General features: G+C 44.7%; 2 protein-coding genes across 4 annotated transcripts; one reads left to right on the top strand and one right to left on the bottom strand.

Annotated features, from left to right (window-relative positions):
- Window positions 1–10,901: 10,901 nt before the first annotated feature.
- On the bottom strand, window positions 10,902–46,339 carry LOC146177606 (cytochrome P450 2J1-like). Of its 3 annotated transcripts, XM_084581163.1 has the most exons (9): window positions 46,218–46,339; window positions 42,733–42,992; window positions 40,306–40,430; window positions 37,871–37,977; window positions 34,166–34,470; window positions 32,861–32,973; window positions 14,446–14,704; window positions 13,727–13,917; window positions 10,902–11,149 (listed from the first exon to the last, which is right to left on the bottom strand). In XM_084581163.1, the coding sequence occupies exons 2-9, from the start codon at window positions 42,963–42,965 to the stop codon at window positions 10,947–10,949; spliced, it is 1,536 nt and encodes a 511-aa protein (XP_084437289.1). In that variant the 5' UTR covers window positions 42,966–42,992; window positions 46,218–46,339; the 3' UTR covers window positions 10,902–10,946. The 3 variants fall into 3 exon arrangements, with proteins under 3 accessions (XP_084437289.1, XP_084437290.1, XP_084437291.1); XM_084581164.1 differs by lacking the exon at window positions 13,727–13,917; XM_084581165.1 differs by lacking the exons at window positions 40,306–40,430; window positions 42,733–42,992; window positions 46,218–46,339 and adding an exon at window positions 38,820–38,927.
- Window positions 22,050–24,875, top strand: LOC146177607 (uncharacterized). Its single transcript, XM_084580757.1, has one exon. The coding sequence runs from the start codon at window positions 22,050–22,052 to the stop codon at window positions 24,873–24,875; it is 2,826 nt and encodes a 941-aa protein (XP_084436883.1).
- Window positions 46,340–72,089: the final 25,750 nt, after the last annotated feature.

Raw genomic sequence — 72,089 nt, forward strand, 5'->3', positions numbered from 1 at the left:
TCCTATAGAATTAGAATACGTGGATCGCTGCTTCGGTTTCACCATTTTTGCACGATGGCTATGGCGTGCACTTCATGAATACGGTACGGTACGTGAGGTACAAAGAGCTGTAATTGCCGAACAGGCGGACTTGACGGCCTGTTCCATTTCGCCTGAAATTGCGCGCCGTGATCGAGCGCTTCGCGAGCAATATATTTCGGACAATATGGTCGCCTCATACCGGCCGTCATTGTTTTGTACAATGTGTCCCGCGTGCACGTTGTTTACTTTGCAGTGACATGGACGCAGTGCACACACGGCTTATGTGCCTTTTTGCTTGTTTTGTTATTTTCCTCCGCCTTCGAAGCGCGTCTGCGAAATCGCTCTCCTATTGTCGCCGCTTTCTGATAACGCCCTCACCTGAAGGCGCGTGCTCAGAAGGGGGGCGTCGATTAAGAAAATTTTGAAAAGGGGCTCACTTGCGCTGTTCACGGCTTTCAATTCCTCAATATGATATTAACCATTATAAAAGTGTAGGTTCATTATGACCTAATTATAGCCTAATCATCAAGCGGCATCACGCACGTAATGTCCGCCCGACTGTAAAATTCGCTTGCACAGACGGCACGAATAGTTTTCAAAAACAAAAAAACTGCCCTTAACTCTTAACAAAATCCAAAAACTGAGTGAACATGGCTTGCTGCGCGCAGAAGAGACGCTGTCCAAAATATATGTGCAAAGCCGGGCGCATAGTATCTGGTTAATAATTGATTGCGGCGCGCTGCACAGTAAAAAAACTGCGCAAATGGCTGCCTGCAGTGTTCTGTCACGCGTTGGTGGCACACACTCCTGTTACGCACGGCTCCTCTATTTTCGGCGCAAATGCTATTCATATCGCAGCCAGCAAATAAGTCCACGCACTTGCTTGCATGTAACCCGGACGAAAATTCGCTTAGTTCTTGAAGTCATGCTTCGCGCAGTTGTTTCGAGGAGAATACGGAAAGAGAACATCTGGGACCAATTATGAAGCAATGGCATGCTACAAAGAGTCACGGTCTAAGATGAGGGCGTCCACTGAGTCCGATAATGCCGATGGTATCCCGCCGTTGCTGTAATCCGTACTCCGGCGACATTTCACAGCTCAGCTATTCACTGATATGTAGCAAGCACAAACCGGAGGAAATGGACATATATAGGCGCAAGAGAAAGTTATGCACAGCACAATAAAAAAACAAAATTAATGATGGAAGAAATTAAAGAAAGGTTTAAGAAGTTGTCACAAGTCTTGTAGCGTCTTCAACAAGATCTGAAATGAACGCTTCGGGAGGAGGCCGCACAGCATGCAGCGCAGCTGGGGATGCTTTCTGTTGTGTCTTGCACGTAGACGCGTAGGCGAGGGAAAACAACGAACCGCTCAACCAGTGCGCGATCCCCGCCGCGGTGTTGTGTTCGCAAGGGCTGCGCGTGGGAACGAAGGACCAATGACCCTCTCAACATTCTATTCCTCCTTTACCCAGCCCTCTTCTGCTTGCACCGGCCAGCCGTGACTTCGGACCGTGCCGATGAGCGGCCGCCAGCGCGCAGCGCTCGAGTCGAGTTCTAATAAATAGTTTTTTTGTGTGTGTGTTCGCAAACGCACTGTTTTTTCAAGCCAACCACGGACATAACATTTTCTAAAAAAAATAGAAAGCCTCCCCATCTACCATCCACATTCTTGCGTAAATCCATACAGTTGGTGCATCGAAAATGCGCGCGTCCTCTTTCCCCTCCCGTTCCCCGCCTATGATCGAACAAAGGATGGTCGTTCGACCTTTTATATTTACTTCAAAATATTATATATTGTTGCGTGATCACTGATTAATAATGTCGAAGAGGCGGAGTTCCGAGCTTCTCTGCTCTTCTGGCCAACTTTGGTTATAGATTATACAAATTATGTTCAAGTTAGCTAGCTGAAAATTATCTGACAAGATATATACATGTTTTTATTTGTGTTCAGTTAATTTTTGCTTTTCGGGTATGAGTAGATGTTTTTATAAAAATTCTCAACATCGGCCCAGGAAACGAAAATTTTCCTAATTTGCAGGCCTTTATTTCAGAAAAGGTTCATGATAGAGTAGCAATAATTCCAAGCTATGTTCTCAGCATAATTATCCGCAAACAGCTAAAGCTCATTTTATGACATTTGAATACAGAGATACGATCGCGCTAATTTACAGAAAACAGCGAACATGGAAAATCTTTAGGAAAAAAAAAACAGTTTTAACATTGTTTAAACTTTTTCCACCTATTCTACACTACCTCAGCTTTCAAAACCATTAAAAACACCTTGCATAATTTTGTTGCGCAAGTAATTATGGCCACTTCGATAAAGCCTTTGTCCAATTATAGCGCACCGCGCAGTTCTGAAGATTCTACAGAATTTGTGAATTGTTCAAGGTTTGTAAATTTTGGCATATAATTTTGCAACAGGGAGGAATATATTTACAGAAGAGGATTAAAGATATATACATTGAGCAACAGCCAAGGAGCCAGGCTACGAGGGCCCCCGTTCGACGCACTTATTTTTCTTAATCTTCCACAAACGAGCGCGCCACTTCGTCCTCATCATTCTCCAGCTGTAACAATATTTCTTCGCTCATGTTTTGTCTCGAGTTCGCAAATTGACGGTGACAGACTCAGCAATGAATGATTCGGAATCAATTTTGTGCGCGTCGAGGTCCTGATGCGCTGTGGCATCAGGCTACACACAGACGTTTTTCGCAGTCACCTTCACCTTAACGCGGATTGCACAAAAAGACGATAACTTTCAATGAGCAAGCAACGTATTCCAAATCATTTTAGTAGAATGAAAGAATTGGAAAGGGCATGGAAAACTGCCTCATTAAAACAGTGTTTCTGGCCTGCATGCGTTTTTTCGAATGACTCGACAGCGCACATTATTTTCATTCCTGTACAGTTTTTTTTTATTCCTTTGCCACCGCCTAGCGCTTGGAATGGTCAAACTCTAAATTAATAGGCGGAACAAACTATTTTTGTTGTTTATTGCCGATATATATGTTATGGACCATATAAACGTACCGGGGCCTTCATGCTCGCAGTCTGCGCGAAAAACTGTCATTTTTTTACCACCGTGTGAATGCCCAAAACTAAAATGGTAACCACGCGAGTCTTCCGGCTTTTCATTTTCCAGTGATTGCGTCTAGAAACTACACACATCATATTCGCTCCTTTCTCCAGGTTAACAGACGATGCTGCGCGTACAGTTCCATATGGATAATACAAAAGCACCAGAACAAAAACATCGCTGAGAAAATGGTAATTTGTTCCTTCAACTTGAGGCAACGTTTTCCTTCTCGGCAATAAAAAAGCTACCTTCTAATCACTAATTTAATGTCAGATGATCATGCTATGGCGACACGATTTCGTTTTGTAGTGCGTTCTCACTGACAACTGGTTTTGTACTAGAGGTTAAGTAGATGCAGGGATGTAATGGGCGTCCAATACAGGCATATTGGGTCGTGAGCGCTAGCCGGTCTGGGGTATACATATGTGGTCGCACGGTCGTGCTATCATCAGATATAATTGTGCGACAAACGTATGCGCCTGCGACGAAATCTGCATGCATGCCAATAGCCTAAAACCGTAAACACACATAGCTGACCCCCAAAAGTGCGCCGCATATGAGCGCACCGAAAAGACGAATCCAGACAGCTGCAGCGGTACGTGCTTTAATGCGTTATAGCAATTGTCATCCCGTACGTGGTGCTCTGTGAGGTCCGAACGATCGGCTGAAATGTTTTCGGAATTAAATGCCGCGGTTTGGCGTCCAGCGCACGTGTATTCAAACATAAAAATGTAGAGTTTGTTTTGATTGAATGGTCAACGGACAATATTCACTTCAGCAGCCCATTAAAGCTGCGTTTTTAGGATGACAATGACAATCGGGAGATCAGGGGAAAAAGTGGTCCATCGTGGGCAGTTTTCATACAGGGATAGCTAATATTGCAAAAAAAAAACAAGACAAATTGGTAAATTACAGCCAGTTTAAAAAACGGAACGGTCAACGTCGGAAGAACACAGGAGACCTTGGTCCTTTGTAGCCAGTTTTAAAAACTGAACGGGCAACGCTGGAAGAACGCAGCACTACATGGTCCATTGTAGCCAGTTTTAAAAAAGGAACGGCCAACGACGGTGGAACACAGGCCAACTTGGTCCATTGTAGCCAGCTTTAAAAAACTGAACATCCAATACTGGAAGAACGGAGGATAACGTTCTCTATTGTAGCCATGTCTAAAAACCGGAACCTCCAATGCTGGAAGAACACAGGACAACTTGGTTCATTGTAGCCAGTTTTTTAAAAACGGAAAACCCCAACGACAGATGAACGCTGGACACCTTGGCCCATTATAGCCAGTTTGAAAACCCGGTGCGACCATTATTGAAGGAACAACGGCAATCTCGGCCCAATATAGATATTCTGTATGTGCGGCAGTGCCAATATCGGAAACTCACTCTACATCTTGTCCCAAGCTAGGCAGTGTTGGCTATCGGCAGCACCAATACTGGGAGAGCATTGGCTAGTCTGGGCCATTGTTGGACATGGTGTTGACTGGCATGTCCTATGTTGGGAGCATGCTGGTTAGGCTGGAGCAATGTATGGTCACTGTTCGCCGTCGTACTTATAACATTGGCCCGATGCTTTGTGCTGCCTGAGTTTCATCAAAGCACTACGCTTAAACATTACCGCACAGAAATGCAAGTACTGCACGGAGGGACACGATGTCATGAATCGCAATCGGCTCAGTATATTTGTGGAGCGCAGTATGTGGAGCCAAGCAACGTTTTCCGGAATTGCCAATATGCCGTGCCCCAGCTTGGGCAAACATCTCGTAATCCTGCTGGGGAGCAGACCAGTTTTAAACCAATGTCTACTTTTCCTAGAGGCTGACCTCAAGCTTCTATTTCCCAGGGTCGACAGCGAAGTAAAAGAACTTTGGTGTGTCGCATATGGCTTGGCGTTGCCTTCAAAAACCATTAGTCTAATCGTAGGAATTGCTGATAACTCTGCATGCGACATCTGTGGTAGTGAGGAAGCTATTTGACATGTTCTTTGTGAGTGTCCCGAAAGCGGTGCCGAAAGACTGTCAAAGACTGTCTCTGAGCAGAGCACTGGGGAATCTAGACCCACGCCTCCTGACGGAGAAAAAAAACCTCGCAGTGGTCGCAGCGAAGCACACCAATCCCCTGTTTCCTTAGAGTGCCAGGCCTGCACACCCTCACTTGCTTTTCTCCTTCGCCTTTATATCCTCCATACCTTTTCCCCTAGCGCAAATTAGCAAAACGCGGTGTCTTTCGCTGCTTAACATCCTCGTTTCTTTATTCTCCTCCAGCTGGAGGACATCGATTTCTTAGTGTATCTTGTTGCTCATAATAATAAATCAGTATTGCAGGCAAAATGCGTTAAAAAATTAATATGACCTGTCAAGGCCAATAAGGGCTTTTGAAACTTGGCCTTACAATTTGGCACAGCCGCACAAAGGTTTTTGTTGTAAAACCAGAACACTAATAGCGTTGCAATAACAGATAATATGGCAGGTGATCGGGGAATCCAGACGTCCTCAAACTCGTGATCCCACGTGACGCACTGCATACGAGGTCCTACACCGTAACCCCTCACCCCCCACACACACACACATTGTCGAATGCGGATAATGTTGATGCCTGACCACACTACACCGATCTGAGTTCGCGGCGAACCGATGATTTTTAAATATAAATTTTAAATTGGTTTACAGGCAAATAAAGGCCCAGTATCTGTCTTTACCACTACAGGAGAACGCAGAAAGACAACCCTTCCTCTCCTACCATTTATCTCTCATCGTTTGTCTGTTATGTCGTGTCACATATTGCCCATATGTAGTCATTAGCAGTCACGTATCATGCCTAGTCATTGTAATTGTTATCACTCATCACTAAGCATTTTATTCGTTACCAGTAATTACGGTCATATCGCTCATTTCATAGTCATGATCAGTGATGACTAGTAATTGTAATCATTATCACTCAGCGGTATGAATGTTTACTTGCTTCCAGTAAGTAGCGGTCGTTCAGGTTGTTGTTGGACATATTTGTCGTTTCGTAGTAATGATGAGTTACGCCTAGTCGTTTTAATCGTTATCACTCATCGTTAGGCATATTACTCCTTTTCAGTCAGTTGTGGTCATTCAAGTCATCGTTTTACATACTGATAGTTTCGTACTGATGATGATTCATGCCTAATCATTGTAGTCATTACCACTCTTAGGTAAGTATTTTACTCATATAAATTCAGTTGCGGTCTTTACAAGTAGTCGTTTGACATATTGGTCGTTTTTTAGTTATTAGCACTCATGATAAGCCATGCGTAGTCATTTTACTCATTTCCGTTTTAATCTCACTCATTTCTTGCCATTTGTCTTACTGGTCGCTTCGTGGTCATGATCAGTCACGCCAAGCAATTGTAGTCATTACCACACATAGAAATTTGAAACAGAGCTAACGCTCACCACCACAAAGGATAGACGACCGACGAGACACAGCGCTTGTGTCTCGTCGGTCGTCTATCCTTTTACTCGTCGGTCGTCTATCCTTTGTGGTGGTGGGTTTTAGCGCTGTTTCTGAATTTTAATATGAGTGGTAATAAAGCAACTCGCCCAAAAATAAGTGTTAATGATTTCCTATAGCAGTTTTACTCATTTCAAATAGGTTGCGGACAACAGAAGTCACTGTTTGACATATTCTTCATTTCGTAGTCATTTGTAGCAATGATGAGTCATGCTTAGTTAGTGTAGTGATTACCACTCACCTCTAAGCGTTTTTGCTCATTTCCAATCAGTTGCGGTCATTATACCGTGGCGGTAGTTTCGGTTGTTGTGTTTTGATTTCTGTGTTGTGGCGTGAAATGATGATGTTCTGTTGAAAGGGGGGGGGGCTGAATATTTCGGGCAGCCATCTTTGGCTGATCGGGATGAAGAATTACGATTATGATAGCAACAATAGTATTCTATTGTGATAGAAATCGAAGCCAATGAAGCCAAGAAATCTAGAAACCCAGAGTATAATCTTTATGCATAATCATCACCATCATCATTAGCGGACTATACCCACAGCAGGATGAAGGCCTCTCCCATATTCCTTCAAATAACACGATCCTTAGCTGCATCCAATTGACCCCTGCAAAATTCTTAACCACATCCGCCCAGCTAAATGTCTGCCGCCCCCTGCTACTATTTCCTTCCCGTGGAATGCCATTCGCTTCCGTAAGTGACCATCAGTTGTCTTCTCTTCGCAATACTTTCCCTACCCATGTCTATTTCTACACGGGCATGAGCAGCGTGTTGTGCTGCTGCGCTGAAAATTGGTGTCAAACTTTCGATGCATTTACGGCACGTTTTGCCTCAAGGGGTGTAGTAATACCCTCAAGGGGTGGAGTACCAAGCCTCTCAAGGAAGATAAAGACAGGAAAAGGAACTCTTTGGGAAATAGAGAAATGATTCCGTTGATGCGCAGATTAAGACGTAGGAGGAGAAACAAAATAAAATATCAGACCGATATATTTTTTTTTATTTTAGGACGTTTAAGGAAAGACGATACAGCGCCAAAGACAATTACTATGATAATACTTTAGCAAATTTGACGAAGCCATCAGCGCAGCGGTTTTGGCGTCACATTGCTCTTTCGGCCGGATCTCGTAAGTGACCACTCATTGATCTCGAGCCGGGCATCCTGAAGAGTGAAGTTGAATGGGCCTTAGCCAGCCTTGCTAAGAACAAAGCTAGCGGAATTGATGGTATTCCAGCTGAGTTGCTTCAAAACCTCAACCACGACGCTGTTAACACACTGCATACATTATGTCAAAATATTTGGACAACCCTGCAGTGGCCACAGGATTGGAGGAGGTCAGTTTACATCCCCATTCCAAAGAAAGGCAGTGCCAAAGATTGTTCTAACTACCGCACGATCGCGCTTATTTCGCATGCTAGCAAGGTGATGTTAAAAATCCTGCAAGGTAGGCTGCAGCAGTATGTGGATCGGGAGCTTCCGGACGTGCAAGCTGGGTTTCGCAAGGGCAGAGGAACTAGAGACCAAATTGCCAACCTTCGCTGGATCATGGAAAAAGCAAGAGAGTTCCAGAAACCCATTTACTTCTGCTATATTGATTATGCGAAAGCGTTTGACTGCGTAGATCACAGCAGATTGTGGCAAGCTCTCCAAGAGATGGGAGTTCCAATTCACCTCATCTGTCTCCTCAGGAACCTTTATGAAGGGCAAGAGGCCACAGTCAGAACTGGGCATGGTCTTACTGATTGGTTTCCGATTGAGAGGCAAGGGGTGAGGCAAGGCTGCATACTGTCGCCCTGCCTATTTAACCTATATGCAGAGTGCGTCATGAGGAAGGCCGGTCTGTACGAGTCTTCAGCTGGAGTGAAGATTGCTGGAAAACGTATCAACAACCTTAGATATGCGGATGATACAACTTTAATGGCAGAAAGTGAAATGGAACTCAAGAGACTTCTGATGCGCGTACAAGAAGAGAGTGAGAAGTTTGGGCTTAAACTGAATATTAAAAAGACGAAGATCATGGCGTCTTGCCCTATCAAGTCCTGGAGCATCAATGGACAAGAAGTGGAAGCTGTGACAGATTTTCTGTTCTTGGGCGCCAAGATTACCTCGGAAGGAGACTGCAGCCATGAAATTAGGAGACGCCTGCTTCTGGGAAAGAGAGCAATGGTTAGCCTTGACCGCCTAGTAAAGAACAGAGACATTAGTCTGCCAACCAAGATCCGTATAACCCGTGCTATGGTCTTTCCAGTTGTGATGTATGGATGCGAGAGTTGGACTGTGAAAAAGGCTGACCGCCGAAGAATTGACGCGTTTGAATTGTGGTGCTGGCGTATACTATTAAGAGTTACTTGGACTGCCAGAAGATCAAATCAGTCGATATTGTCGACCATAAACCCTGACTGCTCATTGGAGGGTCAAATTCTAAAGTTAAAGCTCAGCTACTTTGGTCATCTGATGAGAAGAGAGGAGTCGCTGGAGAAAGATTTGATGTTGGGAGAGGTTGAGGGTCGCCGGAGAAGGGGTAGGCAGCGAACGCGATGGTTAGATGGCATTCTCGAGGCATTGCAGATGAAGCTATGTGATGTTAAGAAGATAGCGAGAGACCGGAAAGCGTGGCGTGACATGGTCCATAGGTTCACGAAGAGTCGGACACGACTAAATGCCTGAACTGAACTGAACTGCTCTTTCAAAAGAAGCAATTGATTGTTTTGATTGTTATTGATGACGGATGTGTGCTTAGTGATCCCCGTGAAATAGCCCAGAGGTGTAATGAATGTTTTTACTCTGTGTTCAACGAACCTCCTGCCTCGGCTGTAAACTTAAGTGACCTCGACACTAAACATTTTTCAGACATGGAAGACGTTACTCTGTCCGAAGAGTTTTCCTTTTACTAAATGTAGACACCGAAAAGTCGGCGGGTCCAGGTGCATTTCCAATGAATTTCTAAAGCGCTATGCTGAATGAGTTGCGAAGATTTTTTACGCGTCTTTAGAACAGCAGAGCTTGCCTGACGACTGGATAGGTGCAAGAGTGATTCTAATCTATAAATCTGGGAGCAAACACGACGTTCAAAATTACAGACCGGTTTCAATACCTTGCACGTTCTGTACGATACTGGAGCAGATCTTGTCGAAAAGCATATTTCGTTTCTTTGAGAGTTGTGACGTTTCCAATCCAATTCAACATGTCTTTAGAAAAGCATGTCAACCTTAACGCAACTGACTGAAAATACGCTATTGACAATAAAAGACAAATCGACTCTGTATCTTCAGATTTGTCAAAAGCATTTGACCGTGTTGCGCATTCTGAGCTGCTCACAAAACTAGCCTGTCTTGGTGCATTACAATTCTGATTATAGTCTTACTTGACAGGTAGAATGTTGTTTGTTGAAGTACGAGGCGCAAATACTGAAATGTTGCCAGTAACGTCTGAAGTTCCCCGGAGATCTGTACTGGGTGAAGTACTATTTATAAGTTATATTAATGACATTGCTCAAAGTCTCATTCCAAAAATTACGTTTCGAGTATTTGAAGACGGTTGTCTAACTTAATCAGCTATTTCAATTCTAGAATATTACTTCTTGTTGAATGAGGGCTTAAAAACTGTAAAGAACGGTGTTCCAGATGAAAAATCAAAATAATGCTAAAACCGTTTTTGCAAGGATTATTAAGAACAGTATATATATTTTACCTTTCTATTTCCAACTAGGCGGTAAACTTGATCGCGAAAACTTTGGTATTTGAAGCGTAAATTTCAGCTTCCACCTGACCGTAAGTCTGAAGCCACCCTCCCCAGTTCCTTCCTCTACGTGTAAGGACGTTCAGGCTCTTTTTTTTTTCAATGAAAATTGAACACCTGAGCTCCCCACCGCGCGACATAGGAGAAGTTAATTCACTAGACCAGTTCAAACAGTCTATCTTCCACTATGCAGCTAATTAATATATACATTCAATACAGCAAAATGGGAGGTATTTCTTTTTTTTTGTTTGCTTCCTTTGTGATGTGTGTGGTAATCTGATGTGCGATATAGTCGATAGCACTGAGATTCCTTTTTCCTATTCTTATTTTAATCCTTGTTCCGTTGCGTTTTGAATTCTTCAGTATTTTTTTATCCATATATGACAGTGCGTTGGAAAGAACTATTCGCGAAGAAAATTCTGTTTTTGTAAGTGTGGTATTACCTTGTACTGTGAACTTATATTGTGATTGATACAATGTATTCGTGGTGCTATCAATGTTAAGCCCCACCCTTACGGGCTCAAAAGAAGCTAACAGTAATAATAAATGCATCCTCTATCAAATGCTCATTCACGCATTAATTAAATGTAAATATACGTTTTGTTTATTGTTTCACTCCTCTGCTGTCAGCAACTTGATGAGGATGAAAAAGGTTCTCGTGGTATGCAGCAAAACATATGGCGACCTGGCTCCATGATGACATCGTCAGCGATACATACGTCGATCACAGTCTTGGCGTGTGGAACGATGCGAAATTTCTGCAGCGTACGCGTGACGTACATGTACATTTCCTGTGGAGCGAGTATTTCTCCGGGGCAACCACGCTTTCCTGCAGAAAAGCCAATAAAGATTTTTATTTTCCTACTCCATCACTTCGCTGCGGTTTCAGAATATTCCTTCCAAAAATGGTTACGCTGCGTTTGATATAAAAAGAATACCAGCGGATCAATTTGAAATAAATAAGTTATAAGTTTTAAAGCAAAGGAGGCGCTTTTTTGTTATCTTCTAATTTTGCTCATTACTGGTGCCAGTTGAGCCACACTTATATATCTGTCCATTAAGGGAGCCTTCATATTATTCCACACCTAATACTTACGAAATCATACTAATTTATGCGAGGAGCGCAAACAGAATGTCAGAAATTCACATTGTAGACGGCCTGAACAGGCAAGACGTTAGTAGAATAATTTTTTTCCCTTCGTTTACCACGAAAAGAAATCCACGCTAAAACTTGTAGCTTTAGAGATAATGCTGTCAACGGCTCTCACATATTTTTCTACGCCAGCTTTGAATGTCCCTGCCGGTTTCATCACTTCACGGAGTTCCCACTACTAAACATAAATGTGAATTTGACTATAGAAAACGGAGAGGCACTTCCACTACACCGTAAGGGAAGGCAGTAAAGTGGAAGTGAAAAATAAAGAGAAAGAGTCGCCGTATTGAAATGGTTTGGTATACTTTTGATCATCTGAGGATTGTTAACGTGTACGGTCATCACTAAGCACACGAACGCTTTTGCCTTTAAACTCTTCGGTAAGGAATGTCTTTGCCAAGTTTGACTTCACGAGACCCTAACCTGATTTGGTTACATAATTTTAACCGTCTCAAATCAATATATAAGACGGACTCAGGACCACAGGAATTGCGGCACCGGGATCTTCTTATCGCTCTCGGCTATTCCGTGTGGACTATTCCGCGGTACAAGTTCACCATACTGAAGGAACAAAGGCACACTGTTCAATATTTTAATCGCATTTATGTGCTTTGTAAGGAGCTTCATAAAGAAGGCTGTCTTCGAAGAGTCCTGTGTGCATTCTTGCGTTACGTCCCTTGTAAGCCCTTACATGGCAAGAGTGATGATGTAGCGGGTACGACGTCTACGAAAATCCTCGCCTGTTGTGAGTGTCTATAGCGGAAGCATTTGTTTTTTCGCGATCCCGTACACTGCTCATTCCGCCGCAAAGCCGCCAGCCGCCGCCGTAGATGGTGAGCGGGAAAAATCGTAACAGGTCGACAAACGTTGAGGATCGGTTTACAGGGTCAAAACTAAATATAAAAAGTTGTACTTAAACCAAATAATACAGAGCTTTTGATAGGGGGAAAAATTGTAGTAAAAGACTCTCACGGAAAAAAGGACAGAAGATTGTCCTGTCGTTTTTTTTTTTTTCCCTTGCTGTGTGTCTTTTATTACACGTTTTCCCCACGCTGAGAGGTAAAACTACGACTTTGCGCGTGAATATCAAACAGGACACATGTAAATAAAGTTAACAAATTAGGTGAAAATGCAAATGATGCCGTCATTAGCGAGGCGGTACTTCTAATCAGTATTTGAAGATATAGAAGTCACTGAACATAATAAATCTGTCACTAATGACGTACAAAATACCACGGCCCTCTATATACCAGGGGGGCTCGCAACGCATAGGCCACGAAGTGTCGTTATGTAGCAAGCGTGTTAAGTATCCAGTGAAAGCATTGTATTAGTTACGTACGTGTGTTTAGAATTTCTACGGATGACAAGCGAATATCAATATTAAAATTTAAACAATATGAGGAAGAAAGATATTTTAAAAATCAACGGAACGAAAAAGCAATGTTAAATGGGCTATCAAGTTTTTTTACAACGAACCATAAAAGGCCTTTTATTTTGTCTCCATTTATTGTCGCTTCAATGTCACGAGCTCCGAAATCGCGTGGTGAGGGAGACTGAAGAAAAGAGTGTCCTTGCACTCGTACACCAGTGTAATGCGCGAAGTTCTAAAGAGTTGAGAACATAGACAAGTGTCGGGGAATTCACAGAAATCAATCATGCACCTCACTGATTCACGACTAACAGAGCCGCGCATGTGGGCTGGTGGAGAGCCATGGCGCTATCCTTCGCCCCCGCATGGAACGTGTTGTAAACATTGTGGGTAGCAGAATGTAGTTGTCAAGAATGTGTCGCCTGAGCGAAGCTGCCGCAGGACGGTTGCATTTGACGAGAGGATAGCTTGCCTTGCTGCAAGATTCAGTTTGTGATATATGTTCATCTTACATTGCAATGCACTTCATGCTATTTCGAACCATGCTGAAGCTCTACCTTTTCGTGAATCTTTGCAAGAAAGTGATTTATGATACTTATAATGTTTGTTTCCCAAACTTGCTAACAATATGTAAAACTGTTTTTGGCAACTGTTACAAACTATTATACATTCTTGTGGGAAATTATTCGCTAAAGGCTTGGTTTCACAATTTTTTGGAATTGCTTTGCTCAATCCTACAGGGTTGTTAGGCAGGTTGTTTTAATCAAATAATCGCAAGGGCCTGAAAGACTCAAATATTGGAGTAAAGCCACAACCTTAAAACTGCAAAAGTAACTTCCCATATGAGCCGTAAAATAACCTAACACTTTCCAAAGTTTTCTCACCGGTTGAAAATGGAAGGACGCTTTTCAGCCTCTCCGATGCGAATGAGCCGCTTTCATTCAAAAATCTGGTTGGGTCAAACTTCTGCGGCTCATTCCAGCGCAAGGGGTCATTGTGCACTGCCCAGATGTTGGGGACGACGGTTGTTCCTTGGGGTACAAAATACCTCCCTATCTCGATGTCTCGGCACGCCCTGTTGGATGAGTAAGAGCGAGAGAAATAGAAGAGTAGAACTGAGGGGAAGTTAACTAGGCGATGACCCGTAGGCTACCCTACACATGGAGGATACAGAGCATGTCACCGGGAATAGGTAGTAAGCAAGTGGCACGGCCTGCAATGCTTGCTCGGCAGGTGAGTGTATGCCACGACATCACATGACATGAAGTTAGCAGGAGCTAGCCTTTCGGATAGCTTGATGTGCTGAGAGGGTTAGAGGGAAACTGAACCCACTGGGTTTTCTTGAAGCCACGTCTTTGTAACAATGTCGGTTAATAATTGGTAATTATATCAAGATAGAAATCTTGTCTCGAAGTATAATCACTTATAACTTAGTAGACCCAAACGCAAACACCATCGATGTGTGATAAGCCTTACACGGGAATATATTATGCCCTATTTTTGTCTCTAGTCTTGGAACAATGTATTTCTTCTCTGCCACAACTCCTACAGGAGAAACAAGAACGGCGAATAAATAAGTAAATTAATTTCTCCCTGTACTTACCACCTGGGGAGTCCCAGGGGAAGCAGCGTGTGCCACCGCTGTGCCTCCCATATCACTGCCAAGGTGTAGGGCGTTGTGTAACGGTCATTCCACATAGGCAGCCGGCCGGTGCCCACGACAGCGTCGATTTCCCTCTGGATGCGCTCTTGCACAGTATCCGCGTTGGCGGCCACAAGCAGCAGTATCCGCATCAGCAGCGCGGATATCGTCACTGTGCCGGTGATCAGGAACCCAGTGGTGTTGCCCATGAGAGACTGGCCTGCACTAAGATGTGTTCCGTGGTTCAGCTTACGCCACCAGAGGACGCTCGTTCGTGAGAAAAAACAACCTTCCAATCCTTCTTAATTTCATCTGGTACTGCATTGTCATCATCATTGAACCAGTGGATTGATGGTGAAGCCTACGGATATAACATTGGGTGACCAAAACTACCAAAGTGCGTGCACGAGTTATGCATCACTGCAACTCTGAAGACGCAATGGAGACCTGCCTGATATAACTTCCAGGTACTGAATTCAGTGTACACTTAGCGCATATGGGAGATGCTACCCGATCTTTAAGCCTCATTGAAATGTCGTGGTTTTATTGCTCCCTGTTTGCAAACCCTGAGCAGTGCACCTCTTCAGGCTCCACGCACACGACAGTGCCGTAATTTTCCCAAGCTTCCACGGGCCTATCTTTGCACAACGTGGCGCGAGAGCGAAATGCGTTTTTTGTATGTTTGAAACACAGGGATGGCCTATACAGCCCTTTCGGTCGAAAAGCCGGTGGCGGCGTCGGCACCGCGTTTCAGAAATAATCACAGGCCACGTACAAAAATAGCATCATGGTAATTTGCGGTCTTTGGTTTGATATTTTTGAATAAACGCCGATCTGTTCATTTTTTTTATCCACTACTGAATATTCTACCATTGATCACAGCATTCATCAACGTGTTAACTTTTTAATGTTTAAAATACTGAGAAATATCGACAGTTGTCCAGCAGTCACTTGAAAGCAATTCAGCAACGTAGCATTGCACATTACCCACACTACGCGCTCATCTGCTGCGACGTACCTACTTCCACATATTAGAACTAACTACGGTGCGATATTGTTTACATATGCTGCTGTTAAATATTGAAATACTCCACCGCAAAGCAGTGAAACTATTAAAAACTATCAAGAGTTCCAAGGTGCATAAAAATGTTATCTTCTTGATTGTATAAATTCTACTTTATTATTGTATAACTTCTACTCCTAAAAACCTGATTTCATACCTTCTGTTTTCTCCATTTTATAAGTTCTACTCCCGGATCACTGCAGATGGCTTGCATTAATTTATGGAAATATTATTCACAGGAACCCCCTCACAGCCCTCTAGATTTCTGGGGTTCTAACTGAATATCCATCATGTCATATATGTACTTGTGTAAATAATATAATTGAATGAATCATTCATTGATTGATTGAATTATTGATTTATTTATTGATTGATTGATTTATGATCGAGTGGTACGTGGTAGGCGATGACGAGTCAAGGCAATCATTGTAAATAATTGAATAGCTTATAAATTATAAAATAAACAGCAGAAATTGGGAAAAGAATATTTGAAGGTGTTAAAATTCTGAGAATGAAAAACCAATGCTCGATAATGCTTAATAAGAAAATGTAGAGTGTATAATTTATCACCTAAATAATTAGAAATAAAACATTTGAATAACCTTAAAAGATTTCAAAGTGCTCACAATTAAAAGCCATGCTTGGCAATAATTGAAAAAGTTAAAATGTCTTCAAAATTCCAGGCTGCTCAAAATGGACAACCAATGCTTGCTGTTGCTAAGTATTGGTGTAGCAAAAATTAAAAAGAACAAACAAAATAAAATTACACATTTTGAAAAGTAACTAAACATCGTCCGCGTGTGCGAAAAGCTGTCGCATCATAACCTTAATGGCCGAGCTCAAATGCCCGCCTACGTTTCTAGTTTTCGAGTAAATAATAAAGGCCTTATGCCTTTTTGACTACACTTGGTCAATGCAGCTAAAGCTTAAAATATTTTTACTATTATGCGCAGCACAGCTGTCAAGAATGCCAGCAAAAGAATGACTGCAATCACTAGTCAGCACGAAACAACCACAGTGCAAATTGTAAAGCATGGGCCAGTCTTCAGGAAATAGCCATGCAGTCACAATAGTTTGATAATTAATTTAGAAAGTTTCCTTACATTGAACAGAAACATTGAACTATTTTGCAAGATATCTAGTGCAAGAAAAGAAAGAGAGAGGAAAAAAACATTCTGCCAATAAGAGCGTAGGGGTCAAAAAGTTTACAAGAATGCAATAGATGGTGCCCTGTTCTTAACATTACTGTATCAGCTAAAACGCACTGAGAGTAGCAGCTGCCAATGTTTTGCCTTTATTTTGGTTTCAGCATGAAAGCATTTTGTTTACCACCTTTCGCTTTCGTTTACTTTAGATGGTTATTCCCAATGGGTATTTGTCAGGTTCCTAATATTTTTTATGTGTTATTTCACTACTCGCGTTGAGATTTCGTAGATCTCTTGAAAAAAAATATTTGCTGTCTGAGCAGTGCGCTTATACATCGGGCTTACAGTGTAATTTGTTTCCTGTTTTATACTTGTGTCGAGGATTTGTGGCGGTCCTAAGGAACAAAGGCTGCTGATAAGGTCATTCGGGAGGTACTATGTTCGATCCCAGGTGCCGCCAGTTACCCACCGGTTTACAATGGGTGCAATATTTCTCCCGGCCTGGTGCTCGGCTCTTGTGGGGTGACATGCTTGGAAAAAGGAGCCATGGACCAAAAATGATGTTAAAAAAAACAGGGCTTTTGCCGCTCAAGGCGGACTTATTGTTGTCCGATGGCGGAATGGACCACTGCCCCATCGGCGCAACTTTGTAGGACCTATGAGCACTTTTCTAGAATTTCAACCCAAAAAGCCGCGCACCAAGGCGGGGGAAGCTTGTACAGTCGCAATCGATATGAAGGTGATCGCGGGAGCTTCAACCGGTGGGCCTTTCAAGCTGCATAGCGGCCGATTTCGGAACTGGGAAAGATAATGATTGCGCTGTCTTCTTGCCCTCCTACGCTCTCCCGGGCTACAAGCATCACCCCCCTGACTAACTCGCTGGCGTTTTTTTCTACTCACAACAGCTGCCTGCATGATTTTGCTAATCCTGCTTAATGACGCGTGAAAAAAATTAAAAATTGTTACTAGCTAGCGGGGAGTGTCAGCTGTTACAGGAACAGCGCTAACAGAGGGGCTACCAAGATGTTTCCCTTGCCATGAAAGGTGATGGCGTAAGGTGGCGCTGCTCCTTGTCTCGGTTGCTGTTCGAGCGATCACCTTCATATTGATTGCGACTGTACCCATTGAAAACTGGTTGGTACCATGCGGTACCAGAGATTGAACTTGGTACCTCCCGAATGCGAGGTGGATGCTCTACCACAAGGCCACTGTTTCCGTAGATATAGAATATAAATTCGATGTTATTTTCTTTCTGGTGTACCTGACTGGCAGAATTTCTAAATAAAAATGATTTGTGTGAGTAGTGCACCTAGATATCCCCAGCAGAGTCATGACCTGAACAAAGCTTACTCTTTAAAGACTGACTATCTTCCGCGGCTGCATCATCAAAAATATTTTCAAAATCTCTCATATGTGCCTTCCTACACTAACCCGCTGTTATTTTTTTATTCCGCAGATAGACTTCTAGCCAAAAATAGACATTTTTCGAGGTTAAAAACATACATACATACTTGCAGAAAATGCAAGTCCCTAAAATAATGCCGTCATTCAAGCGTGGTGACAGGACCCTAATAACAAATTATAGGCCCATATCAATTCTGCCAGTTTTTTCAAAAGGTCTCGAAAAGATAATATTTAAACGTCTCTCTTCATTTCTTGAGGATCATTCCCTCTTTACTCACTGCCAGTACGCGTTCCGCAAACACCTGTCTACTCAGCTTGCCCTCTTGGAACAAAAAGAATTTCCCCTTAGGAACATTGAACATCGTCTACTTACACTCGGTGTACTAATAGATTTTACAAAAGCTTTTGACTGCATTAATCATGAACTTCTACTTAAAAGGTTAACTTAGTACGGTATACGTGGCGTTGCTCATGAAATAATTAGGTCATATCTGGGCTCTGGAGCTCAATATACACATGTCAATAACATATCCTCTCAAATAAAAAACATAAGAATAGGAGTGCCGGAGGGTAGTATACTTGGACCCCTCCTCTTCAATATTTATGTTAATAATATTGTTAATATTGATCATGACACCAAATACATCATCTATGCTGATGATACCACACTCCTGTTTTCTTCTCATGATACCTCAGACTTAATAAGAATTGCTAATAAAGTACTAGAAAAACTACATGTATAGTCGATCAAAAACGGTCTCATAATAAATGCAACTAAAACAAAAGCCATATTATTCCAAGCCAAGAACAGAAATGCTACACTACCTGCAGACATCACACTTAATATGGATAAAATTGAACTAGTGAATTCAGTAAAAAGCTTAGGAATTTTTTTCGACCATGACATGTCATGGAACAGCCAGTCATCATCACTTGTAAGTAAACTATCCCAGGTAGTTGGACTAATTTTTTCCCTTAGGTATCTTCCCCGTAATGTAAAATTGCTTATATTGTGAAAGAAGGCTAGGTTGAGACGGCAAGGTCGTGACGGCAAGGCCAGCGATACCTTGTCTAGCGTTTTAATCCGATGACAAAACCCAGGCGCGTGCCGGAGCCGGCGCCGCGGGACGATGATGATGGTATGTACAAATGAAAGAGGAAGATCATGGCATGTACAAATTAAAGAACATCCACGGAAGGCTCACACAATCTGCCCGGGGGGTCGGAAGCGGCCAGCCTGGCCGCTCCTAACTAAGTGATGCATCGCGGCGCACAAACGGTTTCAGGCGAGACACATGAACAATTTCAGTTCCACGGTGGCGTCGATCAGCTGGGGGATCAACAGGCGTCACTTTGTAGTTCACTGGGGAAGTTTGGCTTATGATCTCATAGGGACCTACGTAGCGGTGGTGGAATTTGTCACTAAGGCCAGAGGTGCGCAATGGTGTGTAAAGCAGTACTTCGTCACCAGGACGAAAAGATACCACTCGATGTGTAGAATCATAGCGAGTCTTGCGGACTTCCTGGCACGCTGCCGTGTTGAGTCGGGCAAGATGACGGCATCTGGCCACACGAGATAAGAACTGGGTAGGTACTGATGAGGAGTAGTCGGGCGTAGAGAAGAAGGAAGCGTCGAAAATTGTAGTGGGAGGACGGCCATAAACAAGGAAAAATGGAGAGTAACCGGTAGTTCGCTGTACTGCTGTATTATAGGCGAATGTGACGAATGGTAGAATAGTGTCCCAATTTCGATGATCTGGTGTGATGTACATTGATATCATGTCCGACAAGGTGCGATGAAATAGCTCAGTCAGACCGTTAGTCTGGGGATGGTAGCTTGAGGTTGTCTTATGAAGGGTGGATGAGGCGTGAAGAACTTCGGCAACGACTTTCGATAAGAAGGCTGTACCGCGGTCACTTAGGAGCACCCGAGGAGCGCCATGTCGCAATACAATTGATCGCAAAAAGAAATTTGCTACTTCTTCAGCGGAACCAGTCGGTACAGGTGCTGTCTCAGCGTAACGTGCGAGGTGGTCGACAGCTGTTATAATCCAATGGTTACCCCCATAGGAGAGAGGTAGGGGTCCATATAAGTCGATGCCGACTACGTCGAATGGCGTGGTGGGACAAGGAAGAGGTTGTAGAAGGCCAGCGGACGAAGAAGTCAGCCGTTTGCGACGTTGGCACAGAGGGCAGGATGCGACGTATTTGGCAACGGTGGAAGATAAGCCAGGCCAAAAGAATCGTTTTCTCACGCGGTCGTAGGTTTTGTCAAAACCAAGGTGACCTGCAGTAGCGTCATCGTGGAGAGCCGCCAGTATACGTGGGCGGAGCACACGCGGCGCGACTGGGATCCAGCGAGTTCCATCAGGGCAATACACGTAGCGGAGTAGGATGCCATCTTCGAGCTTGAAATTGCGAAGCTGTCGGCGAAGCCTAGCATTGGGCGGGTCCGAAGCGCCGATAAGGCGGTCGATGATAGGACGGCAGTAGTCATCGGCTAATTGCTGTGAGCGGAGAGCGTGCTTGTTCTCAGAGTCGTCAAAACAAACGGTTGTGATATACGTCGGGCAAAGAGATGGTCGGCTCTGGTCAGAGGTGGAAATGAATTGTGAAGAAAAGCAGCAAGCGGATTCCGAAAGGGGACAGCGAGAGAGAGCGTCGGCGTCTTGGTGTTGGCGACCAGATTTATAAGTGACGTCGAAATGGTATTCTTGCAGGCGTAGAATCTAGCGACCAAGTCGGCCTGTCAAGTTTTTGAGTGAAGACAACCAGCAAAGAGCATGGTGGTCTGTCACAAAAGTGGCCGCATTTATATTTCATAATATGGCAATTAACCATATGTAGTATATTCTAGAAGAGTTTATTGATATATGTCAGTGTATTCTGTTTGCCTCTGCCTTGTCGGTAATGTCAAGAGCACGCGTACGTGCACGTTCTCCTCGCGGGGTGGTTTCCGCGCAGTTAGAGAAACCCCCTCGCAGTGCGCGAGCGGAGGTGTCCTCCCAGCTTGTTTTGCAATGTGACCCCTAGCAGGGCCGAAGTTGCTGGCGTACGTGCATCCTTTTTTGGTTGTTTTGTTTGTGACTTACGTTTTTTCATCCGCAACATGGCGGCCATGCAGTGTGGAAGTTGCGGGGCCTACGTGCCCCTTCCTGCGTGTGCACTTGTGCGTGTTTGTTCTACGGACCCTGACTTGGGGAGGGAACTGTTGTGTGGGCGTGTCTTACACATTGTCAACCGAAGGCTAGAAAAGAAGCCGACTCGGACCCAACGGCAGTGCGCCTCTCGTCTCCAAGCACTCCGGGCTCCCCGAACCGCCGCCGCATCGCACCACGAAGACTTCGCCCCAGGGCTCCGGAAGGACCATCGCCTTCGAGAGCTCCCCATCTGCGCCGTCTTTGTGAGTGGAGTGCCGCCGCGCTCGTCGGACAATATGCCCGTTTCCTAGTTTCTTCTGAACTTTTTCTACACTCGTCTTATCTTGTTTTAAACGTCTGTGTTCAATTTGCATGTATCTTGATAGTGAGAATTTTGACTGATGTATTTGTAATTGCTAGTTTTTTTTCATGTATGCTACCTTAAATGTGTTGTTTTAAATGCCTGTAAATGCTTGCGTCGTATCATCCTGTGTATAATACTGAGAATATATAGTTGTTTTTTCCATCATTGACTTCGTGGCTCTGTTCTCATTCACAACGCTGAACCTAACCGGCTAACGCTGGGTGTCAAGGTTCCAACTACCTTTGCCTCGGTTCGGGAAGGTGTCTCGCACCCCTTCCGGAGCCGTGACAAATTCTGGCGTCCGCGACAGGACTTTGACGTAACAAGTAAGCGTTGTGGAAGGAGACCGAGCCTCGAACCATGAAGTGATCTCGAAGGGTGACATTTGAGAAGTGTGCATTGCTGATAGATAGTTTTCGGTTTTTTGGTAGTTTTTATGCACTTGTGACATGGATCTAGAGAAATTAGTATCCATAGGTGGACAGTTAGGTCTCTCAGGAGTGGAACTGAGAAAATGGATAGAGGATGAGCAAGCTAGGCAGAGGGAGGAAAGGTCTCTCGCTAGACAAACCGCGGAACAGGAACGCGCGGCAGCAAAAGAGGCTGGTGAACTCGAAGCCAGGCTTCTTCAGCTAAGATTAGAGCTTCGCCAGGCGGGAGATGATTCCGTAGTAAGGGCAGATGGTCGCGACGTAGTAGCGGAACCCAGTTTCCGCCTTAACCCCAGCAGGTTGCTTGTTTCATTTGACGAGAAGAAGGACGACCTAGATGCTTACATCAGGCGGTTTGAGGGCATAGCCCGTAGCCAGAAGTGGCCTGAAGATCAATGGGCGACGGCATTAAGCACATGCCTAAGCGGTGAGGCGTTGAACGTTTTCGGGCGACTCACGCCGGAAGACGCCTCCGATTATAAGAAGGTGAAGGCGGCGCTCTTAAAGCGTTTCAGATTTACGGTCGAGGGCTTCCGTGAGAAATTCCGGGGTGGCAAACCAGCCGACGGCGAGACAGCCGCACAATATGCAGCGCGTCTAAGCCATTACTTAGACCGCTGGGTGGAGCTGTCCGAAATCCCCCTAGAGTACAAGTCGCTGCGTGAGCTGTTTATTAAGGAGCAATTTCTGAGCAGTTGTCACGCCAGCATGTCGTTGTACTTAAAAGAACGGAACGCAGAAAAATTGCAAGACATGATCAACCTCGCTGATCAATTCCTGGACGCGCAAGGCGGTGTCAATTTAGCGAGGGGAAGGAAAGAAAGCCGGGAGGAAGCGAACAAAGCAGGAGGCGCCGAAAAGAAGGCCGTCGAGGGGGGAGCGTTGAGATGTTATCTGTGCGGCCGGGCGGGACACAATGCCGCGCACTGCCGGAGCAGCGACTCCGCCAACCATGTCCCCCACTGCTTCAAATGTGGCCGAAGAGGGCATAGAGCGAATGTGTGTAGGCAAGGGGCGCCTGACAAAACCCAGGCAGCCTGTTTGTATTCCCCTCCGAGGGAAGTAGAAGAAAACATTTGCGAGGGATACGTTCAACTGAAGAATGGTAGCCGTATTCCCGTTGTCAGCGCGGTGCGAACGGCGCGGCGGAAGTTTTTAGTAGAAGAGCTGCCCGTGGTTGCGGGAAGTTTGGACGGGAAAACAATCACTGTGTTGCGTGACACCGGTTGCAACACCGTGATTATCCGGAGAGATTTGGTAGCGGAGGACCAGCTAACGGGGACGAGTAATCCCGTATACCTCGTCGACGGAACAGTGAAGATGCTCCCCGAAGCGCAGGTGCAGGTCCAGACCCCTTATTACAGCGGAAATCTTGTAGCACTGTGCATGCAGGATCCAATATATGACCTGATCCTGGGTAATATAGAGGGTGCCAGGGCTCCTGATGATCCCGTTGAAATAGTCGAAAATACTACTATTGAAACGGATCTGGTCGTTGAAACCACCGCGGCCGTAGTGACTCGTGCTCAGGCCGCAAAGAGGCCTCAGAAGTTCCAGAAACTTTGCACTCCGGACGCGGAAAGGCAATTAGGGGATGGAGAAAGCTATGCGGCCGATCAAGAGAAGGATCAATCATTGCGCTCATGCTTCACACAAATTGGCAAGAATTTAAAGTGTCGAGATGGGGAGAGCGGCATCTTGTTCAAGAAGGAAGGCGGCCTTTTGTACCGATGCTACACAGAGAAGGACGGACGGCAGGTGCGACAGCTAGTCGTTCCCGAACGACACCGAGAAACGGTACTGAAGATGGCGCATGACAGCGTAATGGCAGGACATGTGGGTGCTCAGAAAACAAAAGAGCGGATTTTAGAAGAATTTTTCTGGCCTGGCATCACGGCGGATGTTAAGAGATTTGTGGCATCATGCGATATCTGTCAGCGTACCACGCCGAAGGGGAGAGTGCCACGCGTGCCCCTTGGGAAGACACCAGTCATTGACACCCCCTTCAAACGGGTGGCCATTGATATCGTCGGGCCAATCTACCCCCCGTCTAAACAGGGCAACAGGTACATCTTGACACTGATTGACTATGCCACACGTTACCCGGATGCAGTAGCCTTGCCAAGCATAGAATCTGAGCGTGTTGCCGAAGCTCTGGTGGCGATGTTTTCGCGATTCGGTGTCCCTCACGAGGTACTCAGCGATCGTGGCACAAACTTCACCTCAGAATTGATGAAGGAAGTGGCACGATTGCTCTCCATTCGTCAGCTGCACACCACTCCATACCATCCCATGGCTAACGGGCTGGTGGAGAAATTCAACGGCACGTTGAAGCTAATGCTGAAGCGAATGTGCGCTGAGAAGCCGAAAGACTGGGATCGGTACCTAGCCCCTCTTCTTTTTGCCTACCGGGAGGTTCCCCAATCCAGCCTCGGTTTTTCGCCGTTTGAGCTCCTGTACGGTCGACACGTGCGTGGACCATTGGCCATCCTAAAGGAGGTGTGGACGAACGAGAGCTTAGATGAAGAGGCAAAGACCACTTACGAGCACGTACTCGATCTCAGAAACAGATTGGAAGAAACATGTCGTTTGGCGCATGAAGAACTTGAAAAGGCAGGAACCCGTTACAGGAAGTTCTATGACCGCAAGGCGAAGGACCGAAACTTCGAACCTGGTCACAAGGTGTTAGTTCTGCTGCCAACTGATAGCAACAAGCTGTTGCTGCAATGGAAGGGCCCATTCGAGGTCACCGCCAGGAAAGGGGACGCCGATTACGTCATCGACACGGCAAGCGGGTCAAAGATTTTTCACGCAAACATGCTGAAAAGATACGAAGAGAGGTGAGACGCACCCGCCAACAGACAGTGCCTGGTGATCAGCAGCATGACTGAAACTGAGGAGGACAGTAAGCTGCCTGTTCCAGAGTTTGAAAAAACGGAGGGAGTAGCAGATGTGAAGCTATCGCCGCACCTCGATGCCGCGAAGAAACAGCTCCTTTTATCCACGATGGAGAGGCACGCAGCTATTTTTTCCAATGTCCCTGGCAAAACAGAATGGATGGAATGCAGTCTACCGCTCACGACAACCGCACCCGTTCACGTTAAACAGTATCCTCTACCTTTCGCAACACGGCAAGGTATCGAGAGCGAAGTGCAAGAAATGGAGAGGCTGGGAATTGTTGAAAAGTCAGTCTCCCCATATAACTCTCCCGTACTTCTGGTGAAAAAACCGGATGGAAGTAATCGCCTTTGTATCGACTTTCGGAGGCTGAATGATGTTCTGATCGGAGACTCGGAGCCCATGCCCAGAGCCGATGCTGTTTTTGCCACAGCGGGAGACAAGAGATATTTTTCAAAGGTGGACTTCGTGAAGGGATATTGGCAGATCCCGCTGTCTCACGACGACAAGGCTAAAACGGCTTTTTCTACTACGTCCGGACTCTACCAGTTCCGCTTCATGCCGTTCGGCATCAAGACAGCGCCCGCAGTTTTCGCCAAACTGATGCGCAAGGTGGTAGGCGGCATTCACGGAGTAGAGCACTACTACGACGACGTACTCGTCGCCAGCGCAACCTGGGAGGAACACGTTGCTACACTGCAACAGCTATTTGCAAGAATCGAAGCGGCCGGGCTTACAGTGCGACCCAGCAAGTGTGAACTCGGGATGACGGAAATTGATTTCCTCGGTCACCGAATCGGAGCAGGCAAGCTGGCACCCCTGGGAAAAACTCTGGATAAAATACAAGCGGCCGAGCCACCAAGGACCAAGCGCCAGGTGCGAGCTTTCTTGGGATTGACCGGCTATTACAGAGAGTTTATACCCAACTATGCGGAGATAAGCGCACCCCTCACCCAGCTGACCCGGAAGGGCGGAAGTAATGCAGTGAAGTGGGACCCCATACATGAGGAAGCCTTCCGCAAGCTCAAGCATTGTGTATCCAATCCCCCTATTTTGCGGCTGCCGAACTTCAACGAGTCCTTCGTTCTGCGCACCGACGCTTCCGACACTAGCTTGGGTGCTGTGCTCCTGCAGCCATACGAGGGAACGCTGCACCCTGTCGCGTATGCGAGCCGAAAGTTGCTCGCTAGGGAGGTCGCCTACAGCACGATTGAACGAGAGTGTCTCGCTTTGGTCTGGGGCGTCCAAAAGTTCTCGACTTATCTATATGGTGTCGAATTTCTTGTTCAGACCGACCATCAGCCGCTAGCATATATACAGAAGAGTAGGCAACTGAACAGCCGAGTTCTGCGCTGGAGCTTGCTCCTCCAGGAGTATAGTTTCCGCGTGCAACACATTAAGGGTAGTCAGAACGTCGGGGCGGACTACCTTAGCCGACTGTAGTGTTCATAGGATTTTGCATGCATTATGGATTAATGGTTATGTTCCTCTATGTTACCTGAACTTCATTCTTGTTATGTGTTACTTATTGTATAGTGCATGTCCATGAGTTGTATCGGCCTGCGTGCCACGTTTTGTTTGTTTTTAGAATATTATTCTATAATATTCTGAAAGTGGGGGGCCGTGTCACAAAAGTGGCCGCATTTATATTTCATAATATGGCAATTAACCATATGTAGTATATTCTAGAAGAGTTTATTGATATATGTCAGTGTATTCTGTTTGCCTCTGCCTTGTCGGTAATGTCAAGAGCACGCGTACGTGCACGTTCTCCTCGCGGGGTGGTTTCCGCGCAGTTAGAGAAACCCCCTCGCAGTGCGCGAGCGGAGGTGTCCTCCCAGCTTGTTTTGCAATGTGACCCCTAGCAGGGCCGAAGTTGCTGGCGTACGTGCATTCTTTTTTGGTTGTTTTGTTTGTGACTTACGTTTTTTCATCCGCAACATGGCGGCCATGCAGTGTGGAAGTTGCGGGGCCTACGTGCCCCTTCCTGCGTGTGCACTTGTGCGTGTTTGTTCTACGGACCCTGACTTGGGGAGGGAACTGTTGTGTGGGCGTGTCTTACACATTGTCAACCGAAGGCTAGAAAAGAAGCCGACTCGGACCCAACGGCAGTGCGCCTCTCGTCTCCAAGCACTCCGGGCTCCCCGAACCGCCGCCGCATCGCACCACGAAGACTTCGCCCCAGGGCTCCGGAAGGACCATCGCCTTCGAGAGCTCCCCATCTGCGCCGTCTTTGTGAGTGGAGTGCCGCCGCGCTCGTCGGACAATATGCCCGTTTCCTAGTTTCTTCTGAACTTTTTCTACACTCGTCTTATCTTGTTTTAAACGTCTGTGTTCAATTTGCATGTATCTTGATAGTGAGAATTTTGACTGATGTATTTGTAATTGCTAGTTTTTTTTCATGTATGCTACCTTAAATGTGTTGTTTTAAATGCCTGTAAATGCTTGCGTCGTATCATCCTGTGTATAATACTGAGAATATATAGTTGCTTTTTCCATCATTGACTTCGTGGCTCTGTTCTCATTCACAACGCTGAACCTAACCGGCTAACGCTGGGTGTCAAGGTTCCAACTACCTTTGCCTCGGTTCGGGAAGGTGTCTCGCACCCCTTCCGGAGCCGTGACATGGTCGGTCACAACTGTGAAGTGCCGACCGTATAGGTAAGGGCGAAATTTTTGGACATCCCAGACGACACGACAGCAAGACACTCCTGCTCGGTAATGGTGTAGCTTTTCTCAGCTGGAGTGAGAGTCCGACTGGCAAAGGCAATCACTTTCTCACGCGATGTTGCATCACGCTGCAGAAGTACAGCGCTAAGACCGTGACCACTGGCATCGGTGTGCAGGATAGTTGGAGCGCTGTCACTAAAGTGGCCAAGAATAGGATCTGATGTGAGGGCGTGCTTGAGGTCATTAAAAGCAGTTTCGCACTGCTGTCCACACGAAAGGGCTGCGTGCTTTAAGTAGCTCATGAAGTGGTGCAGCAATAGTTGCAAAATGCCTTATAAAACGCCGGAAGTAGGACGCGAGGCCGAGGAAACTGCGCAAATCTGTAATCCGTTGTGGACGAGCAAAGTTCAAGACCGCGATTATTTTTTCAGGATCTGGGCGAATTCCGTCATGGCTGACCAGATGTCCCAATATTCTAATTTCCTTCTGTGCAAAGTGGCACTTCTTGGTGTTGAGCTGAAGGCCTGCCGAAGCGAGACAGGTGAGGACTTCATTCAGGCGCGTGAGATGGTCATTAAAGGTTGCCGAAAAGATAACAATGTCGTCCAAGTAACACAAACAGGTTCTCCATTTGAGGCCACGAAGTACAGTGTCGATCATTCTTTCAAATGTCGCTGGTGCGTTACAAAGTCCGAAAGGCATAACATTAAATTCTTAAAGGCCATCGGGTGTTGCGAAAACGGTTTTTTCTTTGTCGTCCTCGTGCATAGGTATTTGCCAATACCCTGAGCGAAGGTCCAAGGTCGAGAAATATTCGGAGCCTTGGAGGGAGTCAAGGGCGTCATCAATTCGCGGCATCGGATATACATCTTTGCGGGTAATTTTGTTGAGTGCGCGGTAATCAACACAAAAGCGTACCGAGCCGTCCTTTTTTTTAACTAGCACTACTAGGGAGGACCATGGGCTTGTTGAAGGACGAATTATATTGCGATGAAGCATGTCATTTACATTTTCTTCAATTACTTTTCGTTCAGAGAGAGAAACCCGATAAGGCCGTCGTCGAACGATAGAGTTACCTTCAGTAATGATGCGATGGTGCGCAGCACTAGTCCGTCCCAGTGGTGTGGAAGTGGCATCAAAAATGGCTTGGTGGTGTCGAAGCAATGTCAGCAGTTCTTGGCGTTGGTTCGGCGTGAGTTTAGGATTAATAGTCTTTGCGAGAACAGAAAGAGAGACGTCTGACGAAACACGTTGCTGAGGCGGAGGGGCGGTGAGCACCATCAGGGAAAAAGGTTGAACATCCAGCATACAATTCAGAGAAGTTCCTTTTGGGAGCACGAGGGATTCACGGGAAGTGTTAGTGGCCACTACTGTCGCTGAGCCGTTGTGGAACCGGACAAGACTTGACGGGAAGGCGATGCCGCGTGCAAGATGACTATATGATGGTGCTATGAGTACGTCCCCGTCAGTGATGTGGTCAGAAACAACAGTAAGTAGTTTTTCGCACTGAGGAGGCAAAACAGTATCAGCGGCGGCAACGAGGGGATGATGTCGTTCAGAAAAGTCAGATGAAAAATCGCTGTCTGTCATATGGATAACACGGTCACCACAAGAAATTAACGCTGAAGCGGTTGACAAAAAATCCCATCCGAAAATCATGAGATGCGCACAAGGTGAGAGCACAGCAAACTGCACATGATGGCGGATGCCGTCGATAACAACTCGTACGGTGCACTTCGCTGAAGGGCGCAAAGGGACGTTATTGGCTCCACGGAGTTGAGGCCCATCATATGGGGTTGTCACTTTTCGCAAACGGTAGCACAAATCAGCGTGAATGACAGAAATTGCAGCCCCTGTATCAATCAAAGCTTCAACCGGTATACCTTCAGCGATAACACCAATAACATTATACGGGCGATCAGGGAGACTTTTAGTAAGTTCGCAGCGTGCAGTTTGACCTCCGGAAACTGCAACACTTAGTTTTCCGGATGGCGGAGCCCCTGTATCAATCAAAGCTTCAACCGGTATACCTTCAGCGATAACACCAATAACATTATACGGGCGATCAGGGAGACTTTTAGTAAGTTCGCAGCGTGCAGTTTGACCTCCGGAAACTGCAACACTTAGTTTTCCGGATGGCGGACAGGGAGACCGGTTGCGGGGCGGAGAGGGGAAACTGAGCGGCGGTATGGGGATGTGGACCGGCGTCGGGATACATGGTTCCCACGAGGCTCAGAGGAAGATACTGGAGGTGGGGAGGATCGTCGAGGTGGGCTTGGAATAGACCGGCGTTGATAATATGAGGTTGAAGGCATGTCGCATTCGAAGGTGTCGTAACCACGGCGCTCGTTCTGAAGGCGGCGACGACAGAAGCGGGATATATGTCCTCTAATACCACAGTAATAGCAGACTGGTCGGGGGGGGACGCCAAGGTGCGTAATTGGGTTGTGTCGGTTGAGCCATCGCCATTGCATTGATGTGATTGTATGTTGGTGCCGGTCGGGGTGGGGGATCCAAAGAAGGGGAGGATGCAGCGACGTGCGCGTAGGTCGGCGCTGGGCGGATTGCAGAAGGTTCGGATGTCATAGGGCGGCTGATGGTAGCTAACTCTGCTTTAATCATGTTGCGGAGAACGGCGTCATTAGGAGGTGCGGAAGAATGATCGCACCCATGTCGACAGAAAGGATTGAGGGCTTGAAGCTCCTCGCGGATGATTGCTCGAATCATTGCCCGCAGATCAAGGTCAGCAGAGGTCGGAGCAGTTGCGAAGCCGGGCTGTAGTCGAGAGGACTGCAGCTGGTCGAGGCGTTGACAGGTCGTAATAATTGAATCGACACTTGAAGGATTCTGGGCAACTAAGGTGTGATATGCCATAGCATTGATCCCTTTTAAGACGTGGTGCACACATTCAGGTTCCGTCATGGTGGGACTAATGCGCCGACAAAGTGCAAGAACAGCCTCTATGTAAGACGCATATGATTCGTCGGGACCTTGAAGGCGGGAAGCGAGCTTGTTTCTCGCGATCTCAGTCCGAACTCCCGGGTCGGCGAAGTCGGAATTGCTGTTTGAAAGTAGTCCAGTTAGTAGTGTGGGGTTCGCGATTAATGAACCAGTTTCTGGCGACCTCAATTAAATAGAACGAAACGTTGAGAAATTTTAAAGCGTCGTCCCACCGGTTATAGGCACTGCAGCGTTCATATGTGTCGAGCCAGTCGTCCACGTCTTCGTCACGACGACCAGCGAACAGCGGTGGGTCGCGTTGACGTGTGGGCAGAGTCGGAGGCGTCGGTGCAGCTGAGGTAGAGGGTCCGGCCGGGTCGGGATTTTTTCATTTTTTCATTTTATTACCCTCAAGCGCATACGCATTACAGAGGGGAGTGGTACATCATATATGATAGAAAGCATAGAACACTAAATGAACAAAACATAACAAAGGCTAAACGAACAAGGGAATACAGAACAACGAAAACAATCTTACAATAAAGAAAGTTATACAAGCGGAATAAATTGAAAACAATCATAAGCGGTGAGAGAACAGCATTATACAGCGAAAAGAACAACAGCACTGGGAGCAAACAAGCATGAAAAACCAAAAACGGAAATAAGATAATAGTCAGGGGGGAAAAAGTGTCACGGATCAGCTTCAAGATATTGCATCAGTGATGAGTGAAATGAATCGTGATCTTGGATTAATGCGATATCGGGCGGAAGGCGATTCCACTCTACTGACGTACGAGGTAGAAAGGAATGAAAAAGGGCATTAGTATTGCAAGTTATGACATTTACTTTGTAAGCATGATCAACGCGGGAGGAGCGATACGATGGCTGCGAAATGAAAGTATGCCTCAATTCGTTATGATGATAAATTTTGTGAAAAAGGCTAAGACGTGAAATTTTCCTTCTAAGCTCGAGAGATGGCAAAGATAACGTTAGTTTCATTGAAGTTATGCTGCTAGTGCGACTGTAATTGGAAAAAATGAAACGCGCTGAATTATGGGATTGCGGGAACGAAGGGATTGCTCTCGGTGGACATGATTATGGTGGTAGTTGCCAAACGACGACCGGAACGTAGCTCCAGTGAGAGGCAGCAAGGGGATCGAACTCGACCTCCACCACTTGTGAAAGAAGGCTAGGTTGAGACGGCAAGGTCGTGACGGCAAGGCCAGCGATACCTTGTCTAGCGTTTTAATCCGATGACAAAACCCAGGCGCGTGCCGGAGCCGGCGCCGCGGGACGATGATGATGGTATGTACAAATAAAAGAGAAAGATCATGGCATGTACAAATTAAAGAACATCCACGGAAGGCTCACAATATATAAATCTCTCTTTATGAGTCACCTTAATTACTGCTGTCTTGTCTGGGGTACCACGTCCGCCACAAATGTAGGTCGGTTACTTGTCCTTCAGAAAAAATTTCTGCGCGCGATATGCAATGTGAAGTGGGATTTCGCAAGTGAACCTTTGTTCCAAGAGCTTAATATATTGAAAGTGCATAATTTATACAACTACATGTTAGTACACGCATACATTAAAGAATGCAAATTGAATAATTTTGCCATCCGTTCAACAGCCAAAATCTACTTCACTACCAAACGCGATGTCCGGAATACTGGTATGTAACACACACGCGAACTAATTACGGTAAGCAAATGATTGTTCACACCCTACCTGCCTTACTCAATGCACTAATCTCGGAAAATATTGATGTTTTACATGTTTCATTACCTACTCTACACAATTATTTTTGCCAGTAATATTGAGTGTGTATTTATATTGTCAACCATTGGGTTAGTCATTGTAAATCAACACTATATATGTTCCTTGCCAATTGTGCTTCTTTTGTGACTGAGTGAGATTATTTTCATGCTGCTGTATCTTTTTTTTATTTTTTGTAATACTAACCTATGTAGCTTTGCAGATTCACCTTTTTTGTTTGTTATTTTTGTTTCTTTCTTCATGCTTGTGCTTTATTATATTGAAAGCATTGCCATTCCGCACGGCTGCTGCTGCCAACAAACGGGTTTTCGGACCTGTCAAGCTGTTTCCGCAGCTTTTTTCCTCGAACCTGTCCGTTCACAACTGTACTTTGCAAACGGAAAATAAAGCACTTACTTTACTTACTTACATTATTGTATTATCCGTCATAAAATTATTGTGCACGGTATCACTTCTAAGCATTATCGCAAAGCAGACGCAAGCATAACTACATATATAGGTTCACCTCCCCATACAGATGTGATAAATATTTTGCAATACTCACTATTATAAGCCAGATTGTCATGAACGCTGCATATCGTGCTGTGGGACAAGTACTTTCCAATGAAGCAATCCCTGTTTTCGTTCGCATATGCTGACAGACCACCAACCTCCTGTCTGTAAGAAAGGATTAGCGTAATCACCAGGGTCACAGAGGTTAGGTGTAGTCTTTGTCAATTTCTTTTACATTAGTTCATTTTATTTCAATTTTTTAAGCACTCCAGCAGTTATTTCGTACTGTCAAAACATATAGTATAAGGGTATTGTTATTTTCACAGATGCATTGAAATAAATCGGGTTTGTGTGCTTTTGAAGGTCCGAGTGAAAGAAGTGACATGGATTCTTTTATAGAATTTAGCGTCACAAGATCACCCAGGCTATGCGAGACGTTGCCGCGAAACGAGCTCCTATATCTACCATATCTGCTTTATCGAAAAGTAATTAAAAGCCCCGTGTATGTGCAATATCAGCTGAACCCAAGGGCGCAGGATAAAATCTCATTTATGGAACGCGGTTTCTGATAGAAGCGAGACGCAAGCCATCGGTGGAAGTGGGAGAAATTGTAGATGAAGTACTGGATTAAATAACCGAAACAAATCCAACTGAAATCGCTGAAACAACTGCATATTGAGACACAAAAAACGCTCCTAGGTCGAGATACGAGAATATTACAAGATCTGCCATAAACGTAGTGTGGAGGAACGTATCTCCCATTCTGCACTCCAATACTGCACCAGAATAATGCAAAACTTCGAGACCAAGGATTACCGCACGTGTAGAACGAGGAGGATCGCGATATCCTTTTTTTTCAGAAACGCTTTACCCATCACTAACACCTTTAGCACAGCAGACGTCAAGGAGAAGCAAAGGTTCACCGCCAGCCCCGTTAAAGACCATACATTGCTTTCTGTCCCAAAAAGTTCAGCAATGCTTTGTAGACAAATTCTTTTCTAATTCACGTCAACACCTGATCAATAGTTGAATGGTTGTGGTTCTGTCACTGGGTGATAGCAACTTCCGTTAGATCGCGGCTCTGAATAATGCATGCCTGGATTCGTGAGTTCACGAGGGCAATACTGGTCCAGTGCTCGTGACAGCAAGTGAAGTTAATGAGAGCGCTGCTCTTCCAATGTGTACAAAAAATGCTGTGCACAGATAAATATAGGCATCTATTTTAAAAACACCTGATTTTTACTACGCCTCGCCTTTATTCTACACATTGAACTTAAAAACAGATTATAACCCCCCTAGTTGCACGTCTTAGGCTTGCACCCTTATTCTCAGCAAACGAAGCTTGTGCATGTCTCACCTCACAAACATTTCTATCGATTTCATGGCTCCGTGCACTGCTGCTGCTGCCGTGAACGGAAGACATCTTGCGAGTGTTATGAAAGACGAGGGCAAGAGCCATACCATACTCTTCTTTCGGCTGGCCATAAACTCCTCTCTTATGGACTTTACGAGATCCTTGTGCTTGGGGTGTTCGAATGGAAAGCGGCAGCCGAAGAGAAGCACACCTATGTTGTTGCACACACTGGCCAGCAGTAGTTGGAAAAGGTCCAAGGGCTGCCCCCGAGCCTCGGCCACGTGATTCACGAATTGATCGCATCCCTCCTGGAAATGAAAGTTGCTGCGTCGATCAAACCTTAAAACCCGGCGTCACGATTCTTGTTTGGTTTCTTAAAGATGTTTCTTCTAACTTTATAACAAATATTGAGAGAAGTGTCATAATGCGCGCTACATTCCGCATGTAACCAATTACATTCTGCTTAAGGTGACAGTTTATGCCCGAATAACTAAATTTTATTTTGAAGTACCTGGGCCACAAAGTCAAAGCCTAACTTGTCTGTCTCCGCATGAGCGCCCCATCATTACATTGTCGAAGCTGATTGCCACTTATAGAAATGATGCCTAACCATATGAGTGCCTAAGAGCTAATGCCAGCCCACTGAAGGTATGTGCAAGCGACTGGGGTGCCCATGCGCTCTAGTAGCTCATGCTGCCGAAGTTGCCCTTTTAGTGCGACCGTATACTCATACGAACGCCAGTAACGATCTCGGATATCGTGTTCCGTACTCCTGATTTATGCGCAAAGTCTTTAAATCACAGTTAATACGCTCTGCAGCGAATACTTGAGTTAGAGCTGTCGCTCTGTATGATTGGTGCAATCAGCTTACACATCGATTAATTTAGTGCGAAGGGTCTATTCCAAACAAATTCCAGAATGTTGAAGGCCGCATATTCCCAACTCGCACGAAAAACAACGTGGAATTGGAGCGGATTTCAATCCAAGAATTTCTCGCTGGAAGCCAATATAAAACGCAATAGGTATCGTCGCAGCCAATTGCTACGCGCTTAAACTACAACACACTCTCTCACCATGCACTGCATGTCATCGGCTCTATGAACTGCCATCTGGGCGCAAAAGCTCTTCACGTCCTAGTCAGTTTACCAGCGTTAAAACCTTGCTATTTTTACTTCATTTTCCTATTGGCGGCTCCATTTAGAGTTTCACAGCTCTAGCTCTGAGTGGCACACTGGAAAGGATCAGGTGCCGGGTGCATACGCGCAAGCTGCGCCGCTTCCTCAAGACATGTACACCCATAACAATAGACTTTTTCAGTACCGTGAATGTCACTTCAACTACGTAAACTTCAAGATAACGGTCTCTGCCATATCTCTCGCGTTAACCCTATCCTCCTTTATTGTAATAAGGATTCGTTAGGTCGGTCTTGTGACTGTCAAGCGAGTGTCGCTGCAAGAACAAAACGCACCTCACTTAGTAATCATAGTTTATCCATATATGCCTCGCGCACCACATATGTGACGCTACATATTTTTCTTTGTTTGCATTTAAAGGGTCACAGTTTAAAAGCTTTGCAGTGACTAGCTTAGGTTCTGGAGGCTCTAAACCTTTCCTGGGCAAGTTTCGAATTGTTAGCGTTGAGGTAGAGACGCCAGTCGTCTCTGGAAGCAGTCAGCACATGTGAACCCATTGATAAGTTTGTGATTGCCCACAATAAGCAGGCAGAATTGCGCCTGGCCAGGATGCGCTCGTTCAAACATCCTTGGGCACAGCAGTCGAGTACCCTAACGACTGCGCCACAATGGCGGGACCTGATGCGCGATGAGAAACATGCCATTCGTTTTGTTGAAAATGGTTGTGACTTTTAAATCATTAAAAAGTGCAACTTTATTCCACGCTTCTGAGAGGGAGAATCAGTGACCAGGAAGTATTACTTTTGGTTCAAACAAATTAAGTTTTCTAAGCGGCACTTTCAACAATGCTTTAGGCGAAGTCCATACAAAAATTAACGCAGCGCTGGCAAGGAGAATCACAAAGAAAATCCGTAGATACGAGAAGCGCCGCTCACTTTTGCGTGTATAACCCAAGGATATATTTCGGGGAATAGATGGATTGTAGCACGTTTATGAAATAAAAGCTGCTTTCGCTTTTTTGGCGAAGTGCGATTTACGAAATCACTTTGCATTTTGCTTCGCTTTCAGGTAAATGCAAGGTTTGAAAGGTCGAGATTCAGGCGAGGATGATCGGAATAAGTGACTGGGGACATCAGTGGGTGAGTAATAAATTATGTAACTGCGCTTTACTTCGCTTAGGAGCTTAATGACGAAGCCCTTTCCTCCTCCTGCTCTTCGACCTCTTCCTTCTACCTGTTCTGTATGAATCTTCTCTTCTAATTCTGTCTTGCGGTTTACTTGTAATTTCATTTCTTTTATTTTCTTTTGCTTCACCCTCGGTAATACCGGCGTCTCAGGACTCCTCCCATCGACCTGGAAGAATAAAAGCCTAACTACGCGGAAAGCGAAATTGTCTCGACGACGCAAGTTATTGCGACGACCTTACCGGAAAATTATGTCGATGTCAGAATCTATGATGGCGTTTCGCTGAATCTCGCAAACGCAAGATTTTTGCCATGAACCTCCGATGGCTTTTGCCTGAATATAAAGTTCGGAGACGTTAACAGCGGTTATTTCTTGATTCACTCCTCACTGGTGGAAGTCTATGGCGACGACACGCTATGCACAGCTGTAGCCAGTGGTGGTAAAACAAGGGACGTGTTACAGCGATTTTCAATGTTAACGGTGAGACGAATGTACATAATATTTTTTATGTGTGCGTACAATACGGTGAAGTCGCACTGAGGTCAGGGGCTAAAATATTGTCGTCTGCCCTGCTTGTTTATATTTTATCGAAAATGAACGCGGCCTTGTCAAGTGCTCATGGACCAAGGTGGATATAAACAACTCAATAAATAGATGGATCTGCTCGCAAAGATGAAAGTATCGCAGTTTTGTTATACCAACCTATATATTTGAGGTTTTTCTTTGCACTTCAGGATGAAGCAGTTAAAAAAGCACCGATATGACGAGTGAATTACTTTGGAAAAATCTTTTTATTACAAGACGAAAATTACGTCTTAAACTCATGTACCAGATATGTCAACAAAACAGGTATTCCAAAGGAAATGTACCTATATAGGCCATACTATGTTTCTGCTCGCAGATATAGTTTCAATATTTGAAATACCCTTAAAAATCTAACACGCATGCCATCTTAGCTCTTCGCTCGTTCCATCCGCCAATGAAATCAGTTTTTTACGTTAGCAGGGTGTGTTGTGTATGACGAAGTGTTTTCGCTTTCAACTTTGGGAACCGCCTGCTTTGCGCATTTGGAGTAAGCGGAGTAATAATTGAATGAAGAACAAATAACGACGTAGTACTCTCGTGCAGTGGTCTACAAAGCTGATGGGTTCGCCAACACGAGATGGAAATCAGTCGTCATTATATTTGTTTTATTTCTTTCAATGTCAGGGCGGCCGCAAATACAGACAACCGCTTTAAGGCTCAGAGAAAGATTTAGTCCTAGGTAACTAAAATATAAACGTGAACGCACGAACCGGTCAGTCCCCAGTCTGCTGACCAATGGAATAGATCACTGACGCCGTTCTAATATTTGAGCAATGGATAAGTGAAATAACGAGGGTGTACTCACAGCAATTATCACTTGCATTTCGTGTTTGCCATATCCCAGTTCGCGCAGAAGCTTGAGTGAGAAATGTCGGTTGTCATCCCACTTTTTACCTCCGTAAGCGGAAAACCCTGCAAGCATAATTTAGCACTATGTAGCCTTTATAAGCACTGAAAGGTAATGTAAGCGCCCTCTGGTGAACGTTTGAGCATGCTATCTTATTTTACTAGAAGCGAAGTTACACAGATATATTCGACGTGATCATTCAAGTGAAGAAGGGCGGTTTACGTTTTCACGGCGCCGAATCTGTTAATATGAATTGAGCTTGTTGCATCACCGCGTTTGAACGTCACTTCCTTCCTCGACAGAGTGGGAGCTATAAGAAAATTTAGAACCGACATGGTTTAGAACCAGGTCTACATGGCGCACTGATGAAGTCACTGTCGATCACACGATTAAGAGTAATCTACGACACTTAAGGTCTGCTTACTTCACTCGGTCTTTGCGATGAAATAGCGACTGTTAGTTGCGGTCGAACAAGCAATGTGCAAGATTTCATTACCACTGCTGCTATATTTGACCTTCTCCCGCGAATGAACGTAGACCATAAAATACGAGTCCCGCTGCACTAAATTCTACTTTAAAAAACCTGGCCATTTCAAAAATGTTGTAAGCCGAAAGCTTCTAATGAAAGTTCTTATTCTACGGACGGCAACCGCGTCGCGACCGTGATCTGCAAACTGAAGTTACGTTCGACCCACTGGCTTTGATGGTATAACCAACAATTCATGACTCGTGACACCAAAAGCACGACAAAATAATATACCGTATTGCCGAATTATTTCCTTTCCTAAACAAATAGTAGCACTGTTGTATCCTAATCAATAGATACTTATGTAAATATTACAACGTTAGGCCCCAGGACATACAGCATCATTAGCTCATCAAGCCTGGTATGCGTATTTTAGCTTACCCGCGTCAGAAATCTTTGTCCACGTAGTTGAGAACAAATTACTGGCTTTGCTCTGGCAAGGCCATTCCCAGCACCCACATGTTGGGACTCTACCATCAAAATGCAAGAGATCACACTTCAGATGAATGTTCAGGTAATTTTATCCCTGTGATATATATGCAAAGGTCGTTTCACCAGCGCTCGAGCAAAGCTAGTGTCTCGATGCGAACGTTGAACCTCTGCCAAACAAGTGTTGTCAGCAGCAACAACCCCCGACATATGAAGCCGGTGCCGTGAAACTCTTTACGAGGATGAACTATTCTATAGTAGGGGAAGTTTTATTCTCTGATTATTTTCCGTATATGGACGTTTGCCTAGCAGCAATACCTGTATATGATCTAGTTGGGAGTACGTTCAACTCTTCACTTACGTTCAGTCAGCTTCTTTCGGACATAAATCGTACGCATATTTCGTGACGCAAATTTGTTGTTGCGTGTTTATGATCCTTGAGCGTTCATTTACGGGCTGTGTATTACGATACGAAATTTCATTGGCATTTGTATCAACAGCGAGTCAACATGTTTACTCATTTGTGCTAAAAGGCCATACAAAGGCGCTTTCTAGAACAAACGCTTGTTTTATCGAGAGCACACTCGTCAAAACAAAAATTATTGCTGAGCATCACTGGGCGGGGCAAATGGAATATATTTTATATAAAGCTCTCGTTACTCAAAAAAATCGACGTCAGCGTTGTGATCGACAAATCACGCTCATGGCGCTGGCAGGTACTAGCTAGAAGCTCACATGGCCGCGCACTAATTTTTCGATGGTTTGTACAACTTACATGATATCAGAAAATTAGGAGGAGCTGCCAACAGGGTCGCTCATGTGAGGTCCGAAGTTAGAATAAAAATCAGCGTTGTAGTGCTCTTAGACGCCGAGTGAGGCGTGCGCTATTCTTAGGCTACAGAAGCACATTCCACGGTTTTTGTTAAAACGGAGATTTTTAGGTCGGTTGTTTATCTAGACAATCGCGTCGTGCTCTTAGAGGCGACGCCCCAATTATGTTTTCAAATGAGAAAATCTTTTATCCATTAATTGTAATTATATATTGAAGTACTCGGCAAGACCGCTGCAACGCGATATTTTTCTCTGTAAAATACGGTTAAAATGTTCTCATCAATATGCGCAGAGTATATTTAATACGTTCATATGATCATCATAATGTTCATTCTGCAGCCGCCTCGCAAATGTAGCGATGTGACAGAAGTTCTATTTTACACTTTATGAAGAACCTACTTCTGTAGCGTCTCTCAAACTCGCGTGCAGTTGATGGACACTGAATCTCACATACCCTGCAGTTGCTGCATCTCGTGAAACGGCTTCAAGGAAACAATGTGTATGTGTCCTTGATAGTGCGTGTTGTCCTCTTTAGCGTATGCACTGTGCTTTGGTTTCTCCGATACTGCTGCAGAATCGAAAGCCGGCAAAAAGCGCAGCAACTTACCAACGTCTACGCTTGCACCTTGGACCCAGTTCGGCGATCGGTAAAGTATGTCCTTGTGAGTTAAAAACGCCCTTATGGAGTCTAGATTGTTCAAGATGATCGTGTCGGAAAATCCAGCTTTTACTCTGCGGATAAGGAAACAGAGCAGTGTATGAATAATGACCATCCTCTGACATTATCGGTGCCTGTGGTGCTCTCTATACATATCCCCCATCTAACTTAACACCAAAAAGTACAACTGATACAGATGAACGAAGCTTGCTTACACCTCCTGTGCATATCGCACTCCGATGATCGGCAAGTCCCATGCGTGCTGCACACACTCAATTAGATACACTGGAGCGGATCGAAAGCCCTGCCATTGGAGCCATTTCGTAAATTCTGCTAGGCCTAGAACATCATTCCTATTTCTTTCACACCTATATTTCATCCGCATTTGTGTAAGTGCGTGCTTAATTGTGCACTTTTTATATTCATAATGTGATATTTTCCTGCGTTTAGGTCAGAACTGCATATGTCGATACAAATTTTGATGTGGTGTACTCTGCATTTCCAATATTTGTAACTTTCTCTCTTTATTGCCTTGATATACAAGTAAAATAAAAATTTGGAATCGTATGTATTGCTGACTTTCTGGCGTTATTTGGCGACATTAACTTAACTTAGCCCCTCCTATAGGTAAGGCACTTTACAAGGGAGTAAAGTAACTAAAACCAAATGCGTGAAATTAAACGGCATGCCAAAGTTTTCTCTCTCTCTCTCTCTCTCTCTCTCTCTCTCTCTCTCTCTCTCTCTCTCTCTCTCTCTCCCCATTTTACTTTAAGTTAGTTTCTTATTTTTACTGACATGGCTATCGCGTGAGCTAAAGTCTTCAAAATATACGTTATCAAATGTTGTTCGTTTGTCTGAACATCCACAGACGAAAATACCAATCTTAACAACTTGCGACTATTCGCAAGTAGGGAGCGAAGGCAAACCTTGAACAACAATGGACTACCATCATTAGGATAGGCACCTGCAAACCAACGATTGTGCGTGGAACTGGCTACGAAGTGAGAGAACCCGTCCCTTTCCGTCAGTAACAGTAGCATTCCCACAGTGGCCGCTCTGCGATTTGTACGCTTGGCTGCAAACCACGAAGATGCGGTTTGGACTCCGACCGTTACGACCGCAATCCGATAAAGTGCACAAAAACTAGAAGAAACGCCCGTTGCTGTGCCATAACAGCTCAGTTGCGGGTTTGTAAAAGCTAATGCACATCTGCTCTGCCCTACGGTGTTGCTTACAGCTCATGTCTCGCTTCGCAAGGTTAAACTTTAAATATTACAATAAATGTGGTGCTAGCTTCATCTACTTGACCCCTGCGAACTTCTTAACCTCATCCGCCCACCTAACTTTCTGCCGCCCCCTGCCACGCTTTCCTTCCCTTGGAATCCAGTTTGTTACCCTCAGCGAACCTTGGTTATCCTATCTTCACACTACATGTCCTGCCCATGCCCATTTCTTCTCCTTGATTTCCACTAGAATGTCAGTAACTTGACATATTTCTATTTCTGACGACGTATTTCTGCACGCTTCCTATCTCTTAATGTTACCCCTACCATTTTTTGTTCCATAGCCCTCTGCGTTGTCCTCAACTTAAGTAGAACTCTCTTGGTTAGCCTCCACGTTTCAGCCCCATAGGTGAGTACAGGCAAGATGCAACTGTTGTACACTTTCCTCTTCAGCGATACCGGTAAGCTGCTAGTCACAATCTGCGAGTGCTTACCAAATGCGCTCGATCCCAATCTTATTCTTCTTGTAATTTCCTTTTCGTGATCCGGATCTGCGGTTACTACCTGTCCTAAGTAGACATATTCGCCTACTACTTCCAGTGCTTCGCTACCTAACGTAAACTGCTGTTCCTTCCCGAGGCTGTTGAACTTTACCTTAGTGTTCTGTATATTGATTTTTAAGTCTACCTTTCTACTTTTCCTGTCTAGGTCATCAATCATTATTTGCAGTTGATCCCCGAGTTACCTAGCAAAGCAATGTCATTCCAAGTCTCTGAATACTTCCTCTAAGCAAGCTGTGAACAGTACTGGGGAGATCGTGTCTCCTTGCCTAACACCTTTCTTTTTGGGAATTTTGTCACTTTCTTTATGCAGACCTATGCTTGCTGTGCAGCCACTATATCTATCTTATATCTATATATATCTGTGCAGCCACTATATATAGCTAGCACAGAACCGGGTTAATTGTAGAAATATGGGAGAGGCCTTCGCCCTGCAGTGGGTATAGTCAGGCTTATGATGATTACAATCAACTCAAAAAACATTTAGGCATTAGCAAACACTTACATCTACATTAACCCCAGACAGGAAAAGCACATGGACTATAAGTTCTGCACACACCCTGACCTTGCTGATAGCTACACTTCATGAGTACCTGATAACAGAGCCATAAGAGCGGGACCAATGGTATGCCAGAAGGGGATCTAGTCCTTTAATAAGGGTGTCCAAGCATCCTAGGAAGGGTACACCGGTGGGCCCTGGAGGAAACCGATGTCCATCCTGTGTCTGCTGTTTGCGGCTCATGATGCGCACCAATACTAAAAGCACAGCGCATAAAAGGAGTGCTGCTGCGTAGGCACCAGTCGTAGCGTACAGCATCCATACCATTCTTGCAGGGCTTCTTTCTCAGGTGGGCTGAAACGGAAATAAAACATAGCGTTGCATAATGAATACTCCTGAAAGCTCAAGTAATCAGCCAGGAACATGTCTTAACCCCGATCATGCAAAAGACCTCCTGTGTACTATGCGATTTCAGTGGACGTTATACAACTTCAGGTAGTCGATGTTGTATGCAGTCATCTAATACGGCGTCGCTTACAGCCAGGGTCAGTCGCATGAGCCAAAAGGAAATCAAATCTTATTATCTCACCATGATGTGTCCGCCACTCAGGATCAATTTTCTTGAAATCCTATTGCCTCTTCGCGTTTAAAAGCGTTTAATCAAGCGGCGAGAAATGTTTTTATTTTTTCACACTACTAGAGGGAACATTCTCTCCAGTATTAAACTGAACAAGTATTGAACTGAACCTGATAACATCTTCAATATTGACAAGACTTCAGATACCAAGACTTCAGCCAGTAGATTGGCAAAGGGGCAGTATAGAAGGAATATTTTCCATCCATGCTTTAAGATCGGTTCCACGAACCCACAAAATTCTATGATTGACGAATGCGTTGCGAAATTATTTTTCGGGGTAATTTGTGCCACAGCCGGACCCTGATGGCAGAGCATAGAAAACGTTTATTAGCGCTTCTCGTGGGTGTGTATGTTCTTCAGTGGAACAATGTCACCGAGTGTACAGCATCGATCCTTGTAGTGGGCCGCAGGCCAGACCGAAGTGCATCAAGTTTTCATAGCTGATCACACGAGAAACTGTCTTTCAAAGACCATAACGGAAGCCTCAGTCACAGCGAACACATGGATGTGAATGCTGATTGTATGCATCGTAGAACAGGAACAAAGGAGAGGCAGCGTCTATGCTAACGATTATTATGCTTCCTGCTGTGACGTCAGTTCAGATGGCATATCCGTTGTAGCAGGCATCGTTTTTATTCAGTGCCTTAACCATAGTCTGAATATACAGTTAAGGTGAAGCCCTGCCTTGTCCTTCTACTTGCCAATTGTGTTAGCCTTTCACCAATGTACTTATGCGCACAGCCTGGAATGTTACGCAAACATAATTTTTCTTTACAGCGTGGTATTTTTTTATCCTTTCACACTGTTTCCTGAAGAGCTATGTAAACAGCCTCATATCAAGATAAAGTAATATCGTCTTTACCACCTCGGCACAGCTTTACTGCCTCTTCTACGACTTTCTTCGTGACTCGCAGTGGTTTTTGTGTTCGACCATGGACGTATGGCCCTAGATGTGCCATATCGACGTGCTTAATCGGATAAAACTTTAAGGACCGAGGTAGCTTTCCTCCTCCTGCTTAGCTGTTCCTTTAATGCAGGAAAGCCTGCATTTTAAGAATGTTCAGTTCGTAGACACGTTAGTGCATTCATTCAAAGCCCTTTTCACGACAATGGATGCAAAATGTTATCTTCAGGGCAAACTGTGCCGACTTCATTGTGGTAGTCCTGCTAAACGGCTTATTTTAGTATCATTAGGTAGATTGCACGATGCCATCAGTCGCAAAGCTTGTACTCAAGTGAACCTTCTACGGGGCTACCCGGGGCTCCTGTGCTTTTGCACCTTAGAAAATCTGTACAAGGTGGACGAAAGCTGCTTTTGCAGACCAGCCACTATATTTTTGACGCAGCGCTCTTGATGTCACAGGCAGGGCAACGCTACGCGACCAAAACAACAGTACACCCGAGCTAGACAGAACCTCCGCTACCACACACTTTTTCTTTGTCCTCCTACACTCTCGGCTCCTCTTCTTCATCCATCTAGTCTGTAACATTTACCCCCTTTTCGCAAACAAAGCTCTCCGGGCGAGTAAGGTGTCACGAGTATGACACTTCTTCAAGCGGGCGACATGCGTAACCTCAGTGTTCGCCGAACGTCGTCTACTGACCATAAGGCGTGCAATCCGGTTGTTTAGTTCACCGGGTCGCTCTCAAATTAGATATGGGCTGGTGTAGCGTGCCAGCATTTTCTGGTGTAAGCCCTCATAGGTTTCCAAAGCCAGACTAGGTCACCGGGGAGGTAGGTGATCTGGCGATGGTGGTCGTCATAGCGAGCTTTTTATCTGTCTTGCGATGACAAAGTCCGCAATTGGGCTATCCGCCGCGCATCTTCAGCCAGGCAGACAGTTTCCGCTAAACACGGGTCGTCGTCAGTGGAACATGGTCTCATGTCTGGCAGTGTTGAATGCGTATGTGATGAAGGGGAGAACACAGTTCCAGTTTTTATGGCCCGAAACAACGTACATTGCAAGCATATTGGTTAGAGTTCTGTTGGTGCGTTCTGTTAAACCAATTGTCTGAGGGTGGTAAGGGATCGAATGCCTGAAATCGGATGCGCATAAACGGACAAGTTCTTCTATTACATCAGCAGTAAACTGACGGCCTTTGTCACTTAACACAACTCTCGGTGGACCATGTCGCAAGATGACTGAATGCAGCCTAAAAAGTGACACTTGGTAAGCTGTAGCGGCAGGATGAGCGGCCGTCTCATTGTAGTGAGTATGATGATCCACACATACAACAATCCAACGATTGCCTTTTTGCTACTTTGGGAAAGGGCCCAAAAGGCCAACTCCGACTTTCTCAAAAGGTGCCTTGGGCGGCATTACTTCTTCATCCATCTATACTGTAACAATATTATTCGAAAGCTGTTTGCTGTTTCGATTTCCTACATCAACATGGATCTAACAAGTCCAATTCTCGCTTCGACAGTCGCGCCTGTAAATGACGACCGTGTCGTTTCGTTGGGCCGCGCTAAGGATTACAACCAAATCCTTGTCAAGCAATCTCTTAGAGCTACCCTAGAAACGAGAACCCTTAAGCAAGCATATATTAGCGACATCCCTTATATCCCTATACGTTTCTAATAAACTTATCTAAACCAAATGTTTCAAAATTCAGAGTATTTTCACTGTGAGGTGAGGACAGTCCTGTATTTAGGAATGCAGGAAGAGGCTTCTAAAAAGTTTTCATTGGGTTTATAATGTTTCGCAAACAACTGCTCAGTTCTGTAGTGGTGATGGAAATAGGCATGTTATGCGGTCATCGATGAAGAAATTGACTACGCTTCCTGGCCGCACTCAACATATAACTGGCAAGCAACATTCTATGTAACGCACCATAAAGCAACTGAAACAATCTAGAACGACATAGAAGCCAATACGAGCGGCTACGAGCATTCTAGATAAACCTGGTAGCATATACAGTCGCAAAGCGATGACACTCACCTGATCCGCTAAACTGGCTCCAGTAAGGCTCTTAACAACGTAGCCCCGTGCCGGCAGCTTTCGGCTTAAACAAACAGAGCAAAGCTCCGCTTCCATATTTTCAAGCTAGCCCATAAAACGGCCTTTGACAGTAGAGATAAATGCAGCTTTGCACTGACGTGTACGAAGAGAGTAAGACATAAGAATGCAGCCGTCTAGTTCATTGACGTAAAAACGAAAACCGAAAATATAATCAGAAGAAACACACACGTCAGAGCTTTATTCATACTGCAGTTCATGAGAACGCAGACCCTCCACTGTGATGAAGACTTTGTACCCCTATATAAAACGAAACCGACGTCACATCATTAGCCATATACCGAGTTTTCTTGTTAATATAACAACGCGGTCAAAACGGTAAAGTAGGACTGGAAAAGGTAGCGACGGCTTAACTACCGTATTTTTGTACTCGAAATTCATTTTTGAGTATGTGCTAATTACGCATCTTTGACACTATTCGTCTCGGGAATAAAGTGGGAATTCTGAAGATGTAGGGTAGGTTTGGTTTGTGGGGTTTGCGTACCAACTTGACTCAGGCTATCAGAGACGCCGTAGTGAAGGGGTTTGGAAATTTTTACCACCTGGTGTAATTTAGCATACACTTACATATAATAGCGCAAGGGCGCCTAGCTTTTCTCCTCCATCAAAAGGAGCTGCCGCGTCCATAGAAAAGTAGTCAAGCGCTCTAACAACTGTACCACCAAGGCGGGGTTGAAGATGTGCGCTGTCCCAAAAAACCAATTCTGATTGAAACGATATCACCAAGGAAACAGTTTACGTAGTTTATTCACCGGTCTTTAAAAAATCACGTCGGTGACCAGCTTCCTGCGCATATCGCTCGGCTTAAGTATAATCGCCCGCTAAAAAAACATTTAGTGGGTCAACTATCCTTGAACTAACTCAAGAACTTTAGCCATGGCCTGGCGCTGCATTTGCTGCTGCGGTTTATGGATCTCTGCTAGATTCCGCGCTTAGTAAGCTTCTCGGCAACGAGCTAGTCTAGGTTCTCTTTGTTCATTGGTCTCAGCAGCCTCTCTGAAACAGCGGCGATCTCTGCGTCTCTCTTTAGCGACAGTAGTTTCCTCTAGGCCTCGGATAGATGGGGTGGATGAAATATAGGAGCGTCCCCTTTGAAACGGAGTGGTAGCAGTTGCTATCATGCTCGTTTATCCCCTGTATCCGAATTACTGTTTTAGATCATCATTCTATTTATTAAATTTTTGTTTCCACATTACTAACATTATGTCACTTCTCTGCTTTTGAGCCACCAATCTTCAAATCATTTTTTCCTAGCTTCCACCGCAGGTTCATTCACCCGGCCAATGGTATCTCTAAACACCAGGGCCCCAGGAACAGTGACTGCGTCTGTATCGACTTCCGGATGGATACCGTCCCATTCGAGTATAAGATGGTTAATTATTTCTGTGGATTTACCACATACTGCACATTGTCATCTTCATGGGTAAATTTCTTTTTCTAGCTGCGTGTTCTAAGGCACCCTGATCTAGTTTCAAAAAGTAGGGCACTGCTTCTTATGTTATCGAAGAAAGCTTCCTACCTGATCTGCCTTTTCCACTTTCGATATAGTTCCACACTGTATTTCTTTTCTATACAATTTATACAATTTTTACCCTATGTGCTTAACCTGTTGTTTAACGCTCTTTATTTCTTCGTCCTTGTGACCAGCATACTTACTGGGTAATTTCCTTTTTCCTCCATTTTGAGTCAATGCTTTTTAGGTATATGCATTTAAATACTTTAGCTGCCCACCTGTTACTGTCGAATTTCCTCAGGCGTTCTTCATATAATATTTTACTCTGAGCTTCGAAAGGCTCCACCCATATCTCTGTACCGCCTTTTTTGGGGTTTTGCCGTGGGCACCCAGTGCTAATTGTCCGACGGCTCTCTGATATATTTTAAATGACGACTGTACCTCTGCCTTTAGGCACAAAACTACATTTCCGAAAGTAAGCCCGGGTACCACAATTATTTTCCAAATACCTCTTAACACCTGATACCTGTTGTATCCGCACAATGCCCTATGCTTCATTATCCCGGCATTTCTTCGCCCTTTTTGCCCTAAGTGATTGATCATACTTTTCAATGTATGCCAATCCTTTGTTTACTCATACCCCAAAATATTTATATTCCGCCACTCTAGGTATTTCATGGCCTTGTAGTTTAGACCCTGATCAGTTGAGCCGTTGAAAATCATCAGACCCGACTTAACTGCGCTGAAACTGAAGCCTAGAGCGTCCCCTTCGTCTCCGCAATACTTAACTTGAGTTCGAAAGTTTTCCTGGCTGTCTGCAAACAGCCCAATATCGTCTGCATACAATAAACCGGGGAGGCACTGCTCTGCCACCTTTCCGCCTAATCTATACGACAGGTTAAAACCCAGGTTACTTGTTACTTTCTTGTATCCTCCGTTCCCTATTTATCATATAAAGTATGAACAGCAGCGGTGATATAGGACAACCTTGTCTTGAGCCTTTACATACCTTGATAGCTTCCGTATTTCTTATTCCTTACCATGTAATTTCTACTTTGTAATCCCGGTATATTTCCTGTAGGAACACTGTTATCTCATACCCGATACCTTCTTCTCTTAATATGTTCCACAGGAGTTCCCTGTTTGCGTTGCTGTACGTCCCGTTTATGTCCAGGAAGGCCAAATACAAAGGTCTATTTTCCACTATAGATATTTCGATGCATTGGGTAAGCACGAACAGGCTATCATCTAAGCGCCTACAATTTCTGAAGCCGTTCTGAAGTTCTCCGAGTATCTTCTTACATTCTACTCATGATTGCATCCTTAATTGCACCGCCTGCATGGCCAACCTTTATATAGATTTAATAATAACCGGCCTCTATGCTTTCATATGCATCCTATCTTTTTGTTTACGTTTATGATCCCTTCCCAGATTACATTCCCCTTCTCCGTCTGTTTCCATTTTTGCGAGCTTGCTATAAATTGCCTGCGGCAATAAACAGCAGTCATTTGTCGTCTGCCTATTCCGAAATTCCCATGTGATTTGTCTCTAACATTTTGTTTCTCTATATACAATAACAAGGTTATGTCGCTCACAGAAATCTAGCAGTAGCTTCCCGTTGCAATTCGTCTATCCATCCAGATCGTCGATGTGGCCGTTCATGTCCCCCAGCAGAATAATATCGGCCCCGTCTTCAAACTGGCTTATATCATCACTGAGACATGCAATGAGATCCTTGTTTTCCTTCCTGCATTGGTTTCCTGTTTCTAAATAAACTACTCCTAGCCATGTCCTTATGCCAGAAAATGTTCCTGATGCCCCAGATATATTCTATGCAAGATGATTTTATTTTTTGACAATTTGTTCCTTGGTGTATCAACATATCTAACCCTCCCTCCTTTTTCTTAGTCCTCGTTTTGTTGCACCTTTCCCAGACGTAGCCTTCTATACACGGCGGATCTTCTAGAGATCTGAGATGAGTCTCGCATAGAGCGTACACACCTATTTTGTCATCCTTCAACTTCTGTTCTATCTCTAGCCATTTCGCTCTTTATCTACCTCCTTGCTTGTTTATGTAGCTGATCCTGGTGTTAAATCTCTTTTTTGACTTTTCTTTCTGGAACTTCTCTTTGCCACTTTGTTGGGCTCCGCCTCCATTATTTCGCTTTCTCCTCCTTCACTTCCAACTACCCCTGTGCGTTCCCCTTAAAAAAGCTACAGTCCTGCCTGCCAGGCGCCAGCCGATCTCTGCTCCCACCCTTCTGTTAAAATGGTTGCCATCTCGCTGAAAAGACCTGCCAAAACCTGCTCTATGCACATCCCTGTTTACCTTAACCACTTCTTAACGCTCCTATAGGCGTAACTTCCTTATGTGAATATTAACTGTCACCACGTCCTTTTCAAGCTTTCCGTTCGTTCCTATCCCCTCCGGTACTGTGCACACAACAATCTGAGCTTGCTGTGCTCTCGCCCTGATATCGTCAACTCCCCAGGCTAAACTTGTCACCAGTCCTGCAGCGTCACCCTTTAGGATATTTCATCCCCGCGGCTGCTATCACCATAATGCTCTATGCAGAATTTTTGACAGCCCTTTTTTTGGCCTCGTTCAGCACTGCGTTCAATGTCATCCCTGGGAAGGTTGAAACTAACACTCGCTTATCACCCTTACACATTCCATGATATCTCGACTGCACCTGCTCATGTTGGAATGCAAGGCACCCATGTGCTGTGCGATGTCAGGGCACGTTAAAGAGCCCTAGGTGGTCGAAATTTCCAGAGTCCTTCCCTACGGCGTCTGTCATAGCCTGAGTCGCTTTGGGATGTTAAACCCCACAAACCAAACCAAATCATGTTGAAATCTGCGGTGATAAGCACCCGGTCATTCTCTCTCTCCCTCCCAACTGTTGGCTACTGCTTTGTGTTATATGTGTCTTTGTCTCTTGGAGCTTCCATTTTTCCTTACTTCTTTCTTTCTTGACTTCTTAGTAGCTACTTCGTTTTGACATGCAACATGGCGGATTCGGCTGACACTACGCCTACGAACTCGACCAGGCTCGTCCAGGCTAAAGTTAGTATACAGATTGATGCTTGTTGGTCTAGTTGGTTAAACATGACTTCAGTAACAGCGCAGGTAGAAAGAAAGGACGGGATAGAACACAAGAGAAAAGAGCGTTGACTTTCAACTATTTATTTCACCAAACATGCCACGTATACACCAGCAAGATTGAAATCAAAAAATGGGTAGAGAGCAAAGGGGAAACAACACTCGTCATGCCACAACATAGCACCTGGAGCCTAATTCCGAACATCTAAAAATCTAAGTTCCTTCTGCGTCAGAACGATCGATGGCATGCTAACACATTTATTTTCAGCACGCGCTATCTTCACCACCTCGATTATTTTTCAAAACCTGTGATCCTTATGGTTGCTGTCAATTGTGCATTGATTAAATGCTGGTACGCATAGCTTTTTTCGATGCTGACGCCCGCAGTTACGGTAGTGCAGGCTGAGTTGACCTTGGTTCCTTCATATACATTGTTATTGTGTTATCTCAACCTTGTGTTAACACATCTGCCTGTATGTCCGATATATTCGCGGCCGCACGATAAAGGCACGCGATATACTACACCCCCTTGACAAATGACGAAGCGGTTCTGATGATTAACACCGAAGGGTTCTCCTTAGTTGCGAATTGGTTTGTTTTCCTGCATAACACTAACATTTTCAACCGCGCAAGGAAAACAATTTAGAAGCCCATTCGTTTTCCAATTTTTTGGTTTTCAGATTATGTACATATACATGCACATATGGAATTACTGCTACTTTTCTGCGATCATCCTTCTCGTGCCCTACTCTTTTCTTGCCAAGCATACATTCAGCCACACCGCAAACGAGGGCTTCAGGGTAGGCAGCGTCATAAAGCCACCTAATATGGAGCGCCAGGGCTCCACGGAGCATATGTACACAAGACTTAGCACATTGCTGATTCTGCATTTCTCTATACCTCGTTTTATCAGTTATGAGTGCACCGATACCGCAGGGAGAACAGCTTTTTTCGCTTCACATTTATCGAGGTTATGGACCTCGAGCGAAACCCGCACTGTATGCAACTGATAAGAAAAAAACGTGGTAGCAGCTTCTCGGACCCTGATACATAACTGCCGATTCACACCGAAGCTGGCCTCGCACTGATCAGAATAGCCTAACAGGCGACGCTCACTGCAGCAGAAGGAATTGTTTTCGGACCCTTTCCCTCGCGTTTTTTTCTCTCTCATTCGCCTTCTGGCGTAGCAGCACCAAGCAGTTGACGATCGCGCGATACATTTAAAAAGTAGCCTAGTCTGTTGGTCAAATATTTTAGGAGAATCCCCCATGGTGGAGTAGATTTGTAATAAGGGAGTAATTACTCATTGCATCCACCCAAGCCTAGTCTGTAAACGCAGTTCAAAGAGAACGCGTTCTGTTTTCTCAGACATGTCTTGGAACGCTGAAGTGGGTCGGTTATCACTGGAAGCGCATCTAGTCTTCAGATATTCAATTAGACACGGTGAAAATCTAATTTACGTAAACAGTAGCTTGGTACAAACGTTTAATCGCCTGTTATGATAGAAGGCCTTCAACTTCGGAATTAATTTTTATTGTCAATGTTTTAAAGAGTTACTTAAATCGTTTTTGCTAAATAACTTTAAAAACGAATAGTGCTGTCAAGGCTACGTGAATCTCAGCCGCCTTATATTTAGTTTAACTAAGGCTAGCACGCACAGTCATTCTAAAGGCTTGGTCACCTTTACCTGAGACAACTGGTAAAGTCAGCGTATATATACAGGCTTTTGATGTTAATAAACGCCTCGTAGCAGGGTCAAAACGTTTTTCGTCGGCTAGAGTGAGGCTGCCCTGTGATGTGAGTCCGCTATCAATGTGCCCTATAGGGCGACGTTCCGCCAAAACCTTATTGTTCGTTATAAAACCCGACACGCGAGCTGCCTAGACATTATCAATCTCTGAACCATTCTTTTGGCGGTGTAAGTACTCATACGTTCTGTAACGGTATTTGCAATCTTTTTTTCTGTCTTTTCATGGTATTTTTCTGTTTTCATGGTAAGGCAAGCTACAGACAAAGATAGCTTAAAGCAAGTTCAGAAGGTCTGAATTGCAGCAGACTCTAAGCCGTCGCGTTCATCAACCTCACATGAGTGGCAGCGAACTCTAAACGTTCGCTGCCAGTCGTGTGCGGTTGATGAACGCGACGGCATGCAAAGAACAGCGAGACAGACGTGTAGTTAAGCACGTGGTATGGTCGGCCGCGGTGATGACAAAGGGGTTCATTTCAAAAGTCAGCGAAGCTTGTAAGTTCTCGTCAGCACGGTATTGAAACCCACTAGAGGCCATAAAAAGGAGAGGTGTCTATAATAATCTTACACAAAGGGTCTCAGTGCTAGCTCATTAAAATTGCATCCAGTGTAGAGCGAGAGAAAGAAGATGGTTACACGCTAAGATAGAGGCACTGAACAAGGGTTGAAGGGGAGCATCAGTTTGCAAGCCGTATCAACATTTTCGAAATTTAAGCTTGACTCAGGAAGTCAGGCTCCCCTTCAACCATTTTCCAGTGATTTTAAAAAACAGCCATGTGTGACTAACAGACGTAAGGATGCATCAGGAAATCTAGATTTCGTTAGTACCTGCGCTTGCCTGTATTGGTGACATTACACAAAATGCCACACAATATCTAGCGGAAACGTTTTTATCAGTGCCACGTGCTAAGCAAATTAAAAAGCCCCCGATACGAAAGCACAGCGCTAATATATTACAGGTGGAGCCATGAAGGTGATTTGTTGTGGAGTTCGTCACCGAGAAACCGAAAAGGGCTAGAATGCGCCAAGAGTAAGGCTAAGTTGCGTTGTGATTAGTGGAGTGGATTACAAAGTCTTCTTAAGCCATCTGCTTCCTTTAGGAATACAGAAACATCCGGTAAGCAAGCAAGCCCTTTTCGTTTAAAATCAATGGTAGATGAAAATGAATGTGTTAGTTGTAAACTCGAATTAAAATATTTTTTCTGTCGGTCTCAAATTTAGTGCATGAGATTTAATCTAGGTTCACCTCTCTGTACGATCCAAATAATAATACACCTTCTTTTCCCAGCAAACGCTATGTGCCAGTTGTGTGTCCAAGGCAGAGACGGCATAAAATAAATCTATGTAACGTCCCTTCTCAATTTGATTTCTATTATACCTGCAGTTTGTTACTTAATATACTATTCAATGACGATTGCTGTTTTTCTTTCATTGTTTACAACGTACTAGCGCCATGCAGTCGCTGACTTTCAAAGACAAGTAAATGGGGGACATATAGGACTTGCGACCTTTTTAAGCTGTTGACTCCGTTGTCATAAGCATCAGCGGCGCACACGTCTGCAATTTAGTTGCCTGGTACTATGATGCGACTGTTGACCCAGCCGAATTTTATACTCTGTCTTTGAGCAGTGGCTGTTCTTAAATTATTTATGATGTCCCCAACTGATACTACCACAGCGTTTGTAGGGTGAACAATTGCGAGTACGTTTAGGAAGTCTAACAACGCTGTTTCTTATGTACCCGTCTATTATTTTTCTACCTTCGAGGTGTCACACCACCTCAAGAAGGCTGGCGGCAAGTGCGGCGTGCGTGTTGTGTCTTCAGACCCTCACAAGCTGGAACTCATGTGCATGTGCATGGGACGCATGTGGCGACATGTGCTACCTAGTAAATGACAAGAAGAAGAGGCCTGTGGGCAAATTTAAGCATACAAAACAACTAGTTAATTGTGAGGCTGGAGTGGTGTACAGCATTCTTCGCGCCTGTGGCAGACGGTACATTGGACAGACGGAACTCTGCATTAACGAACGTTTGCTCAAACACTGCAGGACAGCTCATTCGTTAACAGGCGCAGATCACTTAGCTGACCACGTTCGCCGCTCCTTACACAAGCCGCCATGCAAGGTGTTTTTGAGTAAGACATGTGCCTAGCGCAAGTTCAAGACTCTAAAGAGCCGAGAAACGTTTAAAGCCTTTAGTATAATTAATGAACAAGAGACCTGAGTCAGCGGTCCTTCTGTGGGGTTGCGTAGAAAAGAAACAGACTACCCCAAGTCAAATGTGTTGGGTCAACCAGGTAGGCGATAGAAGGTGTGCGGATGTGAAGAGGGAAAACATGTGTGACATGGAGTTTGTTCTTGATGTGTATGTTGATATTGTTATGTGGTCGTGGAATACTGCAACGTCTGCAAGAAGCGACCCGACCATTCACACACCACCGACCGCCTCTCAAAATCGGCTTCATGACGCAGAAAGCGATATGGTATGTGCGAGTGGCAAGTGCCGATGATATCGCCGACACAGGGCCCGCTATCTTGCGATTTCTATGACTGGCAGCTCGCTCCATTTACCTGATATGCGATAATGCTGCCCTGCCGTATCACATTCGGTTCCTATTTGTTACTATTTCCATATCTGTAAAATATGCACGTGTTTTTCTGCCGAGATACTTTTTATGTATGTTTCCTTATTCATATTATTTTATTTCGTGTAGCGTTGTTTCTTTACCTTGGGTGTTATGTCTGAAAAGATTACCTAATATATTTTTGGATTTTTCACTGTTCGTTACTAACGGTTTTGATACTTTTTCAGGCACTGTTATATGTATGTATATCTGCTCTGAACCCCCTTACACAATTCCTCCCTGAACGCCTGTAAGGTATTAAAATAAATGAATAAAGAATGAAAGAAAGTGCAAGCTATTAAATGTAGATTCTGATAACTCGGCACGCCAGCCATGGACTTGCTGCTTTTCGAACGGTATTGCAAATTTACGAACTGTGGCCAGCAACGTCTTTCCAATGTGACACGTTAAAGGATTCCACCGGTGCCCTTCCAGAAACAAGGCAGTATCGGCGACCGGTAGTGGCGGGGATTCTCCTTATTACATCGTTATATGCCACGGCAGCACAAAGGGTACTAAGTGCGTGCTCAGGCACGCAATTTTTCCAGGCAATATACCATTCCGATTCAAAAGTTCAGTTCGAACAGATCGAAGCTTTTCAAGACTATTTATATGCCACGTCAAATCCCGGAAGATAGGAGTTTTCAAGGAATGTCACATGAAGTCACATTATGTTGCATCCAAATTTCGTCAACTTCAGATGAAGGCAAAATCTAGGGGATCATTGGGCCATATAGGCGGCTAAACTTCGAAGGCAACACTGATTCGGTAATTGTCAAATCAAGAGTGATACCGTATTTAGGGAGGTTCGGACCAAGTCGAATTTTGTGGCAGAATTTCGGAGGGGTCACTTCAATTTCGGAGTGATCACGTGACTGATTTGGCCATACCTAATTGCTGATATTCGAGTTAGTAGTTGCAGATTAACTGCCTATCAATATTATTGGTAAGCGGACACCTTCAGAGAAAATGACCTGTAGACAGGTACTTTTCTCCCAATTATCGCATTAATGACTAAGCATTACCGGCAACTGTATTGAGCGAGCCCCATTTGCGGTGGCACGTCGAGTATTTCGAGCAGGTTGAAAGCGAGATACAATTCAGTCCCGGCGCCGGAAAAAGTCCAAAACACGCGGGTCACCTGCAGCGCAAATGTGTCTACCGCTTCCTCATCGAAGGGGGTGAACTGTTGCGCCACCACTGAGCACAATGCTGTATAAAGTCAGCGGCCCGGGCATCTAACATGCCCGCTTGCATTGAAGAACGCGAGCATCCGATCATGATCATCATTTTCGCGACAGTGACGCCGGGACAGTAACAAGACATGCGGAGCAAGGAAGGGTCACACGGGCGGGGAGCGTTCAGATGCGCGTGACGATTTTCTGCTTTCGACTAACTCGTCTAGGCGGCCCTGAGTTTTTCTTAGATGTGGCGCTTAGTGTACTTCTGTCTGCAACTGTACATGACTGAAATATTTTACTGTAAAGGCTCACACATATGCACGCAACCCCTCAAGACGCCAGTGGAAAGAGTGGTGTGAACCAATTTCAGTTAAATACACGAATTCCTCAGTCTGGTGAACATTACGTGCAATGGAACACAGCCGCTGTTTTGTTGACGCAACCACATATGCATGCTGTACGTTTAACCTGTCGCCGGAAGATTTCGCAAACAAGCAGCTGCACAAAAACCTTTCCCGAACACGATATTCTTTCTCCTTTTCCCTGTGGGTTTAATTTGACAGGTATCCCATCACATGTATATAAACGTCTCTCAGCTGCCGGCGCCGACTGAACTGGCTGGCACAAACGATGTGAAAAGAAAGAGTTTCCTGCCTGGAAAATATTTCGTGTAAAGTTTACAAGAACCTATGTACCCTTACACTACCTCAATTAGTACACACACCATAAAATATCGCTGAAGATACCTTTCCCGAGAGCTGGAAATCTACTGTCGGGATTCCAGAAACCAGGCAAGCATCCAACACACCTTGTTAACAAACGACCCATTTCGTTAACACCAACGCTCTCCAAGCAGGTAGAAAAAATGCTTGCACCACCACTGTTTTTGTGGATTGAGCAGCACGGTTTCTATTCCCCCTTTCAAACTAATACACAGATGACCAGTTGGCCGTCTTGGCGTCAGCTGTTCCGTCATCTATTAGTAGCCGCAATGTGCGTGCCGCATTAGCAATGGAAATTGAAAAGGCATGCGGCAACATCAGTCATACTGCAATCCTGAAGTCCACTTACATGCTTCATCTTCCTCTAACAGTGCTCAGGCTTGCTTTAAGGAAGCAAATTATTGAATTATTGCTTTAAGGAAGACCATTTGTAATATGACGCAATGGGGAAGGAGCCTGATCCTTTATTTCACTACGTGGCGTGCTCCAAGGTTCAGAATTGTCACCGACGTTATTTATTATTGCTTTCATCCCGCTGGCATGCATGCTTACAAGACATCACTGAAGTTACGTTTTATGATGCAGTCAAGCCGTAACAGGGTGGCCATCGATCAGCCTTCCATATTACCTCTAATTAGGCTTCATCAATTGGTGTTCACTTTTCCGTGAACAAAACAACATACAGGCCGGCCGCCAGGCACTGGAGATACCGCAAACTTGCAGCAAGTCTATTCACCCTTGTCTATCAGATAATCTCCTATAAAAACTTCCGAGTGTAAAAATTGTGGGCTTGACAATTAAACAATCGCGGTTAAAGACTGCTTGGCTTTCTCTGGGAAAAACAAGATATTTACACTTTGCGTTTCATAAGACTTGCTCCTAAAATGGGCGACGCTTGCTTATCTGTTGCACTCCATTTGGTAAGGGCGGTGCTGTACCACTTATTGTTTATCAAGCCCCATTTCAAAATATTATAAAAAGTACAATGAGATCTTCTTGAAGTTGTGAACGGAGAGTCTTTAGGGATTACTAAGCGTCTTCCAAGCATCTCACTTGTCGATTTACAAGAGAATGCGCACTCACCATCGACGAGCTGGTGCAGCAGCGATGTGATGCTGGCGACCCTAACGTCAGTATAACAAACACCACCTAGACTAAGAGAACGCCAGCGCATGTCCCTCTTTCCACTAGTCCTACGTCACGACAGTGAGATCTGGGGATAGATCGGCGTCGCCGAGCGCAAGCGTACGCAAGCAAGGCGATCTGGAACGACTCGGCCTGAGTGTGCGTGTTTTCAGCCTGTGTTTGCTGTGTTCCTAATCTGTGCTGCATAGGCGCTTGCGAGCAAGGTATTTACAATACCTGGGTGTTGTTGTGCGCTAAACTGTCGCACTAACTATGCCAATGGATCCACAGAGCAAGTGTACTAATTTCAGTCGGACTCGGCTCAAAATGCAGCGTGGACAAAGGCTGTGCGGTGGAAAAACTGATTACCGATGAAGTGCACTGTGGTCAGAAAGCATTCTTGTTTGCTTCCTAATACTCGTGCTGCAATTCACCACTATTTGATTTAGCACAGTGTATTAACGCGTAGGCGTGCCTATATCGAGCACACAATTTGGACAGCACAGCTACTAAAATCGAGTAGCATTTACCCAGTTATGAGTGCGGAACAAAATTATTTTGCAGCCTAAATTATTTGCTTGTGGAAACAATTTTATTTCGCTAGTGGCCACGTGATCGTAAGTGCAGTAGTTAATGACTGGTTTAAAGCCGAGTTAGCTGCTCGCTGCGTTAATATACTCACGGCAATCGCTGCTCCCAGCTTAAGCAGCTTTTTTATATTTATGTTACAGCTTTTTGACCAGCACTTCTTTAAAAGCGACCTCGTATTCACGGGCTACACCGAGTGTTGTCAAGGTCACCGTTCTGAGTAATATTTCTACCTACCATTCTTAGCTTTATCTATCCATAATCCATCTGACAATAAATGTGCTCTCTATGAATTTTGTGCCTGTCTTAATGTTTATTCAAGTAACTCTGAATGAAGGTGAACATGTCCTCGAAACTTCATTTCTGCCATTGAAATAAATGCCAGGTGGATTGTGTCAAACTTCTCACATACTTCAAAAGACTAGCAATATTAGCTAACACAGGTAACACAAGAATAACCCTCTTCATCGCTAGCACTGAAAATTTCAAGAGGTAGCTCCAGAGCAGCCTTGAATAAAAAAAAAAGCCACTGCGTAGGGTTAAGCCGACGTTCAGTATGATCTCCCTACGATGACGTCACATAAGCTTGCACAGGCCTTGTAGTAGCCTAGGTGGTGTTGGTAAAACGCCCTTGACGCAAGCAGAGTGGGCTTATGCGGCTTTAGCCGCTAACGCCAGTTCTGCCTTTTCGGAAGCGCAAAGAAGTGAACAAATAATATCAAACCAATGTCTGCCAAATTAATTTGGCACCATCGCTTCGGCAGAGATTTGAGGAGCAGGAGGCTCCTCTGCCTAAAGTGTACATTGTTCTATACGTGGTTGCAAAGCATCCTATGGCTGCGAAGCAACAGCAGTTTACTATCCGCGCAGATTTACCCTTGATCACTTTTCCACTTTTCAGCTTGCGGATTATCTAAAACATTTTTTTCAGGGGGCACTCTATTTCGTGAGCATCAAAACTATGCCTCCTGTGGCCCACGTTCTCATCTCGACAAATGCATTTTAAGCAGTACTGTTGCTACGACGCTGTAGCCGCTGCCCAGAAATATATGAGTACATCCACCAGCTGGAGGCTCGCATCCCGAAATCGATACGAGTCGTTTCCACGATACTGCCTTCTGAAATCTGTGCACATTTAGCAACCGACCTCGTGTCTCTAGGCTCATCATTGCATCGGCTCCCTTGCTCGCCTCTGATCAAGTGAGGAAAATCTCCGATGTCGCACACATGCTGTTACCCCTCTTGAGCAAATTAGACTTCTGGGCTAGTTGGTAAGACATAATTACTGGGAGGTTCAGCGCGGAACAGACGAGGACAAGCGCTCGTCCTGTGTGCCTCTCCTCCTCGTCTGTTCCGCGCAAAGGCTCCCAGTAATCATGTCTTACCCCTCTGTGTGCGGTACACCCCTCCTGCAGGTGGTCTCACCCGTACAGAAGGGGTTGCACTTCCGGGATTCCGGCTCAGGGGTGCCCACACTCCTGTTGGTGCTCGGAAGTGTCCTCGATATTTATGTATGGTGTTCGATAGGCAAATGTGGAAACATTTCACCACTTGCTGTGGGACTGCCCAGCAATGAAACTTAGAACTGTCCGAAACCAGGCGGCAGCAGGCCTTTTACTGAGAAATCTTGATTGATATATTGCTTAAATACAGTGTCCAAATCAATGCTCACTCCTGTACTTCATATAATCTGCGAACATTTTTCGATTACCTACTTTGATCATTTCTTCATCATTCATTATTACCCCCTCATGTCATACTCAATAAACATGATTTATAAACCAACGCATTTTGAATAAAATGCCCCTGAGGAAGAGGTGCCTGATTAAAAATGTCTCGAAAGCAAAATTAATTTTCTTAAGAAATAAAAAACAGACAGTACGAACCGAGCGCGAACTCACAACTATTTACTGAAAATGCAACACCTGCTTTTTGTACATTTTTCACGCATGCTTTGTCGTTGTATTATCACATATAATGCACCTATCACCGCACCTCTACCTGTTCTTGAGAAAATATGTTTCGGCTTTCGTCAATGTGATGGAAAGGTCACTAAAACACTTCTCTGTATCTGCCTACGAAATTGCATATGCATCTATAACTCCCTTTAAATCCTCTCCCCAGCGTGCCCGATTATGCTCGTTTTAGCAAAATTCGGAATGCAACCATGCCGAGCGCAATGCGTAGCCAGGTTCCCTGAGTGCGAAATGAGTCCACAATTTCTGGAGTGTTACCCATGACAAAGCATGCGCAAAAATGTATAAAAACATATGTTGCATTTTCATTAAACAGTTGTGAGTTCTAGCTCTGTTCGTCCAGTATATTTTTACGTTAAGTTGTTAGTGTGTCGTAGAACGCTTTGAGCCAACATACAAACCAACTGGCCGCTATTATAGCACTGCTTGGCTTGAGAAAGAGCCATTCCAGGACATATTTGGCAATAAATTGCACCTTTATTGAATCTCTATTGGTTTTAAGCATAGCTGTAACCCATGTTCTTTGAAACTGTCGTCTGGCTGCCTCACGGGTATGTAAATGCCAAGCCGCAAAACATGGTTGAAGAGGTCTTGAGAACATGCCATTAAGCTAGTTTTACACTTTGTGGGGTCAAACGTTATGGGGAATATTGTTCATTAAGACAGGTCAGATAGCTGGTCACTAATACTCTTATATTGCATGTATGAGTGTATATATTGCATCGGCCTCTTTTGACAGTATGATTACAGTTTGCGGCGCGCCGAAATGTTAAGGATATCCCACTAGCATCAAGTGCCCTAGAGAAAAGGAAAGCACTGCGAGCGGAAATACATGCCCACCATTGCTGCTGCTGAAAGCAGTGTGATAACACAGGCGTCTTCAATGAATCGGAAATAACCCCTGCAAATCATCCACTGCTATTTAGTGGAGTCCGGCTAATTGCTTGGTGCGTGGTTATTGTAGGTGATACGAAAAATGGTTCACAGTTCCTATAAAGATGCCCAAGCAATTAGTTTCTATTGCTGTTTACGGCAAGCTATTTTTTGTAGCCTCTCGGAAGCATCAAATGCTTTAGTCATTAGGGAGGATCATTCATTAGCGTCCACACCATCCCATTCATACAACTACAAAAGAAAGGTATACATCTTCATAGAAACATTTCGTTACAAGGAAAAATTTTCTTGATTCGACCTTCTACACACGACTCTGGAGCAGCCGCTCTACAAACTGAGCTAATCATGCTGAGCTACCGGGTTGGATGGTATTGCAAAAGCAATTCCGCTGACAATTGCCAAATTACAAAGCACGAAATAATTGCCCCGATTATTATCTAAATAAACACTAAGTACAATGCAGTCAGTCGCGACGATCTACATAACACTAATAATTACCGAGCCATAATGGGTAATAGGCAGCAGTATATTAGTGTTATTTTAGTAAGAAAACCCGAGCATTTAGCAGAAAAGGCGGCTTTCACTTTGCGCTCCGTCGTTTAGGCACAGTGTTTGAAGTGCTTGAAAATTAAAGCGGCAGACTTTTGGTGTCCTTCATGGCGCTCTGTCTAGATTGGTGTACAGAGACGGGCGATCACGCTACACACGTTAAAGCCAACATAAGCCTGGCCTATATCCGAGCATGGCTAACACAGTGTGCCATCCTGCAATGTGATGCGCCCGTTCCGAAATTGAATTTCGTGGATAGAATTACTACTGATGATAGGCTATGAATTGTAATTGCTTTTTTACAGTGCATTGGGTGCAATTGTGTTCACGAAAACCGACACGGCTTGAGTCCTGGGCGCGGTATCTGAAGTACAAAACTACGAGTTCGAGATGCTAGTTTCTCTTCAGTGCTTACACTACATTCACCCATAAAATCTCACTGAGCTCTTGAATAAGTACTTCTCGGAAAAGATTGATTTCCAGGTAATAAAAAAATACTATATTATCTTCAGTATAAGCGAAAATTGTGAGGCGTTAAACGAAATTTGAAAATAAAAAGTTGGTCACCGAATGCGACGCCCAGCGTGACCCACCTCAAGTTATAATCAATTTTGGCAAATGTAGCAGAGACGCAAACTGTCCATTTTTATTCGTACCTGCGCTTGCATGCCCCTGGTGAGGTTAATGATATCTTAAAAGGCCTGCTATCGTTTGTCGAATTAGTCTGCGAAAGCGTCTGTGATCCAGTACCACCACTACACACAGCCGGAGCCGACCACATCGCATTATCTTCGTCGTCCAAAGTTTCGGAACACGCCGCCCTGTGACAACCATCTGAACTATGACTACTGCTCGAAATTATATCCTGAAATTATTGCAACTCGCAACACTTCGTTCGCGTCTACTCAGCACTGGCCTCTGCTGTTAGGGAAAAGCTACCAGCAACGAATGAGGAGCGGTTGACTTAACCAGGGCAGAGGGTCACGCTGCGAGTGTTCCACATACTCGAACGGCAAGGTCCAGTCTCTTGGGCTGGGTCCAGTAAAAGACAATTTCTCTCGGTGCGTTGACCACAGACGCGCTGTTCAAAACTACGCCCAAGCTCACGACAACAAATTTGCCACACCATGCGAAAGGTGATACAACATTGCCAAAAACGAAAACAAGGCAGCCACAAACTCATGCGTGGCTGAATTTACTGTAAGTCAAAGGAAGTGGACCTTTTCTGTAAGCTGTGGAAAGCTGTTGTGTTGTTGGTCGACAATGTCGGTCCATATACTGCAGTCCACACTGCTGAAATGATTCTAAACTGAAGTTTGAAGTGATTACTCATCCTCCGCATATTCCTGATAAAGCCCCTTCTATAATTACCACTTTTTTGGTCCACTCAGAGAGGCATTAAGGGGCCGTAGATTTACCTCGGACCAAAATGTGAATGACGCGGGGCATGCGCTGCTTGATGCTCAGCCGAAAACATTACTTTCTGAAGGAATCAAGAAGCTCGTACAATAATAGACCAAGTACGCTAAAAAACAAGTGAAATATTTTGAAAAATGAAGCTACCTTCCGTTCATTATTTGCGTTAAAATAAGAATTATATGTAGATTGATGATAATTTTGGACTCAGCCTTCTTAGAATCAGGCTCATTAAATCTGCATGACATTGCCTTGCTAATTGACTCAGGAGATGAATTGTAAAGAATGATTGATGGTCTGAACAAGAGCATAAAGGGTAGGCCTAAAGTTAATATGCCGAAGATTAAGGCAATGTTCAACAGCCTCGGGAAGAAACAGTTGTTTACAATGGGTAGCGAAACACTGGAAGCAGTACCGGGTATACACATTGTTTGCACAGGTAGTAACTGCAGATCCAGACCATGAAAGGAAAATAAACAGACGGATAAGTTTAAGATGTAGCGCATTTGGCAAGTACTCGCAGATTAAGACTAGCAGCTTACCGGTATCTCTCAAAAGGAAAGCATAACAGTAGCATCTTACCTGTCCTCACCTGTGGGGCTGAAACATGGAGGCTAACAAAACGAGTTCTGCTTAAGCTAAGGACAACGCAGGTAGCTATTGAGCGGAAAATGGTAGGTGTAACGTTAAGCTATACGAAACGTATAGAGGGGGTCCGAGAAAAACTAGAGTTATTGGCATTCTCGTGGAAATAAAGAAGACGAAGAGGGGATTGGGGGTGGGGGGGGGGGGGGGGGGTAATATAGTGCGAAGAGAAAATAAGTAATGTTGGCTAAAGTAATTGATGCAGAAAGAGGGGGGAGAATGATTCGAGTTCGTTTGAAGTCCATGATGGGTGCTTTCAGCAGCTTTCCTTTACTTCATATGATGTTTGTCGTTAATTTGTTTTCTATTTTGTACTTCCTACGTTCTTCTTCCTTGATTGTATTCTGGGCCGGGATACCTTGATAATTCCGTTGAATTTCCGTTTTTTTTTTGGCATTTTCGCATTTTCTCGTTTCCTCTAGCAGAGTCACTATGCGGTGATCTTCACGATCAGCTATAAGGTTTCAAGAGAAGGAAAGCCCAGCACGAGGCGGAGAAGGTTAAGAAGTCCGCAGGGATGAAGTGGACGCCGCTAGCAAAGAAGGGGTTAGTTTGAGTAATATGGGAGAAGCTTTCGCCGGCAGTGGGTATAGTCCGGCTATAGATGCTGACTACAGCCGGCACTGGCCTCTAAGTGATGCCTTTGAAACCTAACTGCAAGTCTAATTATAAAATAGGATGTTTCAGAGGATATTTATGCTATGATACAATCACTGGCACATGCATGCAGCGAAAGCTTCTAATTTAGCAGACATCATTGCCAATACCACCCTACAACGCAAAAATAATGCTACACACAATAGCATCTAGATAGTGCAGACTGCAAAAAATACAAAATGACTGACCTGAGGACGCGCTTGAGATCCTTCTATATTGACCAATAGACTTTCTTTACCTATGCTAGATTGCAGTATAAGTGTTCTTAGCGAATTTCAGTGGAGCAACACTCAAGATGCCCTGTGTTACACTGCTCTACAGTCGTGATATCAGGAAGTCATTTGTTGCAGCAAGTTGCACCCAGTGTCAGCGTTTATCCGATGATAAAGGTGCGTGAAGAAGTTCAACGACATCAGGGTGGGTGTCTATTGTGGTAGGACGTGTGCAGTTGACGTGGATGCGCACGGCATGAAAGAAGAGTGTACTGCTGAGGTGAGCTGGCCTCCTTCGCATTGATTATCATTGGCCACCGAGCAAATGGCGCATGACTCCAACGGAAATGAAATAATAGGCAGCACATGTGCTAAAGGCTAAGCGAAAATTTATATCGTCGGAAAGCGCTCGGTGGAAAGCACTTAAGTTGTTCGCTTTTGTATAGTGGCGTAGGAAACCCGCTGAGTTTGGTGTCAGCACTGCAAGATAGGAATCAGCAAAATGTACTATCTACAAAACGGGGCACGTGTACTGCGTCCGTTCGACTCCAGAAAATCACATATCAGGCACAATGGAATTCGCACTGGCAAACCCTTAAGTGTGCACAATCGCGCTAGCAGAGCTGATTCGCTATTCCATGCCTGGATCGTTCTTTTTTTCAAGTAAAGAGCTATTTTCATGCCACGTAGAATGCACTCACCACAATTTGTGGAAGCCAATCGCACCTTACCCACCATTACAAGTCCGTGGATGACAGATCATTGGCTTGACCGCTAAAGAAGCTATTAATTTTCACACAAAGTATTTGGACCCTCTTTTCAGTCGCACTTCTAGTGAATGTTGCTGTCGTTGTTTGCAGGATAAATGAACATGAGGGAAATAATTAGGCTCTTATCCTATTCATGTAAAATATCGTCGGGAACTCAACAATTTTGTGTACAAACGCATTATTCATTATTCATTACGCACTTCAGTGCTTTGACCCATCTGCAGACGCACGGATCGAAGCGAACGAACTGACATGCCTGTAGAAAATCCTGTCGACTCGTCGCCTTACTGTACTGCATGAAGCGCAGGCGCGAAAGGCTATGAAAAAGCACCGCAAATCCTGACCGAACCCCGTCCCGTAGATACCACCTGTTCCCAAGTGCATGGGCAATAATTGCGTGCATGGTTTGGTTTGTGGGGTTTAACGTCGCAAAGCGACTCAGGCTATGAGAGACGCCGTAGTGGAGGTCTTCGGATATTTCGACGACCTTGGGTTCTTTAACGTGCACTGACATCGCACTGCACACGAGCGCCTTCCTTTTCGCCTACACTGAAAAGCGGCGGCCGAGGCCGGGATTCGATTCTTAGCCCTTCGGAACAGTTGTCGAGCGCCGTAGCCACTGAGCCCCCCCGGCGGGGCAATATTCGCGTTCGACGTTTGCGTTGTTCCAATATATATTATATGGAAGAACTTAACGGTAAATTTTAATACCGGCAATATTTCCCCGTATTTGGGTTTTTCTTTAAATTTGATTTCTTAAAAATATTTTAGAACCATATTCAGCGTTTAGGAGTGGAGCACTGGTCTTAACGATTTTTAAATATAAATACATTAACGCCAATTCCAAATCTTACATTTACTAATGCACCTACTGTTATGTTGATTTCAACGCTTCGCGATGGTGCTGTGGACTTAGCTTTCGGCTTCTCATCTGGCTTCATCCCAGGGAAGCTGATCGCTTTTAATGGAGCCCAAATGCACAAAGTACCGTTCGATGCATGATGCTATTGCAAACTCATTGGACATCAGATGGCGCGAATTAATCAGGAGTGCACACTTTCAGTGTCTCTCATGGCCGGCATGTCGTTTGAACACATCAGGCCACATATTTAAAGATTGCAATTTATATGCATTGCATTTTTCGCTTCATGTTAGAATGAAAAACGAATCTCTGCAACATATTTCTATTGTGTCCTAGCTATTCTTATATTAATTACAACGTTAATCATACGATTTATTCACAGCGTGTATACTCCCCTTTGTACCATGAAATCCGCGAGTTTATCCAAACTTTTTCCTTACTTTCACTATTAATTTAATTCCCTTCTTAAACCATTTCTTCTGGTAATTTCCCGCTTTGCAGGCATAAGTTAAGCTGCTTAAGTTTTAGGATTGCTTTTCAATTATCCCTCTCTTCTCATTCTTTTTTCCCGCCTTCCCCACCACTCTTTTTTGTTTAGTGTAACATATTTGGCCTCTGCTAGTATTTTACCACACCCGGAAAGGCACTTACGAACACTCTGCTGGAGCTGTATCGCTTATCAGGTCCCTGGAAAGCATCACCCCTTTCTAGAAACACCTGTTATCATCAAACCTGCTTGTAGGCTGTGAAATCTTGTGTTCTGCATTTTACAGTCGTCAGCACATCTGTCTAGACAGCTGGAATGGCGACCTATCGTGAAAACGCAAAATGAAAATGAAATTTTAGAGTAGGGCTCTGCTTCTAGAGACAATGATGGCGCTGCAAGGGAGGCACTTATGCATACTCTTTGGACTGACAACTGCACAGTACCACTTCAGAGCAGCTCAGCCAATATTTCACCTCGCTCCGCAACACGCTACTCCAGCAGTTTAGACAGCCGTGCTGAAAACTATTCTCTTCCCTAATGCTGCCGCCTTTTTATTTTATTTTTCACTACACAGGAGCATGAGATGCAGGATCCCGTCATCCTCTTCCCTCTCTCTCTCTTCCCGCCTGTGATGATTGTGCAGCCAAGACTAAGACGAGTCCCCTTGTCAAGACATTGGCTTGGAAATTAAGCTCCGTCTCAACATTTGCTTTGTTCGGGTCACTTTATTGACTTAAGATATAATTTTCTAAAAAGTAACTATTTTACTATTTTCTGCTGTTGCGAAACTATCGTAGAGGTTTGTGTGGTATATTGGCCGCGTTTGGTGCCTGGTCTGAGATTCCCTGCCATTCATATGTGATTTCTGAATGGGTCACGCGTGGGAGTACATTCACACAGCTTTACTGCCTGCTGCATACAACGTTCGCTAACCTTGAAGGCTAGGCTGAAAAAAATATTGCAAGCTAATCAAAGAGACACTGCGCCAATCAGAAAAAAAGCACGTTATAGGTGTGGACATGGGAGAGAAATTGAAGGCGCATTTATTATATACAAAGCGCAGAAACTTGGCCTAGGCGATGCAGCAATTGCATAGGCCTAACTTCGCCTCATATGGCAGAGTAGATAGAAGGAAAATGTAATCGTACGTGACCGATAATCCTGTGGAGCACCAAGCGTTGCGGTAAAAACGTCCCCTGAAAAGAAGTCCCAACTTGAGAAATAAGAAACGATGTCCCCGAACAGGTTCAAACGTACCGCAACCACATCCCTTCGCCAAGCCTGATGTCGCCGGCTTATAAGGGTTGAATTTAGTGTCAGTGACGTTCAGTGATTTAACGTTACATATTAAAGAAGAAATAGGCGCAAATACTTGGACGGGGACAAAAGCAAGGGAACACACACGAAGATTGATAAGCGCTGCTACTAACTGTTTATTAGGGCGTGTACACGAGGAATTAATTATGCGCGAACGTTTGACTGCGTAGATCACAGCAGATTGTGGCAAGCTCTCCAAAAGATGGGAGTTCCAATTCACCTCATCTGTCTCCTCAGGAACCTGTATGAAGGACAAGAGGCCACAGTCAGAACTGGGCATGGTCTTACTGATTGGTTTCCGATTGAGAAAGGAGTGAGGCAAGGCTGCATACTGTCGCCCTGCCTATTTAACCTATATGCAGAGTGCATCATGAGGAAGGCCGGTCTGGACGAGTCTTCAGCTGGAGTGAAGATTGCTGGAAAACGTATCAACAACCTCAGATATGCAGATGATACCACTTTAATGGCAGAAAGTGAAGTGGAACTCAAGAAACTTCTGATGCGCGTACAAGAGGAGAGTGAGAAGTTTGGGCTTAAACTGAACATTAAAAATACAAAGATCATGGCGTCTTGCCCTATCAAGTCCTGGAACATCAATGGACAAGAATTGGAAGCTGTGACAGATTTTCTCTTCTTGGGCTCCAAGATTACCTCGGAAGGAGACTGCAGCCATGAAATTAGGAGACGCCTGCTTCTCGGAAAGAGAGCAATGTTTAGCCTTGACCGCCTCGTAAAGAGCAGAGACATTAGTCTGCCAACCAAGATCCGTATAACCCGTGCTATGGTCTTTCCAGTTGTGATGTATGGATGCGAGAGTTGGACTGTGAAAAAGGCTGACCGCCGAAGAATTGACGCGTTTGAATTGTGGTGCTGGCGAAGACACTTGAGAGTTTCTTGGACAGCCAGAAGATCAAATCAGTCGATATTGTCGACCATGAACCCTGACTGCTCATTGGAGGGTCAAATTCTAAAGTTAAAGCTCAGCTACTTTGGTCATCTGATGAGAAGAGAGGAGTCGCTGGAGAAAGATTTGATGTTGGGAAAGGTTGAGGGTCGCCGGAGAAGCGATAGGCAGCGAACGCGATGGTTAGATGGCATCCTCGAGGCACTGCAGATGAAGCTATGTGATGTTAGGAAGATAGTGAGAGACCGGAAAGCGTGGCGTGACATGGTCCATAGGGTCACGAAGAGTCAGACACGACTTAACGACTGAACTGAACTGAACACGAGGAATGTAAATTAACATAAGAGCATGCGCAGATGCTACAGGCACACACGTCATGCAACTGCGAATTGAGTATGGCTAAAAGAATTAAAAAAAACACAAAAAAAAGCGTCATAAACCTGCAAAGACGCGTCGCTCGCACAGCGATCAGATAATTTTGTTTTAGCTTGGACGTTATATGTATATTTTTCTTGCGCTGTTTTTTATCTCCCCCTTCTGTAGTCTCCCCGCTTCAAAACGTACACCACGTTTCCCCGAGGCGAGCTGCAAGTATGTTTATATAGTTTTTACGTGTGAGCTCGGTAGTGACTGAAGATAAAGCTGATGCGGGTCGTTAATAAAAAAAAATGATGGCAGCAGTAAGAGAGTGAGAGTGCTTATGGTTTTCTTTGCGGAGGAAAAACCGTGCCGACCATCGGCTTCGGTAGGTATGCTTGAAGGCGCGGCTTTAGGGTTACCGTAGTCAACGACCAGTAAAGGTTCGGCCTGTCCTCAATACAACATCTCCATTGCTCTGGAAGTGTAGGAAAAATTTCGCATCCTCGCCACAGGAAGCGTTGAATCTCGTCACCGGAAGGTTTGTGATGTTCTACTGACCCCTTCGGTATTGGGAGCTTCCGCAATACTACTACGTGCCTAGCCGGTTGTATATCAGTGGTTATTATTACCCAGCTGTTTAAACTTCTCTTAATGAGTGCTTAGCGAGCTGCAGAACTTGGAACGACGCATTCTGCCGAAGGAATCTAGCGGTGTGGCATGTTGTGGTGAACTCTTTCACCGCGATTTTGAGCAGTTCCTCCTGCAGTCCCTGTTAACACGCCAAGCGTTCGAGGTCCCAGGAACCAAATTTATTCTTAGTCACGAAAGAATGCAATAAAATGTGCAATTAGTGATGTGGCTTCCGGAAGTATTTATTTGTAGAGACGATTTTTGCCTTTGCCACATCTTTTCCTTCAGACTGCTTCCTATGGGGACTTTTCTTCCAGACAGGTCTTCTCTGCGGTCGTATCTCAGAGACATTTGTACCTACTACGGAGCACCAAGATTCGGCAACGTTCGGAATAACGTGGGCACCACTGGCGCGCAGTAGGATTGGTAGCTCAGTAATAGCAGCGGTTTAGATTTATGGAAATCTTTTTCCCTCAATGTACCACACTGTCATCAACATATTTATGTTAGACGGCCCCGAAACCGCCCTTGCGGTAATATACTGGTTGGAAAAATTCATCCAAGTGGTCTTTGTGAGGATTCGACTCAAATTTAAAATCTTTGCGAAAAGGTAATTAATAAAAAAAATTATTTTATATTCCTCTGAAGCACTATCGATGAAAGCAACCTCCTTAACACAAAGGAGAACAGATAGTTGTTAATCAGTTCACTGCGATATGGTAAGCATTCGCCACTTCACTTGTGTTCTGATCTTTGTGGGTTTATATTACAAGAGTATCTTGAAATTGTGTAGGTAAAAACTTCCTCGAAAGAAATGTCACCAGAAGATATGGTACCGGAAAAGGCGACATCGGAAGATAATTGGGCCCCTGAAGAAGCGCCGTTATGAAACAAATGTCCCCTAGGCATAAATTGTATGCAAGAATGAATTGTTGTGGAAGTGATGGCGGCAAAAATCACATATTTTATAGCATTCTTCATTTTCAAAACACGCGTAAGCTTCTTTTAGTTCTGGGATCTCGGAACTGCCGACCTGTTTACAGGAACTCTAGAGGTCACTGCTAAAAGGCGCTGTGACAAACCTCAACGTAACCTCCCATGCCGCTAATTTATTTACAGAGTGCGTCATTACCCATTTCCGCAGCTTAATGACAATCAATATTCAAATTCGTTTATTCCACCGTACGCATGGTAGGAACTGTTGGGTAAAAAGGTTGCTCGAGGTAGCTTGACTAGGGCCCGTGACACAGCAGCAGTGTGAAGGTGCAAATTTAAGATGCAAATGCAAACACAATTGGTCTGTTAAAGGTAGCCAATATATACCAACTAGCTAGACAATTCATTAGTTTTAGACGTCTTAGAAGTATTAGACTTTTTGGGCGGCAACGATAGCCGTCGTATGGTCCAGTGCTCTAGTGCCTAAAACACATCCTGAAATTCTTGAAGATAGCGTTCAAGAATAACAGAACGCAAAACGCTGTATATCGTGATCGCCGCTGTCGTCACCACCGCATCAGACCCCCGATAACAAATCATCAGCCCCTTCTACAAATGCAACCACCCGGATCCCAA

Source organism: Amblyomma maculatum, chromosome 10, assembly GCF_055883805.1.
Source record: "Amblyomma maculatum isolate TAMU_Amacu chromosome 10, ASM5588380v1, whole genome shotgun sequence".
Classification (NCBI taxonomy): domain Eukaryota; kingdom Metazoa; phylum Arthropoda; class Arachnida; order Ixodida; family Ixodidae; genus Amblyomma; species Amblyomma maculatum.

Bases quoted from the DNA above. Each gene is read 5' to 3' on its own strand.
- LOC146177607 (XM_084580757.1), top strand. From the start codon at position 22,050: ATGGATCTAGAGAAATTAGTATCCATAGGTGGACAGTTAGGTCTCTCA.
- LOC146177606 (XM_084581163.1), bottom strand. From the start codon at position 42,965: ATGGTATGGATGCTGTACGCTACGACTGGTGCCTACGCAGCAGCACTC. The intron at 14,705-32,860 runs GTGAGTATTGCA...ATCTTAGTGCAG, and splicing joins TGACAATCTGGCTTATAATA to GCCAGTCTCTCATGGGCAAC. The intron at 13,918-14,445 runs GTAAGTACAGGG...CTCATCCAACAG, and splicing joins CCCCTGGGACTCCCCAGGTG to GGCGTGCCGAGACATCGAGA.